Here is a 72,089-nt window from a genome sequence, read left to right on the forward strand (position 1 = left end):
CGCCGTCGACAGAGGAGAGCGCTGACGAGACAGAAGTTTTCAAACGTGCGGAGAATGGGGCTTTCCACGACTTCGTGAGTTCATCGTGAACTTCCGGGAAGAAGGGGGCGTTTCTTTGCGGAGGGGCCGAAGGGCGCCCCTGCAAGAACCATTCGTCCAGCCTGCTTTTAGCGGGCTCGTCTGGAGGAGACCAGTCGAGCTGAAGGTCGCTGACAGCCCTTGTAAGCACGCGAGTAAGCTCCGCGTCTATATCAGCGCGTTGTCCGGTGCAGCTGGGGGCTGTAGAGGGGGGGGGGTGGTCCGCAATGGAGCCCGACCATTCCTCACTACTGGACGCGGCGAGAGAAAGGCTGTCGTGTCTGTCTTCGTCCGCCTCAGGCGCTCCGAAGGAGAAGGGGGCGCTGGTGAGCAGAGACTGGTGCTGCTCGTCCACGAAGAGGACAGGCGAAGGAGAGAGAGCGGGCTAGGCACGCGGGGAGTGTTCCGGCGTGAGCTCGCGTGTAGCAGTGTGCTCAGGCATTCTCTGATCGCGGCGTTTCTTACGCGGCACTTGAGAGAGAAGAGGCGGAGCGGGTGGAGCGTCGTGGCTGGTTTGAGCTAATCGAGCCCGCAGGGTCGATATAGCCATGTTGTCGCACTCAGGGCAGCCGCCCTTGGAGAGTGCATTCTCAGCATGCTCGTGGCCCAGGCAGGAGACACAGAGGATGTGGCGGTCCTTGCTGGGCAGAGGGCCTCGGCAGGAAGCGCAGGCCCGAGGCATTTGAAACAACGCCTCGAAATTTGCTCTTTTGCGAAAAAGTGTGATGCAGCGCAAACACACTTAGCTTTTTAAAGGATATAGTCACGCCGGATGGCGCAGCAGGAAGCGAATGCTGAAGGCGGCGTCGGGATGAAGCACGAGCCGACGTCCTCAGATCTGCGTTGCAGTGCTATCCCGCTGAGAGGCTTTTCGACGGCGTGTAGAGGCTTCTCCGGAGAAGACAGCGAAGTGCAGGTGAGATCGCTGAAGGAGATGAAATCTGATCCCTATGGCAAAGCGGCGGCTTATATAGTGCCAGCCACGCCTATTTTGGCGCGCTCTGACGTCCAATGGGCGCGAAGCGCCCCCATTGGTTCGTTCCTCTCCGCCGCCTCACCATAGGTTGCTGCAGTTGCCACAGCACAGCCAATAAGCGCGCGAGCCGCTTCGCTTAGGTCTGCTGTGCTGCAGCACTGCGTTTTACATTATTAAAAATTAAGGATAATTTTTGGCTTCATATTCTCGAGAAAAGGGGACCTTTTCCCATAGCGTAAGCTAGCTTACGCAGTACGAGAGTACTCTCGAAAGGGAACCACGTTTTAATGTAATAACGTTCACATTTTACATTTAATGAACAGAAGAAACATCCAGAAAATGTTGTGGTTTTCTCTGAAGGGAGGCCTGTTCTTTTACTTTGAGTAGTTTAAAAGTCAGTGGCACATTTTCAATGTTCCAGTAACACAATGACACACTTCACTGTGATTCTGCTCGCCACAGCTGTGACCACACTGCTTATCACAGGTATCTTCTTTCATTCGCAATCCTTAATCTTTACACATCTTTACCATTGTGCCATTGAAGGGGCTATTGTTTGAGTTTATAGTTATTTCTGTCTCGTTTTTCTTAATAGTTGTGGTTGGAGTGACATAATCAATGTGAAAAACGTTGACAAAAAATCCTTGCAATGAATGTGGAGGATTTCTTACAGCTGGACATTGGACAAGGTAAGTTTTTTTTTTTTTTTTTGTGGAGCCATATTCATCACTGAATGAAATATATAAGCTCTTGTTCCACCGGAGGAAAAAAAAAGTCTGACTGGAATGAGTAAATAATGATTGATGATTGAAAAATTCAGGAAAATTAGTTTGACTCTCCTAAAAATCTAAGAAGATATGATGTGATTCACAAAATTAAAATGTTGAGATGGGTAATGACATCATGCTTCTAAAGGTAAAGCAACACATGTTTGGTTGTGAAAAAAAAGCATCACAAAACTTCCACCAAACATCACCTGTGCTGGATGATATAAACTGAATGTAGGAGTTTTCTTGGTAATAAATCTACAAAAGAGACAGGGGCAGGTTGTCCCAATTTCTTAAGTGCATAAACTACAAGAGGTTTTAAGACAATTGAGAAATATAGTGTGTGACAACTAGTTCCAGTCTCATCTTCATATAAACATGGTTTTATTTTTTTTTATTAGGGATGTTCCATTGTTCTATTAAACCTGATATTTACCTATATTCTTGCAAGATGATTCTGGAGGTCTGTATGTGTGCGATTCAATAGTGGTGGGCATCGTCTGCTTCAGCACAAAGTGGTGTAAATATCATGATGTACCAAACATCTTCACTCATATTAACGTAAGAGTTTTGTGTTCACAGCACTTGCAAATTATGCTTAAACATACAATACTGACCAAATAAAATGGTTTTGCTGAAGACTTGTGTCTGTATTTTCACAATGACCATTTCTGGATGCATGCAGATTGTTGTTTTTGAGAAAAACTACCTCAAAATGTCCGTGATTTTGTGTAAATTATGAGTTACAATAATAATGCATTAATACAAGAGCACAATACAATATCAGTCCCTGGCTCAGTTGGAAGAGGTGAGCAAGAGCGGGGTTCAGTTATATATAGATCAGTGAGTGTGAGTACTAACCGCTCCAGAGTGCAGATCCTAAACATCCTATACAAGCTTGTTGCATTCTTTTCTGTTAAAAATAACAGTGGACAGTGGTTTATGAATGCTGATGCTTAGCCTAAGTAATTTGTCTGTTTGTGTATTCAGAGCCAGTGAGCAACGGACTTTCATAATAATAATAATAATAAACTGTGTTAAAATAATTATCAGCATTAATTAATGCTTTAACGTGATAATAATGCATATTTTTACCTATACATCTAAACACTTAACAAAATCGTAAAGGCAACACTTTTTTTATTCCCCATTTTTCATGTGATCAATGCAAAGATCTAAGACTTTTTGACCATATTAGCCCTGTTCTGTCCACACTGCACTGGCACCCTATTAAACATCGTATAAATTTTAAAATCTTGCTTATTACTTATAAAGCCAACCCTCTATGGACACTTTGGCAATTGAATCACCATTGGCTAGTAAACATTTTAGATTATTCGCCAGACTGATGGCGCAATTTTTTAAATACTCTTTTAACATCAGTCAGTCAAGCTTCATAATAATCAAGTATTATTTAATATAACTTAAGTTATTAGAAGTGAATTTGATAAGCATGTTTGAAGGCATATTAGTCATTTTAACTGAACATTTTAACTTGAGAAGTGGTTGTTTTTTCTGTCATTCAATGTTTCTGACAAAAAAAACAACTGGGAAAAACCTAACAAAAATTCTAATAATAATAACTATAAAACACACTAAGGATTACTAAGGATTAATGAGCTGCTGGATTCATGAATATTAATCAGGTTTTGTGCGTACGCTTGAACTGATTTGCTGAAAACAACGCACTGGCTGTTCTTAAAAGCTGAAGACTTCCATAGGAACGATGTTATTTTGACAGGAAAATAAAACAAAGAATATTGTTTAAACGTAGCACGTCAATTCTCTCTCTCTCTGTGTGTGTGTGAGAGAGAAAGCGACGGCGATTTGTGCGCCTTCACACTAGAGTTTACTGTACATCAAATACAGGAGCGCTGCGCATCCACTGAGATGAACTGAGAAATATCACAGATTGCCTGACAGAGCGTGAACTCTGAAGCGCTCAGTCAGAGAGTGTTTGTGAGTGAAAATATATCTGTGCTAAACTTATACCTAGCTAATATTAGACATCATTCAGTAGCCAGAATGAAGATTTAGTCGCATATGCGAGTGATTTACTCACAATGTAGAGGTTTGAAAGCCCTGAATGGTTTAGCACCTCAGTATTTGAATGAGCTCCTGTTACATTATAATCCTCCACGTCCGCTACGTTCTCAAAACTCAGGCAATTTGATAATACCTAGAATATCAAAATCAATGGCGGGCGGCAGATCCTTTTCCTATTTGGCGCCTAAACTCTGGAATAACCTACCTAACATTGTTCGGGAGGCAGACACACTCTTACAGTTTAAATCTAGATTAAAGACCCATCTCTTTAACCTGGCTTACACATAACACACTAATATGCTTTTGATATCCAAATCAGTTAAAGAATTTTTAGGCTGCATTAATTAGGTAAACCGGAACCGGGAACACTTTCCATAATACCTGATGTACTTGCTACATCATTAGAAGAATGGCATCTACGTTAATATTAGTCTGTTTAACTCTTATTCCTTGCAGTTACCCGGATCCAGTATGTATCTAGACCAGATGGTGGATCAGCACCTATAAAGGACCTCTACATCCCTGAAAGACAGCGGAGACCAGGACAACTAGAGCCCCAGATACAGGTCCCCTGTAAAGACCTTGTCTCAGACGACTACCAGGATAAGACCACAGGAAACAGATAATTCTTCTGCATCTGATTTCGCTGCAACCTGGAATTGAACTGCTGGTTCCGTCTGGTCAGAAGAGAACTGGACCCCAACTGAGCCTGGTTTTTCCCAATCTCATTTTTTTCTCCATTCTGTCACCGATGGAGTTTTGGTCCCTTGCCGCTGTCGCCTCTGGCTTGCTTAGTTGGGGTCACTTTACAGTGATATCATTGACTTGATTGCAAATGACTGCACAGATACTATTTAAACTGAACTGAGATGATGACATCACTGAATTCAGTGATGAACTGCCATTGTGTCATTTTGCATTATTGACACACTGTTTTTTCTAATTGATGTTGTTCAGTTGCTTTGACGCAATCCTTTGTTTGAAATTTGTTATAAAATAAAGATGACTTGCCTTGACTTTTTCTGTGTACATAAAAGGCCTATTGTTCTCAAATATTGTTCACAAATCTGTCTAAATCTTTGTTAGTGAGCACTTCTTTGCCCAGATAATCCTTCCACCTCACAGGTGTGACATATCAAGATGCTGATTACACAGTATGAATATTGCTCTGGTGGACATTCCTGCAGTCAGTATGCAAATTGCATGCTCCCTCAAAACTTGCGACATCTGTTGCATTGTGCTGTGAGATAAAACTGCAAATTTTAGAGTGACCTTTGTTGTGGCCAGGCTAAGGCAACCTGTGCAATAATCATGCTGTCTAATCAGCATCTTGATATGCCACACCTGTGAGGTGGGTGGATTATCTCGGCAAAGGAGAAGTGCTCACTAACACAGATTTAGACAGATTTGTGAACAGTATTTGAGAGAAATAGGCCTGTAACATAAAAAAAGTCTTAGATCTTTGAGTTCAGCTCATGAAAAATGGGGTCAAAAAAAGTGTTGTGTTAATTTTGTATAGTGTGTATATATATATACACACACACACACACAAACATATAGTAACAGGGTCACAAATTTAGCATATAACTGAAAACTGTAAAGACAACAAAGGGGCAGCCATCATATAAAGCAGTGATGAAGACATTTGATGCATTTAAAAGCACATTTTAAATCTAGGTGGTATTTAAAAAAAAATACAGTAGTTTCACAATTAAAAACAAAGGATTTGTCACAATCTGGGACACCCTATTCATAAAAAGTGTCACATTTGTTTGTGGTATATGTTCTGTGCCGTATAAAATCTAGCAAATTCACTGCCTATCCATTTATCTATGTATACTGAAAATAAGCCATGACATTGCTGCCAAAGAAATTAAACTGAACCTGAAAGACATCAATTTTACCAAGATATGCTGGAGAAGATCTTGTATTGTAGGAAAGCAAAACATATTTGGAGTAAAGTAGCAAGTTCTGAATCTTGCGTCATCACTGAATGTCAGGATGTGTCTTGTGGTAGAGAGCTGTATAAATGACTGAGGTGGTCGTAACAGCAGCGCGTTATGAAGATGAGTGTGGCGTATGGCCTGTTGCTCTCAGTGGCTTTGACAAGCTTTATACTGACTGGTTAGTAAAATCATGCTTAACTGATTCTAAAATGATAACTGAATTGATTTCTTGTTATCTCAAACGTACATCTTTATTTGCTTAGGCACATTTGGAGCTGATATCATCAATGGCAAAAAAGTCAAGAAGAACTCCATGCTGTACATGGCATCAGTGCAGATTAATGGAAAACACACATGTGGAGGATTCCTGATCAACCCGAGCTATGTGCTCACAGCCGCACACTGCAATAAAAGGTAAAGCCAACTATTAACCTGGAATATGTTTGGTGTTCAACAAAATGGTTTACTAATATGCAATTATGTTCATGCTATGAATAAAGTGGTAACATGACTGTGATCCTGGGCACCCACAACATCAGTCCACAAGGAGCAAATCTGAAAAGATATCCAGTGCAAAATAGACATAAGCACCCATCCTACAAAACTGTCAAAACTGGGAATGACATCATGCTTCTGAAGGTACAATGTTCATTCATAAATTTTAATATATTATAAAATATAACAATCTTATTATTAAATATAAATGTATGAGTAAATACTTATTTTATTTTAAAATGTAATAATACATACTTTTACATTTTAATTATAAATTAAGTAATTAGATTAAACTAACCATTAATGGTAAACACAAAAACAACACTTTTCATTTGTGAAATTTTAGCTGTCCAAGAAGCTGAAAACCGACAAAGGTGTGAAAACCATCAAAATACCGAGCAAAGACAAACCCCTGAAGCCAAAGACCAAGTGCCAGGTTGCAGGATGGGGTCAAACTGAACAGGAAAATGTGGTGAACGATCTGCTGGTGACAGATGTGTCACCTATCAACTCCTCCACCTGCCAGACTATGTGGAAAAACGGTCATCTCCCCAACAATGTCCTGTGTGCTGGGGGTCACGAGACCAAAAGTGGCGCTTGCCAGGTACGTCTAAAGCAATATTTTAGAGAGAGTTCCTATTCTGTGAGTCTACATTGTTCTGAACTCAATAAAAATGTCTGGAATCAATCTCAAATTGTTTGTCATTGCAGGGTGATTTGGGTGGACCGTTGGTCTGCAGTGGGACAGCAGTGGGAATTTTCTCTTTCGACAAAGGACGCTGTGACTACCCACATATTCTCAATGTTTACACTGAGATTTTTAAATTCAGACGCTGGATCAATGAGGTGATCAAAGGAGGTGCTTGATGCTATGAAAATGCATTGTTTTGTTGTGCAGTATGGTGTCTTGTAAATGCTAGCTGTCAAACCTTTCAATAAACGGAGAAAAGAAAAACAAAAAAGCCATAAGCAATGACTTTGCATTTTTTCTTTCTAAAGCGTCACTTCAGAGAGAGTGAAACTAGTTAGGGGGCAGTTTAATTCTCAACCACTGCTAAAGTTCACCACCACATCCTAAGTTACACAATAAAATTATAAAAATCCAGAGCAAAGACAAACCCCTGAAGACAAAAATCAAGTGCCAGTTTGCAGGATGGGGTCAAACTGAACACCACATCCCAAGTTAAACAACAAAAATATACGTAGCACTGCGAAAAAAAAGAGAAGATACTTACATGCTTTAAAAAAAATTTACTTGACAGCGAGAAGAAATTGCTCCAGAAAGAGCATCTGCCATCACATTAGTTACTCTACAATAAAAGTTCTCATTGTGGGTGACGATTACATTGTGTCTCATTGTGGGTGAAGATCTCAATCGATCTTTAAGACGTCTACAACCTACTTTTCAGATGAATCATAGAGATTGTGACCTTTTATGTCCTATAAATGTGTCCTGTTTATTTTCGAGTCTGAATATATCTGTGCAGCTTTCAAAGGCCCTTTCTTAAGACCGCACAATCAAGAATCATAGATAAATAAGAAACTAAAGAGTTTCTTCTTTCTGTGCGCAAGCTCCGAGCAGAACTGGGACATGCAAAGTATATTTTGGGCTTCAGGTGCTTCCGTAAATGGTCAAACACACAATACAATTTTTAAATATTTATTTTTGTCATCACAAGTCGGTTATGTCTTTGTGAATGTAAACAGCTGGGAGAAAATAAGAGATGTGTCAGTATATTAGACACGTGCATTAGCTCTTAAAGTGACAGTACCCTGCTGTTCTCTATATCATTAATGTTAATCAGACAACAAAAGAAAAGTGGAAATTGCTAATGCTATTGACTGTATAATTTTTGGAGCTTTAATAGAAATCAGTGTATATCTCATTCATACAGGGTTTTTTTTTTTTTATTTTTTTTATTACATTGTGGAATGTCTTGCCTGAATACAAATGTTAGATATCCTTATTTGAAAAATTGAAAGCAATGTTTAGATTTGTATCTCTTGTATTTATATGTTCTATTGCTTGTCATTTGTTTTAACTATTTACTTGCCCTCAGTAAACTTGAGAAACTTTTTACTTGTATTAGCTATGCTAGTAGGTCATACTAGTTTTAGCTGCTCGGTAACTTGCAAAACGTTCTGCAAAACCAACAGGAAATGCACAAAACATGTTTCCAAGCACATACATGTTCTTTAATTAACATGTTCTGGTAAGATGACACGTGGCCACTGCAAAACTTTCAAAATGAGTCAGTAAAGCTGAAAAGTGTTACTAAGTAAAGCTTTCATGTGGTTAGACTGACTCCAAGCGTTATCTAGTCTTAACAAGCTTTAAACAAATAGTAGTTGTTAGCAAACACATTCACACAGAAGAACTTCATCAAATATTTGACATTATTTATTTTACATTAGACAGAGCTACATAAACTATACAAAACTCAGTTGCAGTCCTTTTGTGTCTATATAAAAATCCATTTTGGATGAATCAAGGGAAAGATCAATGCCAATACAGAACATTTCCAGAAAGAGATTTATCAGATAAATAAAAGAGCTGAATAACAATATACATATAGAACACACTTCTATTATGATCTTCAAATTATTTTTGATTCATCTCAATGCTTTCCAAATGTATTTGGAATTTAGTCTATGATATATATGCAAGGGAAAAGTTTCAAGTGTGTTAGTATTATCATCCACTGAAATATTTCGAGAGCATCTTGTACTAACTTTAAAGTTCTAAATGCTCATTTTGTGAGGTCTTTAACATATTGGAGGCCTTGTTTGGTGTAGTCACTAACTGTAGACGGGGCGATCGATAGGGCATGGATAGACTTCTGGACCCCTGAGTGAAAAAAAAAACGGAGCGATCACAAGACTACATTATATTAATACGATATATATATATATTATATTCACATCATCAAACAGATAATATACAAGCATTTCCACCAAATACACTTGTACCTGAGTTCCATGCATCCAGTGGTGAGAACTCAATTTTGGGTGTGGCAGGAAGCTAAAATATAGTACCAAACAACAACAAAAACACATTATGACAAACTGACTTGAACACAGGAAAATACTACACAGACACCACCATAAGAAGTATTCTGGTCAGCATTGCACATCAGTCACAAAATTACACATTCAAAAGTTTGGGGTGGGTAAGATTTTTTTTACGTTTTAAGTCTATTTCGGTCACAAAGGCTGCATTAAAAAATATGGTAAGAATTATTGTGAAATTATAATTTAGCTGTTTTCTTATCTGTATGTATTATAAAATGTAATTTATTCCTGTGATGCTAATATGCTGATTTGTGCTCAAGAAACATTTCTGCTGCTACATTTTATTTTAGTTTTTTTTATGTTTTTTACACTGTCATACATTTTTCAGAATTTTGAAAAAGAAATCTTTTGTATCATTTTAAATGATTTTCCTCTCAATTTTGATCAATTTAACACATCCTTGCTGAATAAAAGTATCAATTTATAATTTAATTTTAACTTTTGAATTGTAATGTACTCTTATTTCTATTGTCACACCTTTGTAAATGAATATAAGGTATGGTTTGGTTGATGACAAGTGATGTCATCTATCTTTCTTTAAATAGCAGTCACAGAGTCACAGGCTCTACTTTCGGTTTCATTAATACTCCCAGTTTCAGGACTTTTCATACCTCAAAGCCAAGGTACTTCACCCACTCCTCCACAGCAGGTGGGATGGCAGCTTTAGCTCGACCCAGTGTGACAGATCCCTCTTTGCCATCTCCAAGAAGACCTGAATCATACGCGACATATATAGCGCCACCAGCAATGGTCACTTTTGTTGCAAACCTGAAACACACATCAACACAAATTCAGCCATTCAAAGTCAAAATACCACATTGAGATAAACAGTAGTTATTTACAAAATACTTGGGTTATAATGACAAACGATGATCATTTTAATTAAACTTAGATTCGAAACAAAAAGCCAATATTTCATATTTAAGTTACACATGTAGCAAGCTAGCTCCACTTAATCTACCATGAAGATAGCAACTCAAAAACATGATAATTTAATTTATAACTAATATCAAAATTATAAAGTTGCACAAAATATAATAATGCACAAATATGTAATTCAGCATAACTCCCAAGTCCAAACAGACAACTGTAAGCTAACTGCTAATTAGCTCCACATGCAACAACGAAAAAACACTTTAACGTTACGTACTTGACTACAGGCAAAATCTTGGCAGCCATGGTCCTAAAAGCAATAGTATGCTATTAAGAACAAAACTGTGAAATAAAACCCCTTCTTTACAATAGATTTTTGCCCTAACTTGACAGCGAAATTCACTGACAAGGGCATTAGCGCTTGCAGAACGAGCTGGAAGCAATAAAGCTCGTTTTGAATGCGGTAAATTAGAACTTTCAGTATCCGCACGTTCGACAAATAAACGTCGGAAATATAAAAAGGTTATATATGTTATATGTTGTTAAAAAAAATCAGAATGATTAAAATTAAACGATTGCAAGTGGTACTTTAATAGAAATTTGGTATTATTTATTCGATGAATGTGCCGCCATAATAACTCATTGACCTTGCTGTCAGCATAGAGGCTCTGTCAGTCGTTTGTGGTTTGTTTCAGTATCATCAAAGTATTCTATTGTCTTTGGAATTATTAATTAATTGTATTAATCAATAAAAATACTAAATTTAATGTAACGTAATACTGTGACTGAGTAAACAGGATCTCTTTTTAACTAAAATACCAAGTCACTCAGCCATTTGATAGTTTAACCATATAACGTTAGTTGTATAGCCAATGACTTTTGTTTTTTTTTATATCCTAGCCATCATGTCATTGTGTGACACACATATACACACACAGAGACACACACACACGACAGAAAAATCCCAACCTTATTAAAACATAATTTGAAATCAAACAAAAACGACTGCTAATACCCAGGACAGAGCGTATTTACTCCACATAAATTGGATTGAACTTTGATATGGCTCCACATTTTTCACACACATGATCCGGTTCTGCTGGTTCTGTAGTTGATCAGTTCAACTTCGTATTTCTGTAAGATGTGCTTCTTCGTCTTCAACAGATTTCCTCAAATGAATCTTTTTGGCAAGTTCCTGTTGCTGTGCAGCATAAGCGTCGCTTTTATCGCGGTTCGATGGAGCGCTCTGTCATTTAATGAAGGTGAGTACGACAGCCTTTCTGTTTATCCACGTGTGCTGTAATAAAAATATATTAATAAAACCTGTAATACCACATTAAAGACACGTGCAATTCCGTTGATTAGTCAAACCAGGATTTAGGGGAAGACAAAAATAAAATTAAAATAAAAAATATATATATGTATGTATGTATGTATGTATTTATATGTATATGTGTGTGTCTTCCCAGCTATTTCAAATACATAATACTACCTAAAATAGTTTTTGAAGTAAACTTTAAATTCTATGCTTATACATTTCACACAAGAGAGTGGGCAAGTGTGTTATAAAAAATAAATAAATACAAATAAAAAAAACAACCTGACCTCCACGAACTGGTCCATTTATAACAGTTTTAAAATAGAGTTGATTTTTGCACTTCATCTCCCATTAAGGTCATTGGAAATTGATTTTCTGCATTCGGCAATGTGATCGATAATCCTTGATGTCTAACATGAACTTTCAGGATGATTATCACCACATATTTGTTCATGTATGTATAAATACTGATGTTTGTTGCCAAAACCCCCACCAAGAATCAGTCAAGGCTTTAATTTATCATGCCACAATGGCATTTATGCAATTAAGGACGTCTGACCTTAAGCCGAAAAGAGCATCTCTGCCCTGAAGTAGTTGTACTACAAACCTTGTTTTAACCTCAAATAATTACTGTCACCGCAGAGCCTTTGGTGGTGTACAGAGATATAGTTTAATATGACTTTCTACCCACAATGGATGTGACTAATGGGAGAAGGCCACACATAAAATGTTTTTACAAACTGGTAAACTGGGATAACCCTAGCAATCTTAAAATGCAGGATTTGTCATTTGATCTTTATGAACATTAAATATACCATTATAGCATTATGAGACACTTTTATGCAATAACTAGGCTAGACTCCATTGCAGCTTTCAATGGCCAAGGATTGCCCAAGAGGCGACCTGAACGACATGTAAAGCTATCTTTGTTTTGTTCAGCATCATGTTAAGTGGCATGAAAATGTTAGTCGGTGTCCCTACAATGAACTTCACATACTTTTGAAAATCCAGCTTTAGTTGATCCTACTCATTGTTACAGTTGTAAACAGAATGGCTTTCTTCCTCCACAAGGAAGTTTGTAGTCACAACGTCTTTGTTTCCAGGCCAGACCATTAAAGACACACACATCTCTTGGAAATCCTGTAGAATTCAACCAATCAGATGACTTTCGATTTTGGGGCATGATACTGCATTCTAAAAATGTGGTGCTCAACTTGAGACCTTTTTTTCCCTGTTCTGGGTGAATGGCCTCATAGTCAACATCATTCTATGAATTGTGTCTTTTTTAGAGTCCTTGAAAGGTTCCAGGGTGCTGGTGACTGGTGCCAGTACTGGCATAGGTGAGCAGTTGGCGTATCACTATGCCCGTTTAGGAGCCCAACTGGTTATCACAGCGAGGAGAGGAAATGTCCTAGAACAGGTCAGTTGAGTTTCTCTTCTTTCATTCATCATTTACATGATTCGAGGATATATGAGTGCTTCACATGAGTCATCTCAATTCAGGTTGTGAGCAAGTGCTTGGAAATGGGGGCTCAAAGGGCATTGTTCGTCCCTGCGGACATGGCAAGCCCGTCCGATGCTGACCATGTGGTGCAGTACGCCATCGAACAGCTTGGGGGTCTGGATTACCTGGTTCTGACCCCCCTCGGGCCCAGTCCATACGGAATGTGGGATGGAAATGTGGAGCACACACGATGGCTGCTAGAGGTACCGAATCACAATGAAAACCATTTGTTTTGACCATAGGATATTTCATCCAAAATCAACATTCTGTCGTCCTTTCAAAACTGTTTTCTTTCAAAAATCTTTTAATTCAGTGAAAGTGAAGTGAGTATATATATATAACTGATGTGTCACTCATTCATTTCTCCTATAGGTGAATTTTCTCAGTTATGCAGAGATGACGCAAAAAGCTTTGCCAGCCCTTGAAAAGAGTAAAGGGTCAATAGTTGTTGTTTCCTCCCTGCTAGGTGATTAAAATCTGACTCCTTTCTCACAATTGTCACTGGTTTAACAAGCAAACAGATGCTGGAATAATACTTAACTGTTTTACACAGGAAAAATATGTGGCCCCTTTGCTTTGCCATATGCCGCAACTAAGTTTGCACTGAACGGTTTCTTTGGAGGCCTCCAGCATGAGCTAGCAATGCAAAAAAGCAATGTGTCCATAACCATCTGCACACTGGGCCTGATCGACACAAATAGCGCCATGGAGAAAATCAAGTAAGAACAAGCTAACATCAAGATCTTTGGTTCTTTATGCTGTTGAATGCAATGCAAATTTACAAATCAGTTAAAAGTGGACTCGGTTTCTGCTAATGAAAAGCTTGACACAAAGAAATTAACAGCAGATCTGAGAAATATGGAGGAGGGGTCATTTAATGCGATTTAATATAAAAATATTATTTTATGAGTGACACAGTTGAAAAGGAATAAAACGAGATAATGAAGCGACAGAAATTAATGAATAAACTTCATGCCTCCAGGCCAAAAGATGTCAGTAAGTACATGCGTACCTACAAACAAACATTTGAAATGTGAACAGAAACAGACTGCATTATCAAATTTAGCAGTTTAAAACTGTAAAGTTAAAGTTTTTGTCTAGTGGAACTAGCTCAGCACTAGTCTCTAAAGAACATAATGTCAGACAAAGTCTTATTTGTGGTCATAAATTGCACTTATGCAACTCAAACATTCCATATCACTCATGACCTCTCAAGTTGCAGATAAAAGGCTCATTCTTCATATCTCTGATGTGCTTAATGCAGACATTACATCAACATAACCGCCTACCCTGCACACGAAGCCGCCTGGCAGATTATCGAAGCTGGAGCGTCTCGCCAGTCTGAGGCCTTTTACCCCTGGTACACATTCTACGCCTGTCTCTTCAGGGATTGGTTCCCATACTTCAGGGATCAAGCGATTCAAAAATCCTACACATATGATCCACAAGTTAATAAGGATCTAGTTACTGGAAGCTGACAGTTTCATGAATCTATGTGTTGAGCAGAGCATTAGCGGTTAAAGCATGTGCTCTGACACACCAAACCCTGGTGCTCAGGGTGAGAGTTTCTCACCAAAAATAAAGCTTTATAATGAAACAGGTTAACATTCAACCTGCTGAGAAACATTTTATGGAGCACTTTATCAATAACATTTGCTGATCTCGAGAATTAAAGAGTTAAACACTTTGTATTCTATGTCTGTTCACAAACAACAAGCACTTTTTATGGCAGAAACTGTTTGCAAAGTGTGTTAAAACCATGTTTCATGTTATTATTCAGTATGTGAAACAGCAGATGTCTTGTCTGTGTAGACTAAACTACCTCTGTAAAGCACTGTGAACTTACCTCATGTTTTCTTATCAGTGACTAGCGCTAACGATATTTCTACGCGACCTGTTGTCAGACTCACTCAACAATAAAGATGTTCAAATAAAAGATTGTCTCTTGAGTTTTATTGATGATAAAATTTACAGCGTACAGCGTTAGATAATGTGAGGTTTCAAGACAATTTGATGATTTAGACAGAGTTCCGTCTAGCATAAGCGTCTGAGTTGTAGCACTAAAGGAATTCTGCAAATCATGTACCCGAAAAACACAAAATCTGTGCTGATTAACATACTACTATCACACTTCTTAGTGTATTATCACAATCCCTAAGTTAAGTTTAACCTCTAAAGAATATGACTATTTGCACCAAACAGAATAAATTTGTATGTTGTAACACAACATGTCCGAAAGAGGGCAGCAGTCTCTTGATAGTAGCGACAACAAACCCTTTCACCGTCTCAAAAGTTTGACTAGTAGGTGGTTTTGATTGTATGACCGCCCAGATTATGACTTTTCTCATCTGAGTGAGTCCTTCATTAGAGAGATACTCCACATTAATTCCCTGCAATTATCATGGGTGGGTCATAACATAACGAATTCACTGAAGAGCTACATGAACTGAAATTACGTCAGGCTGTATCAATTCTCATGTACTTGACTGGATTTAAGAGGAGAAATCCAAGCCAGAACCTCCTCTTGCTTAACATGGACTGCCTTACGCATTACACATACACTATCTCTTTTTACTCACACTTTCCCCTTCTCTCAGACACACACCCACACATGCCCACATACACTCTCATGATGGGGCCTCCAGGGGGAAGGAACGGGCCCGTCTGGCTGAGATAGCAGCCAGGAACACCTGCAACAGATTAGAGCTCCTAATGCTGAGTAATAAATCCCCCACCCTCATCAGCATCACCATGAACATGAACTTATCTATCTATCTATCTATCTATCTATCTATCTATCTATCTATCTATCTATCTATCTAATCTAATCTATCCAGCTATGACTGATTTGTGAAATAATTGTTCTTATGAGTCAGATCTTTTTAATGAATCACTCGATCCAGGTCATGAAAACAATCTGAACAGTATGTTAATGATTCATTCACAAATCATGTTAAACCATTCTCGATTCAACACACCATATAACTAGGCATCGATCTAGTCAGATTTGTTAGACAAAAACATTTCCATTTTATCCAAAAGTCTTAAAAATAAAATCGTAAGAATAAACTTTGAAAAGGGTGACCATTCGTGCCCTTTTTTTCCAGACACATCCTGGCAAGGACTTTTATATTGACTAAAATACCCAGGTTTTGGCTTAGTTTGCACTGCGCAGACCGATCAGTGTTATGACATCAAAGTACCATGATCACACCTTCTCACGTGCCACGATTGGTCGATTATGTACAATGGCTGCATGTCATTGGTGAAACTGCTTTTCGATCAGTATTCGAACATTAAGTATGAAAACTAGAAAAATAACCAGTGGTTCTGGACCCAGATTTCCTGTTCACTGCATGTGAGACAGTACTAGTCAAGCGATGAGATACTGGAGGGGGTGTTGGAAGTTAGATGAAGGGTGTGTTAGACCCTCTTGACACCTGTGTCCTTTCAGAGCAGCCACTGTTATTGTTTACACACACAGAGGGGAGGAAGAGGCCACAAGAGCTGTGAAGCGGACCAATTTCGCAGCCCTTTACCTCCCTCCTTCTAATTAGGACGATTCACCCAGACCCAAACACACTTGGGGTGGGTGGGTGTGAGTGTGCTTCTTCATTCCTGCAGTAATAGCAATTAAAGTTAAGATCTATCTATCCTTCCACCCACCCACCCATGAAAGTGAAGTGACATTCAGCCAATTATGGTGACCCATACTAGAAATGTTGTACTCTGCGTTTAACCCATCCAAAGTGCACACACACAGCAGTGAACACACACACACTGTGAACAAACACCCGGAACAGTGGGCAGCCATTTATGCTGCGGCGCCCAGGGAGCAGTTGGGGGTTCAGTGCCTTGCTCAAGGGCACCTAAGTCATTGCATTGAAGGTGGAGAGAGCGCTGTACATTCTCTCCCCCCACCTACAATTCCTGCCAGCCTGAGACTCGAACTCACAACCCTTGGATTGCAAGTCCAACACTCTAACCGTTAGGCCACGACTTCCCCATCCACCCTATACAACAAAATTACTGTTGTAATGAGTCTTAACAAAGAATCATTTGAACCAGTTCACAAAATTTGGGTTTATTTGTTTTGGTTTGGTTTCCTGCTTGCTACATGAATCATTTGTTTGGCTGTCTGTTGGCTTGTATTTGTGGTGATGTATTGATTAAATAATTAGGTGGCATCTGCCTTGAGTATGAATGTGTTTGTGGGCATTATTTCGACATGTTTTCTCCCTGTTTCTGAGCTTAATGAAGACCCACGAACAAAGACAAATCTTTTTGTACCCTAGCCCTTCTCTTTCCCTCCTGTTTTGGAGGAAAATGGGTGGCAGGGTGGGGGTTAGATGAATTCTTCTTTCTCTCCCCGTCTCTTTTTCTCTATAAAGGAGAAAGACCAATTAACAAAGGATAAGAAGTGAACCGTAAATACCCTCAACAAGGCCCAGCAAGAACAAGAACTGGCCTTCTCTCTTTATCTCTCTCTCTTTTCCCCCATCTCCTATCCCCTCCACCTTTCACAAAGGGAAGGCTCGGAGCTTACAAAGTGCCAATTAACACTGAATGTTTGGCCCTTGCGCTTCCTTTCAAAGCCGCTGACAGCAATGGTGTTTGGGTTAATACCGAAGGCCTGCAAAGAATTATAATTCTCCTCCTTTGCCCCCCCAACCTGCCCTCTCCTCCCATCCTCAATCCTTTTACTTTGTTTCCAGTGGGGTGGTTTTACAGTTCAATGCACGTTCAAAAGGTGATATAAGATGACTGTGATATAAGATGACTTTTCAAAGAATTTTGTTTGGAGCAGAAGAGAGGATAAGAGTAGGGGTTGCCATTGCAGTGGGGTGATTGGTTAAAGGATGGCATTTAAAATGTTTTTCACATGTTACATGTTTTGTACATGTTTTGCAGTAAATTACCATTAAGAGATCATGTGTAATCTGGACCTATTAAAAATACAGGTAATTATGTTGTAACATTACAAATATTCCAGTGCACTGGATAGGATTTTACGATAGAGAAAGGCCTTAAATTGGCCGACTACCTGATCAGTGCCCTGACTACTGAGCTAGGGAGCTGATTGAAACACACCTGAGATTACCGGTATGAGCACATGAGTTCAGAATGCTCTGACGTAAGACATTTAACATTTAACCATACCATTTAACAGACGTTTAACCATAACATTCTGATGCAGATGACGCATTTACACAGAGGTGAGCAGTTCGATTTGAAGTCGTCTATGGCCCTGTCCAAAATGGTACACTTCATGTGCACTTTTCGGCCTTGAGGACTTACAATGGCCACTGCGTGCACTTGTCTGTGAATTGTGTTTTACTGGTAAAAAGATGGAACAACATTGCCTGGGTGAACAGCGCATCGTTCCGGTAATTTTATGACAATTTAGTTGTATTACTGTGTGAAGGGGGCTACTGACAGCCAATCATAATTCACCCGACTTTAAAGGGTTTGAGCATTTAAAGTGGAATACAACAACTGCAGTAAGATTATATACATATATATATATATATATATATATACAGTACAGACGAAAAGTTTGGACACACCTTCTCATTCAAAGAGTTTTCTTTATTTTCATGACTATGAAAATTGTAGATTCACACTGAAGGCATCAAAACTATGAATTAACACATGTGGAATTATATATGGAATTAAGCAAAAAAGTGTGAAACAACTGAAAATATGTCATATTCTAGGTTCTTCAAAGTAGCCACCTTTTGCTTTGATTACTGCTTTGCACACTCTTGGCATTCTCTTGATGAGCTTCAAGAGGTCGTCACCTGAAATGGTCTTCCAACAGTCTTGAAGGAGTTCCCCGAGAGATGCTTAGCACTTGTTGGCCCTTTTGCCTTCAGTCTGCGGTCCAGCTCACCCCTAAACCATCTCGATTGGGTTCAGGTCCGGTGACTGTGGAGGCCAGGTCATCTGGCGCAGCACCCCATCACTCTCCTTCTTGGTCAAATAGCCCTTGATGCCTTCAGTGTGACTACAATTTTCATAGTCATGAAAATAAAGAAAACTCTTTGAATGAGAAGGTGTGTCCAAACTTTTGGTCTGTACTGTATATATATAAATATATATATATTCAGTAGCACATATCTAATGCAGGCTTCCATGGGCTTCACCATGCTGGTTTGGGTCGTTTTGGTCTGGGTCGTATAGCAGTGGCAAGGCTGTTTCTCTTCTTTGCCTGATCTCATAAATCAACAGGCTAAATAAAAGAGAGGGCAAATGGGGTTAAACCCTTAAACATGCCCATGTCTCCAGTCTGGACATCCTTCACAGTGAATGTGGGATCAGTTGATCATCAATGAATCACAATATAAAAGGAAAGTGTGACCTCAAATCAACCTAGTCTAGTCTTGGTTCTAAACGCATTACATTTTTGCCACTGACAGTGAACTGCAGAGTCTGTAATTGTGGTGATCATGACCAAAATGATAAGGCAATTGCTTTAGGTTATACTTTATCGGGTGAATACATATAATGTAGAACACCTAAAACTGTAGGATTTTTCAGAGATACTCATACTTTTAAAATGTTAAACTTGAAAGCTTGTGCTCAGTGAATAAATGTAAACATCTAATTATATACTCTATAAAACTAGTATTCTTAACATATGACAAGGACAACTAGGTCTTCAGTGCTGGCTTCAAAGAGACAAAATGTGCATTTTTCCCTCCTCTTGCATCTGTTTTTGTCCCAGGGTGGGATTTCCCAAGTGTGAAGCGCTGTGTCTGCCTGTCTGGGGCCTTGCTGACCTCTTCAGGAAGGTGACGAGAAGACAGAAAGAGGCTGAGAGAAAGACAAAGCTACAGACAGAGAAAGAGGTTGGTCGACAAGTGTTTTGTGCAGTGAATCATGAGACAGTATAAAAGGGTGATGTGAAGGTCAGGCAGAGAAGAAAGCTCATGAAGATTGTGAAGAATAGGTCGCTAATGTATTTACTCAATAGAGTACATAACTAATCTATCAAAGTATTCTCAATATTTGATATCTGGAATAGTTATACATATAGCTTTATCTTCACATATGACTTAGAGGCAAACAAAGAGATGGTCGGTTGAAGACAGCGTGTCAGATCACACAGCACGAGAGGGGACCAATGGAAATGATTAATGAAAATGTTCAACATCTGGGAGCGATTCCCCCCAGAAGACAAATTTCAAAGTGTATGCAAACGACAGTGTAAAAAGCAATTGCACAGGATCTATCAATTCGGTATCTTATTCACATCTTGTTCCATGACTTCTGACCACATGTATTCATACATTTATGCATGAAAGCACTGTGACCCACACACACACACACGCAAACCTTTCACGGGCAACCTGTTGTTTTCCTAAAGATGACGCTGAAATTGTTTAGACTGCCATTGGATTTGGACTTGTACAAAAGGCAGCTGTGAACTGATTTATGATGATTTGCAAGATAATTATGTGAACATTTTGGGAGTAAAACCTTAAACAAAAAAACAGCAAAACAGATAATATTTAAGTTAAGCTCAAACATGTCGTTGATTACCACCTAAAAATAATCGAGGGAGAAAGGCATTGCAAAATTATAGCCACATGACTTAAACATAATGTTTTACCATGGAATAATGTCATAAATAAGCTTACTGACCTTTTAAGTATGATGTTTCCATAAATATCCATTTTAAGATTGCCCCCTACTGATGAGCATAACAAAACTTTAAAAAGCACTTCCATGCAGAGTCCACTTCTTATAGGGATAGTGAACCAAAAATTGAAGATATTTCGAAAAACAACAAAAACTAATTTACACAGCAATGATGTACTAAAAAGAGAAAGGATTTTCCATTGCGTTTTTGAAAAGTTTTGCGTACAGATGACAATGTTTCAAAATGATCATCGTTACGTGAAAATGTATAAAACGCAGTATTATGCATGCCAGGACAGAAGTTAGCGATGTCACTTTGTAAGGATACACTACGCGAATACAAAACGTTATACACACGTCACCGTTTTAGCAAATTTGCATTTTTTTTTGTCAACACAGAGATGATAACAATAACATTTTCAAAACCTTGCACTTTGAAATCTGTTTTCAAACGTTTGCGCATTCTGGCCCCCAAAAGGCATAAAACGTTTTCCATTTTTAGTTAAAAATGCTGTTGTGTAAATGCATCAATGTTGTTTGGTTACCAATGTTCTTCAAAATATGGTAGAAAGAAAATCCTATGAGTTCAGACATGTATAGCCTATTGTTTTCATTATAATTTGCATATTTGCTAATATATAACAATAGGAATTTAGGACGGGGTGACAGGATGGGCCAAATTTAAATAAAAATTATACAGTGCTGCAGGGATGACATATTTATATATGATATTTATATATGATATTTTCATGTTTTATTCTACAACACAAAATACATCAGTAATACCCCCTTTTGGGTTAGAAGGATTTCTTTTAATACGTGGAACCTGATGTACTGCAAATAACTATTACAAAACAAAAACAATCTGATCACCAACTTCTTTACCAATGATATGACATATAATCACTCCATCTCTGCTGTGGCTTTGTTGGCGGCACAGTAGCAGGGTAATCTCTCTACACAGTAGCTACTGTTCCACTCCATCCACTCCCTCTCTATGCCCCAATCTCCCCCACCTCTGGTCTCCCCTTCACAGCTTGCTGTGACCCATCTTGCACCTCCCGGAGTCCACAACAGACGCTTGGTGTGTGAAGAGGGTCAGGAGTTCAGTGCACGACTTCGTCCGTCCCCCCTCTCTGTACAGTGAGCCCTCACAAGGTTTATAATTGTCTGCTGCTGGCATCCAGGGCAGGTTCAAGCACAGTGCAGTGCTGGTGAGAGAGAGAGAGAGAGAGAGAGAGAGAGAGAGAGAGAGAGAGAGAGAGAGAGAGAGAGAGAGAGAGAGAGAGAGAAAGAGATGTGTCTTATTAAACAGTCACGGATTAGATGCAAACAAATTGACAGGGTCTTGTTTTTACTCTTCTTTTCCCAGCTTTAGCTTCCTTTCTTCCTTCCCAACAGACATACACACACCTCCTTCTGTTCAATGTGTCCTTGTTATTCATCCTCTCTTCCCAGAATATGAACATTCACATAGAATTGCTGAACGCTCTATTTAAACATTAATTAAGGTGTACCTGTAACCATCATCTAAATGAAGACTTCAGATGCGAAAACCTCCAAGACCGTCTAAGATTTTTTCTTTTAAATAAGGATTTTTAGCAGGCTCCTATGTTTAGGTTCAGTAATTTCACTTTCATGACAAAGAAAAGGTTATAAAACCTTTTAAGGTTAGAAAAATCTAAGACTGGCTTAAAGGGTTTTGCATCAGAAGTTTATATATATATATACACAGTACAGACCAAAAGTTTGGGAACATTACTATTTTTTAATGTTTTTGAAAGAAGTTTCTTCTGCTCATCAAACCTGCATTTATTTGATCAAAAATACAGAAAAAACAGTAATATTGTGAAATATTATTACAACTTAAAACAATAGTTTTCTATTTGAATATACTTTAAAAAAATAATTTATTCCTGTGATGCAAAGCTGAATTTTCCACATCATTACTCCAGCCTTCAGTGTCACATGTAACATCCAGTCTATCACATGATCATTTAGAAATCATTCTAATATTCTGATTTATTATGAGTGTTGGAAACAGTTCTGCTGTCTAATATATTTGATGAATAAAAGGTTAAAAAGAACTGCATTTATTCAAAAAGAATATTTCTAATAATATATATTCTAATAATATATTTTCTTTACTATCACTTTTTATCAATTTAACGCATCCTTGCTGAATAAAAGTATTGATTTTATTAAAAAAAAGAAAGAAAAAAAAATTACTGACCCCAAATTACTGACCAGTAGTGTATATTGTTATTATAAAATATTTATATTTTAAAAACATAGCTTCTTTTTTTTTTTTTTTTTTTTTTTACTTTTTATTCATCAAAGTATCCTAAAAAAGTATCACATGTTCTGAAAAAATATTAAGCAGCAGAACTGTTTCCAACTTTGATAATGAATCATCATATTAGAATGATTTCTAAAGGATCATGTGATAATGATCCTAAAAATTCAGCTTTGCATCACAGAAATAAATGATAATTTAAAGTATAATACATTTAAATTGTAATAATATATCACATTATTAATTTTTTTTTCTGTATTTTTGATCAAATAAATGCAGGCTTGATGAGCAGAAGAAACTTCTTTCAAAAACATTAAAAATAGTAATGTTTCCAAACTTTTGGTCTGTACTGTATATATATATATATATATATATATATATATATATATATATATATATATATATATAAATGTAGCAAACATGATGATATTTGAGATTCTAAATTTAATGTAAATTTTCATAAACTTATCTGAAATATAAAAATGCATAAGTTATTATTATTATTATTATTTTATTTCAGCATTCATTTTGTGATCACATTTATATATGGATATTTAACAAATAACATTTAAACAATTTTTTTTTTATTCAATTAGTTTTCAGGTATTTGAAGGAGCAAACAATGACATTTGAAAGTTATCTGAAAAATATATATATATTATTATTATTATTATTTTGTGAACCCATTTATATTTGGATATTTAATAAATAAAAATTAAACAAAACAATAAAAAAAATAATCATTTGAAATATTTAGGTAATTGAGAGTGCAAAAATTATGATATTTGAAATTCTACATTTAATGTCAATATTTTCATAAAGCTTTCTGAAAAAATATGATGGATTTTTGTAATGTTGTATGTCAAAATTATTGGTCATATTATAGTGAATTGCTATACATATTGTAGAGAAACAATTCTACGTACAGCATCAGGAGAAAATTAACAATTAATTTTGCTATTTGTCAAAAAAAGTCAAAATTAGTTAAGTAATCATTTATGTTTTCTTGCAATACATTTGACTTCCTGTCATTTCAGTTGAACTTCCCATGGGACGTGGCCAATTTATTTACATCTCTGGGTAAAATCTGGGCATAATTGGGATTATTGACATCGACATTAGAGAGAAGATAAGAAAAGTGGCATGTTTGCTGTTCTGAAATGTATAAAAAATACTGGTTTTAATATGTTAGTCTTAAGAAAAAGTAAAGTAGTAGTGTCCTACAACTTCAAAGACAGAAATATAAGAAGTGAACAAAAAAAAACCTACATCCAAAAGGCATTCTCAAACTTATTACGTGAACCATTTTTATCCTGCCATCTACCTAACTGAATCAGGAAATGAAAGAATGCCATGGTTCAATTCTAATCCATAGGCAACGTGTCATTAGTGTCTTGCAAAGCCTGAAAAAGAGTGTGCACACGCTGCAAAAAATGAGAGCGGAAAGTGTAAAAATACAAGAGAGAGAAGTGTAACAGCAGTACAGCAGATGTGGCTGGAGTGCAGCCAAATTCAACCTCTCTGTAGTCCATAACCCTCCTCTCAGGAGAACGCTGTGGAGACAATAAGAGCCAACCAAAGGATCAGAGAGAAAGCCCAAGTCTTTCATCTTCTTCCATACTTGTTCCGTCACCCGAGCGTGTCCTGATGAACTCGTTGTTTATAAAACTCACATATATTTCTTAGAGCAACCTTATTCACAGACAAAACTGTCGCTGTTGAGTCATTGACTTTCGGCATGACCTAGTTTTCCTGCGAGCAGTCGGTTCGGACTGATTGCTAAATCAATAAATCAACCAAAGAATGAGTTTCCACATTTAACGCTTTCAGATGAACGGCAAGGAGATGACAAAATTGGGCAGCTGCCATGTTCTGATGTGGACTTTCTCAGGCGAGTTTTTGGTCTTTGGAGAGCGGCCGTGAACATCCATCTGCAGATGGCCAACACATTGCATTCCAGACAGGCCCTTCTGTCTGGACTGGACCAGGAATGGCGCAAATCCGGCTTCATGGCTCTCTGGGGCCACATGGAGCTGTATCTCCCTCTTAAGCAACACTCGCAAGATCTTGCGTGTGTCACAGCGCAGTTTTTCCATCACTCTAGAACAGGTCCGTGAACATCAGGTTGCACCTTCTTGGTGCATGTGAGCACGTGCTTTATCATGTTGCCTAAAAAAACAACAGTCACATAGTCATAAAATATTGTAACATAAAAACGCCACTCAGCAAAATTATGGTTTGGCATGTACTTGGCAGTGATGGCTAGCAGATGACCTCTATGAGTAAGGCTCAGCTGTGCAACCAAGAGATCATAGTATATGTTTTGGCTAGTTAGACTTTGTCTAACCAAAATATGACCTTTCAAAAGTTGTCAGGAAGAGGTCCATCAGCCAAACCAATCCTTCAATACTCCTCCTTGGTAAAATTCAAATGAACAGATTGCACCAAAAGAAACTGGAGGGCCCCAACCCTTCACTAGCCAGTATCTTGAGCTGAGACGTCAAAGATGGAGAAAAATTTATCATTTTCAAACTCTAAAGAGCCCTGGAAAAAGGAATCAGACACTGGTAAAGCATCTACTGCCGTGTAATAATATATTAGTACTAATGGAAAAAAGATAGATAGATAGAAGACATATTGGATTTTTGCCATGTATATGCTGAGAACTTTCACAGTATTTCAGCCAGTTTACATGAAAAGACACTGGGAACTTGAGATTTGCCAGTCAGAGTCACAATTTGCTCAATTCGTTCCAGATTATATTCCTGTTGACACATCTCGGTCCAAATGCTCTGACGATGAGACCATTTGAAGAAAAAGAGATCATTATTACATGCGCCATATTCTTTCGTTGAGATGGAAATGGTTCCAAGTAGCATCTGCACGGCTTAAACGGACCAGATGTGTCTCTGGCTCCACGGCCAAGTCTTTAAGCAGAAGTAAACCATGCCTGCTGCCTCCCTGGGGTGCCTGGAATAAAAGCACAACTGTTAACAGGTAGCCCCGTCCATGCATTACGCCCCTTATAGACTGCGCATATAAACAGACGGAATTGTTGAGGTCTGCCGAAACAAACAAAGAAGCAGATGAGAAAATCGTCAGCTTCTTGTCAAAAAGATTCACTCAATCCTTCTACTCCAGACGTAGACTCCGCCAGCCCAGCCCCCCTAAACTTTGAAAAGTTATTTTCATAACCTCTTTTTAATGCAAATAAAACTCCCGGGGAAAAGGATCTGGGATAAATTTGTCTTTTACACCAAGAGAGATCGCCGAAGGGGATCACAGGGATTGGAATGTTTGACTCCCATCCTCCCAAAGATCAAGGGGGGTCTTAAGCAGAACGGTAAGGATTATTGGCTTTTTACAAGGAGGCCACTTGTGTTATCTGAAAGACTGAGCTCGTTAGCTTCCCTTTCTGCTCTCAAGTCCAAAAAGTCACACGTTCCAAGCATTCTGAGAAAACTTGGGTCACTGATGTGATGTTTTATGATTTATTAAAAATGCATTTAAAAAGCATTCATACAAACGATGACTTGAATACACTTCTTCTATAATAAACATTCTTTTAAAATTGGCATGACATTTAAATCCACTCTTCACCCATCTATTTTGTAAAATAGTATGATAATATTTTTGATTATCATGACGTGCGGTGCCAAGATGGCGATGGCCCCCTCCGCCCACTTTGAGCTTCAAAAACACTCTTCAGAAACCTATGTGTGACGTGGCGGATATTATGTCTATGTTTTTATGCAGTGTATGACCCTCATGATTGTGCGTCAACATCGGTAAGTCTTAACATATCAGATAGTTTGACCTTTTTATGACGAACCAATGTTAGCTGTAAAATATCAAGTGTTACATCCCCTCCAAAAAACAATACTAATTACGATTTATGCTAATTAATTAATGACATTAAATAATGTTTACATTTAAATACATATTTTTTATTATTATTATTAAAATGTGCATGCTCATGTGAATTCAGGATTTTACTATTTACTTGATGGTTATTCCACATGACATTTTTAGAACTACATTAAAACTATTCTCAGAATAAAGGTTTTTCAAAACCACAACTTGCCGCGTTTTTCTAACTAGATTTTCCTTCATTTTCGTTATCACAGGCACTCTTTTACATCACTGACCTGCTAAACAAAAATTAACATTAAATACAGACCATTGGAACAAACTTTTCATTCTCCATCATGAGTATGAATTATTTGGTGGAGAACTAGCACTTATAAATACAGCAATGCAAAGAGAGAATTAGCAATTTAGTTGCCTTTCAAACGCATTCCAGTTTGAGAACAAAAAGTGTCATGAAATCCAAGAGGTGAGAGGAAGCTCAGTTTAGCGTTGAAAGAACACAAGTCATCTTTCAACTGCCCGTGTTTTCAAAGAAAAGGCCTTTGAAAAACACGCTAGAAGCTAGTGAAAGACATGTCATACCGTTACAACACCAAACAGTGCTTAGGCTCGCCACCTTGGCTGCTGGCTGCCTTTTATCGACTATACACACCTGATGATGCAGAACATGTATTTTATAACTCAAAAGGAGATGACACAGCAGCTTAAAAACAAAAAGCGCAAAAACAACTGTATAGAAAGTGAACAGGCATGAAAATACACATGTAATGAATGTCTTTCACCTCTGATGGCCAGTCATGCATTTCTGTTTAAAAAAGCCAGGGCAGTGAGAGGCCAGTTTATATGTGTTGTTTTTTCTTTCCTTCCTTCTTTGTTTTGGTTTCCTCCTCCCAAGCTGCAAGTCTTTAGTCGAAGTCTTGCTTTGACAGGTGAAGATCAACCGTCACTATTGGCAACCATGTGGGACTGAAGGGAAAAGGTCGGAGTGGGGTCACTGGAGGCTCAGTCATTCTATACCTATTCAATAATAGTCCCCACCCCCACCAGGTCAAAGGTCCAACACAACATACCTTACCCAAAATTCTCCAATTAGCCCTGGATCACAATGTTAGAGGGGATTGAAGAAATGCATGCTGGTCTATTTATTATTCATCCATCATTACTGAGAGGGAGGTTGGAATGTAGCAGATAAAGCTTATTGAGCTGATGTTTAAAATGCATTTAAGTGCTTAAGAAGTTATTTGTGATAATCCAGTAGATACAAAATGGAAAATACAGTAGATTAAAATGGATTCTGACACTATTCTAATAATATCAACAATTGGAAACTTTGAAAAGAAAAAACAACAAATTTGAGGCAATTTCCAGAGGAATTACAATGAGGCCCATTTCACCTGTCAAAGATGAAAAATTTCATTGGAAAAAGTAAAGTATACTTAACAAGGCTGTACTAAACACTGGCAATTTAGCAGCAATTAACATTTAATGCCTAGCACATGGGTTTTAGCAACTACTTTTTTCATTTACTCACTTTCACAATGTACACTTTACTCCAGTCTGAATTCTTTATAACTGCATTTTGGATTCTATAAACTTTGGTGGAGACTTATTGAATGTGTATTATGTAAAGAATCACATACAAACCAGCCTAATCATACAGTGCTTCTTTAAGACTGATTGGTTGATTAATCAATATTATTATATTGCAATCCCTAACTTAAATCACAAGATATAATATAATACAATAAATACATTTGTAACACATTAAAATTTAACTGAATTTGGAAAACAACACCAACTATGATTTCAAGTATAAAGTCATTACTTTGTGAGAAATTCATTTTACTTCAATATCGCAATTTTTACATTATTCTCGTAATAATATAACTTAATCTTGTAATTCTACAATTTTATTCTCAAAAAAAGATCTACTATGAGATTGTTTTAACGTTATGACTTTTACTTGGCCCTAAAACATGGCCTTTATAAATTAGAGATTGTGTTTATGTCAAAAACTAGATTCAAGACATGGCAGCAGACAACTTGGAAAGTTTGTTCGACCAATGCAAAAAACTTTCCATCAAGGCACAATATGGGAAAGGTGTTAAAGAAAAGGGGGGCTTCACAACCCAAGAAATCCCACCATCTGTGCTTTCTTTATGCCAAACTCTCCACCTCCCCCAATCGTAGTGCTTTTCAAAAAGTGTCCTGGAATTCCACTTGAGGGACAGACACAGATAATTGGTCGCGATTTTTTATTGGCAGGATACAAAGGGACCTCCTATCCTCCCCAACGCAGCTGTCCCCTTCACACCCTGCAACCGACCTCTTATGCATCTTCTCCCCCACAGGGTCTACACAAACTAGGCCTCGAAAACGACCCTTTTCATTGGTATAATGAAGGCCTCGGATGCATCCTGACCCTGACCCTCAGACCCTTCCTCTACCACCCCACAGATCTATCAACTCCAGCAAAATGCCCCAAGCTACTATTTGTCCAGCCTTTGATATTGTGAGAGCCATCAATTAGAGATCCCAGGGTGCGCTTTGGAGATGCACCTGTTGGATGAGTTGCAATTCGATCTTTGACTGTTGGTGACGAGGGTCGTGTTGACTTGATTATATTTGCAGTTGTAGCATGACTTCTTTGATGGAAAGAGATCTCCTGCGATTTTTGTAACCTTTGGAATGCTGCAGTCTGTTTTTCTCGAAGAACTCTGATCTAGATACTTGACATCAATTTTGAGGTCATCTAGACCACACCAAGAGCTGAGTGGCCATCTGTTGGATTAGTTGATTGATAGGACAAAGAAGGCATCAAAATCAAGAATTGGTTAATTTTTGTTTATCTTTCAATTAGAAAATGCTATTTTGCAATTAATTCATACTGTAGGTACTATTCTAACATGAGCTGTAATATATGACATTGCAATGTTTTTTCAGAATTTTTTTTTTGTAAGTATTTTAAAGAAAATATTAAATTACATAGTTACATGGTTTTGAGAGTTTAAAGTGGGAAAAAGTGTAAAGGTCCAGTCACCTGTGAAATGTGATGAATTTCCAGTAGGAATCTGCGCAATCAAGAATTTTGGTTAAGAGTGAAACATTTCCTCACACAGATTTCACATTGGGTTCAAGTTCTTCACGAAAAATGTGAAACACAGACCAACTGAATGCTGGTAGTTTAAAAGTCACTTCTGTGTGAGTGGTGTTTTAAGCAATAGACCTTTTTGCCTGCAAAGTTGTGTTTAAAATTTGTTAAGGTGAACAGAATTTATTCTAACATTTATCTAATAGTTCTATGTACTATTTACTAAACTTTTTAGTTACCATTGACACTACAAAAGCACTTCTCTTTATTTATATTAAATAATCATTTAAGAAAATAGTGGACAACAACAACAGTTGCTAAGGCAACATTTGTCCATAATGTATTTTAGGGCAGGGTTTAAGTAAATTCAATTTTAGTAACCTTTTTTTATTTTTTATTTTATGTAAGAGCAAAGACGGCCATTTCTAACTTTATGTGGGAGTCTTCCTGTGTCATGTGCTTCCAGTTATTTTACTTGTACAAAAACAGTCTGTTATGCTGCTATATATTGCAAATTGGTATTTGCTATCATATTATTTTCATTTATTATTTTATTTATAAACACACTGGTTTGTAGTGCAAATAGTTTTATAATTTATTGCACTTTGTTATTTACGTATTGCGGCCAATAAATCAGAAATCTCACACATTAAGAAAACCTTTTTATATGTTTTGGCCATTCATATATATATACAACAATAGTATTTTGGGGGCCTGAAAGTGCAATAAAAAAAAATTTAAAATGCAAGTTTTTGAAAACCTTTATCGTCTCTGCATAAACTACAAAACTGTGAATATGTGAAAATGTAGATTTCATGCGCATGCGTAACGTGTTCAGTCTACTGTATAGTGATGTGCACAGGCGCATAGTGTTTTGTTTTATTATAGTGACATCGCCAACTACTGGCCTGGCATGAATAATACAGCAATTTCAGTTGTTTTCACAGATCTGCATGAATGGGAATCGTTTTGACAAAGTTGTTGTCTGTATGCAAAACTTTTCAAAAATGTAAAGGATAAACTTTTCAGTTGTTTAGTACATCGCTGTTGTGTAAACATACCCTTAAAGAAAACAGATAACTTTGGGAATGGAAAATAAAATGAATAGAGAACAGGATTTCAATGTTCTTCACCCATTTGTTCACTATCAGTGGTTGACTGATGCAGTGCCTTATTCAAAATCCTATAACTGAAGTATGATTTGTATCACTAGGAAGTACAATCTAATCGACAGGCGATCTGATGGGACCACGAAAGATTCTAGTACAGCTAGAGCAATTTGAAATCACTGAATGCATGATGTGTTTATATGAAAATAAAAGCAGAAGGCATTCATCTGTCCCTGTCATTACTTGACATCCAAACCGTGTTTATATATATATATATATATATATATGCTCAAAAATCATACTGTGAGGAAGTAGTTGGGGTCAGTGGGGACACTGCCTCTGGAAACAGTTGAAAAGAGGGTAACACGTTTTCAGAGAGACTGTTTCCTGTGCTTTCTCCTGGCTCTAATGGATCACATGTGTTGAAATAATGTATTGCACACAGAAACAAAGCGTCGCAAAAGTACACAGGGACTACAAATGGCAGACAAGATCCCTCTTTGCGAAAGTCATGAAGACAATGAGTGGAATTTTAGGGGGAAATGTAAGATGGAAAGTGATTGTTATACCAGTCACAGAGAGTCGTGTTGTGTTCAGTGAAGTTAGATCTCTTTTGCAGCCTGACTTGGCCGTCTCAAGAGACTTTCGAGAGGCCGGAGGTCAACCACCCCTTTCCTGACGTGCCATATGTTAAAGGAATTTGCCAGTGCATTGTGGGAGTTAGACCCCCACAACTTAAAAATTACTAACACATACAGCCCCATGCCTTCCCAGCCAATCTCTCTTTTCTGCCAAAAATAAAAAATCCCTTCTTTATAGTCGTCAAGAGCTCAGCTGCTCTGAACAGCTTAATTATTACTGGCGGTGAATACTAATACCAGTACTAATATTAGTATCCATATTAATATAAGAGTGATTCATTTATAATAGATACAATTTATATAAAAGTGATTTATAAAATAAAATGAGAGGTTTAAAAATCTAATTATATATATATAATGAATAAACAATATATTTTATACATATTAAAAAATATATTTTATATGTATTTTTTTACAAGATATAAATTAAATTGTAATCATTCATGATGTTTAATATATTTACATATTTGATCTTTATTTAGTCCATTTCTAGGTACATATGTACATAGCATATTCCCATAAATATGAATGGAATGTTTCCATTATTCAGAGACATGCAGAAAGTAAATGAGAAAGTGAATGGATCCTGTGAAGTTAGATCCAGTAAAAGAGTAGAGAAGACTTCAGCCATAGTGGGTCTTTTGTTTCTGTTACTGTTCCCTCCCCCTTCCTGTTTTTCAGAGAAACTCTCTGACAAGCCTAATTAACTGTTATTAGTAATCATACCCTCTCGTTATAGGTGGCGGCTGTCGGTTACGCTAGTCAGCCTGAGAGGCGGAGGCCGGGAAGGTAATACAGACTTAGGTTGTGCTGCTAATAAGATAAATCACAGAGAAATTACATGGCAATATGTTGTTACTCAAGATAAGGCAGGTTTAGCAGTAAATTAAATTAACTGGAAAACAACATATAGGCTGCTCCCCTCAAAACATCCTTTTACAAATCGCTGTAAAATATTTTGAAATGACGTAAACGGCCAAGCTGATATATGTCTGTCAGCCAGCGTGTGAGAAACAAACCTGTGGAGGTTATAGACCAACCAATTCACGTTAAGATTCAGGACGTCTATTGACAAAGACATGCCAGGCCATAATTTAAAATCGTTTGCCATTTCGAAAGTGACGACAGCCTTGAAAACAGTCTAAGATGGGCGAAGTGGTGAATGGGATAAGTGGGCAATTAGACGGGCCTTGAAGCAACAGTGGGTAGCGAGAATCTCATGCCACAGATGGTACAAGTCATCTGCTCTTGGTCCTCATGGACACAGTGGTATGCAAACTCAAACAAATGAAGGTATGTTCTTCACATTCTGCCCAGTGTTTACCCGCACGGACGCATGACCACACACATCTTATGAAGTCATGCTTGGCCAACACCTACAGACACAAGTTCTTTTGTCTATGAAACACAAAGCCTGTCTATGCATGTCCAGGAACAACAGTGCAAGGATGGCCAAAACAAAGTCCCTCAGTCAGAAGTGAGCTATGGACTCAAAGTACACTGAAAACATTCCTTATGGTATAAACATGAACAACTTTGTGGAAAAAGGTTGTAAGACTTATTCTCACACTTACTCAATTCCTGGTACAACCTACTGCATTTACAGTGCAATAAATCCAGTGAAAGCACATATTATACAGAATATGAGGTGTAGTGCAGGGTATTTGCATGATTAGAAATTTCATTTAGTATGCATATTCAAACTGCATTTATAGCACACGACCACACAGCAAACAGTTACCCAGGACACAAAAATGAAACCTTGTTACTTTGACCTTGGAACTGCTTTGCCAAAAGATGCTTTGCCCCCCCCCCCCCCCCAAAAAAAAAACATATTATGAAACAACAGCCTCTTTTTGCTCATTCACCTGACAAAGTGGGCATTATAGACCAAAGTTAAATTTCTTGAAAATAATTTTGTGGACTGATTATGTAAGCAGTGGAATATAGTGAGCGTGTGTGGCAAAAATCCTTTAAAGGCCAAAAATTTGAGGCTGGATTTACGACGTGCCACCAGAGGGATTAACTCGCTGTCTCTCATGTTTATTTATTCAAATGTTTGTTTTGGTTCAAGGCTTTTTTTTTTCCTTTTTTTTTCTGCGCAAATGTGCCGTGTGATGGATTTAAAGCGTGTGAATACTGTACAGATTTCAACATCTTCACTCCACCGGGACACAGGCAGAGGGAAACGATGATGAACATTTCAGATTATGGAGGCTCAATGATTCAATTCAGGGCCCGGTCTTGTCACTGAATGAGCAACTGGGCAGCAGATTGGCTCTCCGGGGGGTGCCGGAGTGTTTCAAATTATTGCATGGGCGTGGATTTTATTTGTCTATCAGGTGGTATTGGGGGTGAACCCTTAAATCTGACAAATTGCTGAAAATTGCAGACATGCACTGATTCCTGTTTGGACGCTCTTGACACATCTGGTTGTGATCTTGGCACAAAGGCTCTTCTGCAGAAGCCCCCATAAGCCCCACCTTCCTCCACAGCTCATTGCCATACTTTCCCCCCAACCCTTGAGAGAAGAAAGAAGATGCTCTACGTTTTCTCACCATTTTGAGGTGGGGGTTTCGTGCCTCTCCGATGTGATGTTTGCAGATGTTCCACAGTGAGCATTCCTCTTCATTCCTCTCAGCTTATGAGCAGTGGGTTTTAATTGAGAACTTGGGAGATGAATGAAGCACTGTGACACCGCGGCACATTTCAAAGGGTCTCCGAATCTGGCAGCTGTAAACAGAGCAGATAGAAGATAAATTGTATTGTGCTGGGTCCATGCACAAATGATTAGTTGCCTACTTCAAAAGCGCCAAGTTGGGGGGCTCCAAATGCTTTGCATGGCCCATTGGGTATTAGGCTTTACCGAATGTGCTAGTTTACTTAATTTCCTGTGCTCCTACAGCTCGTATACTGTAGCTTTTAAGAGTGATCTACCCTTATGCATAGATAATGATTTTTTAAGTGCAGTTGGAATTAAACAAAGAGGCTTGAAAGTGGTTTCTTTTGTTTTTTCTTAAGGGTCCATGGAGATGGTTTAAGTTTAATAGACTGTTCTTTCTAGTAATTGAAAAAAAACCTAGCCACAGCAATTTATATGTGGTACTTTATAGTACTTGTATTTGGGGGGGGGGGGGGGGGGGGTTGGGGTGGTGCAAAACATGGAGTTTGACAAGATTCCAAACAAATACACAATATTAAATTATATGTATGTTATTAATATAATCAATTAGATAAATGTAACTGTAATTTTTAGATTAATTAAATAACATAACATAAATTAAATTAAATGTATTATATTATAATCAACCACAGCCCTTGTCTAATAAGACCAGGAGCCGAAGAGGCCGATATGCAGGTCACTTCCAGCTTCACATTGTTCGCTAAATCTTTCGAACATAGCTGCTGAGTTCCTGAGCTCTCAAATTCCTTCTTCCTCAGTTTCCTGCCCTGGAACCAGCTGACCCCCTAACAGACCCCACCAACAACCCCCTCCCGAATGAGCCCGTTTGAAAAATGATGATGTCACCACTGCTCAGTTTTCCTTAATTTTTGCACTTCCATTGTTTTTAAATATTAACAGGTGCTTGCAGGGTCCTTTTTTCCCAGCTGCCTCGGATCCTATCACATCTGCTTCAGTTTGGACTGTCCCTTGATGTATTTGTTAACATGCATTTGTGTTTCTTCTACCCACAGATTGAGACATAATTAGACATTAATGCCTTTGGCCCTTGCTTTGTTTCCTGAGCATTTAGATCAGTGTTTTTTTTTTTTTTTTTTGCATTGGGGTAGGGGGGTTGGCTGGGTTCCCTTTAGACTCAAGGAGATCAGCCTATTAAATATTGAGTTTTTCCTTAAACATTGCAATTCAATGTAGTTTCTGTATGGATGGATGGATGATAGATACACATGCACAAAAAGAGATAGAGAGACTCTGCTGGGTAAAATCTTACAAACTGTAGTCTGTAATCTACTGCATTACACATATTACAGTAGGTCAATTCTGACTACTTTTGAATACTTTTAGATTACTTTTGACCTAACTTGTAATCTATTCCATTCTCTTTTTTATCAACATCATGATGTGTATTGAACATTACAGTATGCCAGGGTTTCCCAAACTGGAGTTTGTGAATGAACTGCGATGGGTTTGTGAGTTAATTCATTAATTATATCGATACACAGACAGACCGATAGAGAGTATGTAAATATAGATGGATGGATAATACATAAAGAGTATGTTTTTGATTACTTTCCATTTAATGTTGTAAAATGCAACTGATAAACTTTGGAAACCATGTTGGGGGGCTTGAATCACTCTGCTTTAACTTCAGAGCACATAATTCAACAAATGTTGAAAAGACATGAAGCTCAAAACTGCTTCACTGAAGAAACAAATAAGGCATTAACTAGAATTGTCATGAACGCTTTGTTTGCAGCTGTGGCCTAGCATTACACAAAGCAGAAAGAACAAGATACAAATTTCCAGTCACATCGTAGGAGGGAGCACATAGCTCTAACAATAGCAATTCTGTTCTCTGAAAAAGCCACGCCCACTCCAACCCTGTCCCTCAAGGTCCACCCTACACCTGCTGCTTGCAGTGAGGGCAAAGAACAGCTGGGGCACGTTGGGTGTGCATGTGTGCTAATGCATATGTTTGTGCTGATGTATGTACATGTGTTATGCTTTACGTGTACGTTTTTCTGTTATTGCATGTAGACATGCCCATGTGGAGATTGGCATGGAGGGCTTTGGTCAGATGGCCACAGAGGCTTTGGTCAGATGGATTCTTCTCATTACAGAGAGATATGGAAAAAATGTGTTGCGAGTGAGAGATTACATGGCTCCTAGAAGCTTCTCCGTCCAACAGCATCTCAAATCCAATGGTGCCATGATGCTGCTGTTTAGGCCCGTTTAGTCTGTAGAAGTGTGATGCATTGTCGCTATAACATGCATCAAATTTGGTCATTGGATTCATCAATGGATAAGACCGCTCGAGTCTGTTTTTGTGCACAGGAACATGTGCATGATACCAAGGATTACTTGTTGAAACAGCAATGGATCAACTCAAAGACAACACTGGTTTGATTTCTAATCACTGCCATCTGAACGAAGGGCCTGAGCAGCTGTCTGTTAGAACAGCTGCTTGTGCAAAAAATTTTATTTTACCGAAACGAAAAAGTAAAATCCTTGGTAAAAGTTAAAAACAATGATGCAGTTTTACTTGTATGGTGTTAAACTACTTGTTTATAGAAGCACATTGCATTTAGTGGATATTTGATAGCCAGTAATAAGAACTTTGATAAAACTGATCAAATCTAATGCAATTTGTAATATTTTTTATAAAAGAAAAGTGATAACTTTTATTATATTTTGTATACTTTTTTATGTATATATATAATATAAAATTTTATTAAATAATATATAATATAAAAAATAACTCTATATTTGATTGCAGATCCCACTTGGGTAGTATTTTTGAGATAGAGTATCTCATTTAGTATTTTCATTTAAAATACATTTAGTATTTTCATCTAATGAAAGTTGTGACTAAAATGTCCAAATAGTTTTTGGACCCGCTATACATTTGCTGTAAGCCTCTTGCCTTACTACAGACTGCACTGTGTGAATGACCATTGTAGAATATGGGATACTGGCCAAAGACGACATATGTTGTCAAATCCGTTGAATGCGTATAATTGTGTATGTGTGTGTGCATGCTAGTGTGTTCGAGATTTTTTTGTCTTTTTACCTACCCACCCTTCTCTGATATGTAGGAATTAGTGATCATTGCTTAACTATAAACCAACCCTAATCAAAGTGCCAAATCCTTAAAAAGACAGCTGTTGTCATGTGCTTTAATTCACAGCTATCTCCCTTTGTCAAGCAAAGCTGGACACAGTTGTCTGGTAGAGACAGCTAGGGAACAGGGGTTAACAGACTTCTCTCAGTGAAATGGTCTTTTACACATCCATGCCACATGCCCATCAGTCACAAAAATCAGAGGTAGGTTCCATTTCATCTTTCTGCCATTCGATTTGGGCCTAGCAATGTCATTACTCGTGTCATTTGATACTTACTGACCCTTAAAGTGAACTCTCGGTTGTTAAAAGTACTACAGTAAAGCTGGTTTGCCTGGTGCTGTTTTGTGGTTTTAAGCCTCAAATGTCTCTATGATGCATTTTTGAGTTTAGACAACAAACACTTTGAATGTGATGTTAATTTTGATTGCTTGTAGAGGAATCCGAAAGATGCCATAGTCAGACACTGGAGTTTCTTTGCCATCTGCTTTTTAAGAGTTTATGCAGTTAGAGTTTGGAGTTAATGTTGTTTCGTGTGATCTTACAGTCATAACCTTACTGATTTATGATCAGGAATGTGAAATTAAAAGCGGATATTAAAAAAAAAAAATTCTTCTTTACACAGGAATAATTTTTTTTTTTTTTACAAATCTTCAATAAACATTTAGAGTTATATCATGTCATAGGAATATTTTAACCCCCAAATTACAATTCTGTTATTATCTTACATGGTTGCTCTTTTCAATATAATGAAATGAGGACTAAAGCTGTCAGGCTTCAAAACATCAAAAAGCATCATCAATGTATCACACGTAGTCTATATGATGTGTGTGATATATTAAAGGTTTTCTGAAGTCATACGATAAATCGTAGAACATATTGACATTTTTACTAAAACTCGTATATGTTCATGAGAGCAGCAATGTCAGATTTGTGAACTAGATGTTCTCTTGTGTTCAAATTGTTCAATGAATCAGTTTTCTATACTGGTCTAAATTAACTGTTCACAAATCGGACTGATTCAGTTCTTGAATTTTTAAAGTTTGAAAAAAAAAAGGCAAACGGTTTTTAAATAACATAATGACAAGTAAATGTTAGCAATTAGTTAGTTAGTTAGTTATTTATAGGGTGAACTACAAAAATACATTTTGCAGCATCAAAGGCTACAAGTCTACAGTTTGAGTAAAGAAGTATGTCCGTTTTCAAACATTGTGAATGGAGGACACAGCTGGCATCCAATGAGATGATGCTGATCAGGGTGTAAAGCTGCATTTCAGGCTATTGAAAAATCATCGGTAGAGGCCAAAATTCTCAAAAGATTACTAGTAAGCTCAGGGCGATAGGCTTTGTTGCACTCTACTGAACGTATTTTGTTCTTGAGGGCTTGAGCTCGGACTGGCTGGACTTGGAGGTCTGGGAGCGGTTGTCACGTTTGATTCCACAGATTTATTTGGTCGTAGAATGCTCCCACAGCTGAGAGGTTTGAAACGAGAGCCTGAGCAGGTGTTGTTGTGGGAGGGAGAGAGAGAGCGAGAGAACTTTGGGAGTTTTCATTGCTTCTCTTTCGCATTCTTCCCTTCTCACATCAGTTATTGTGCGGTGTACTTCTGCAAAAATGTTTGAAAAGACAATATGCATCTCTTTTTCTGAGTCATTTTCACAATTCGAAATGAATCAAATAGGTGGACATTTTTAGAATGGTTACTACTTTTAGCGGTTATTTCAGTCAGCATACGACTTGACCATGGTAACGTTATACAGTACATTATGAGACTACACTCTATGTTTACATGCACCCAAATAATCTGTTAGCAACTGGATATTTAAAATTCCTTCATGTAAACACCTGAATCCAAGTTAAATTTCAATAGGATAGACCTGAGGTTATCCAATCGATAGTAAAAAACTAAGCATGTAGTTTGAACACCTGAATTCAACTATTTTCTCAACATCATTCAAAAATACTTTGCACAAAACATGATGCTCATTTGACATATTTGTCACCTTTGACAGTCAGTGGGGTCCGATGACATTTTGGACCTTTCTGACTGTCATTGTATGGACAAAAATGGTTCTGCAAAATATTTTCTTTAAATCAAGAGACCTTACATCCTATACCATCAAATACTGTTTGAAAATAGGACACATATCAGACCACACCTACTAGTAAGTTGCTTGAACTTACACCAAAACGTGTTTGAGTTAGATAAAACATCTTGATCTGAGTCACATTGAAATGTTTTACGCTGTATATGTTCCTGTTAATATATGTTCCGGAAACCTTAAGTTCAACAACAAAGTCTCTTGGATTCACCTTTTGTCAGGTATGGATGGCAGCAGCTCAACGCTGATCTCACGGATTGCCTTTGCTTAAGCTTAGCCTTTCTTAGTGAGGAGATCTAAGGCTTCTCCTTATTATGCCTTTGTTTACTTCCACTATCTTTCTTCACCAAACTGAGAAGACCCCATGACCCTGAATCTAAGGTTACTTGTGTGTTTATCTTTTTAAAAAGGACTGAGCTTGACACTATGTCAACAGCATCTCTTGAGTAGAAGGAAATAGATCTAAGGAGCAGTGAGGAAAAAAGCATTTTGTGTTTGCAAACCAATTACCTGAAGGAAGCAGACAATGCTAGCATCTAAAATTAGGCGTAAATGCTTAATATCTTCAGTCTATCAAATCTATTAAATCCAACAATGTCAGTTCACAGTATCTCTTTCCAAATGCAACTACTTTTTCCAATGCAATTTAACGTTCCTCATGTGCAATCATTACAAATTAATACCTAACAACTCTCATGATAGAAAGCAATCCACTTAGATCTTCTCTTTTTGTACCCTGAGTTCAGTTGGGCATCAATCAAGGTAGTTAAGTGGGATCCTTGAGCAGAGATGGTATCAGTGGCAGCCTCTTACAAGCACACACTTCTGTCCCTGTTATCTATGGTGATTGCTCTGAGTCTCTGTCACCAGGGAAGCAAATCTCTCATCTCTGACTCTATTATTATACTATTACAGTATTTATTAATATTTAGAAATAGTTTTTATTGTAAAATTTTGATTACATTTTTTTTTTGTTTTTATATTAAGTTTTATTTTTATGTAGATTTTTTTTCTAGTTATTTTAGTACTTATTTTATTGCAGTTAGCTGTTAAGGCATTTTTCCATCTAACATTTATAATTTATTTTTATTTAAATGAGCAAAAACTGTTATTTATATATATATATATATAAACAAAAACAGCACTGACTGAGAACCACTGGGCAAGACCTGTCAGTGGCCCAATATTCCAGTGTCCTCCATACCGAAATATGATGGGCCTAATAACAAAAACAAGCAACACGGTGTGGAGCTGCTCCCACAGAGTAAGCACCTTAATGAGGACCATATGGAGCTGCCCAGACATACAGTCAGTGGAAACCCAATTCCTCTTCCTTTTTTTTCTTCCCTCTCTTACTCTCCTTTAGTCACTCCCCTGCTTCTCTGTCTCTCACTCTTGCGTCCACCTTTGAATTTATAGCATGAATAAAACTTCAGGCGATTGTTTTCCTAAAGCTGAAGTGTGTCGTTTTTTTCGCTGGTAACTTAATATGCAGAGACAACTGAAAGTTTCTAAGTTCATTCCCCCCGAGGAGTGAAAACATTCCGTGGCATTACAAAAACATTGTTTGAACATTCCAACCGGTCTAGCAACAGCAGCTCAAAAAATGGCATGAGACTGAGGTGTCGTCAGATGAGGGGAGTCTTCAGGAAACCTGTTTGAAAACAATCATTATTCCAATATTCAGTTCGTTTTTTTTTTCATTTCTTTTTCTTTACTTTTCTGGGCTTTTAGCAAATGACTAAAACTTTAAGCGAATCTATTCTCTTCACTTCATCGCTGTCAAAGAAATGTAGGCTAGTCTCTTTATTTCTTGTTCCTCAAATGGAGACTCTCTGTCCCCTCTCACTGGCCTGGCATTCAGCCCTGCCATGAAGCGGGTGGCTAATTTTACCAGACTGACCTCATTCCACTATTGTATAAGAACAAGTGAGTCAGTGTCAGGAGAAATGTACTGGCTTATCCCTTAGTTTCCGTTCTTTCTCTTCTCTCTTTTTTATTTTTTGAACCTGATTCTTCTCTGTAATTGACTCGCTCCCTTCTTGTTTCGACCAGAGGAATATGTATATTCACTGGGTCATGCAATGTAATATGCTCACAAATGTGGGGGAAATAAAGAACCCTTTCTGCGCCCATCAGCCTTGTCAAGTCGTCTCCTGCATGAGGTGCTTGTAAGGGGCTCACTGATCCATCCACCTGAATGAATGAAGTATTTGCTCCAGTGGCCAGATTCTGAATGATGCCTCTGTAGTATCAGTACCACTATGGGGGCAGCCAGCCTTTCAATAGTATTTAGGTAATTACTATTACCATTGACTACATTAGTGCACATATTATTGTGCAGGAGAATGAAATGTAGTTTTAAGTCAAGTGATCAACCAATGTGTGATGATACAAGAACACAATATGATCATATATCTATAGTATATATTAATAGTAATTATATAACATCAATGTATTTTATTATATATTGTATTATATACCAATGTGTGTGTGTGTATTATGTATATAAATTAATGCATACATTTTGTGTTTACCCCAAGGATAAAGTCACCATGGATCCACAAAATAATTTTGAAAGGTAAGCAATATCTTGTTCTTTCCCCATAACTACAGTGTAACCTGATACCTCAAAGCACTTTACTGCAAACATGATCAAACAATCAACCAGCTCAAAGTAGTTCAACAAACCATGATATCAGACTAGAGCACATAGGATTAGCATCCTGAAGGCCATCATAAAATGTAAACCTCCAGGAAAGGCTGAAATATTTTCATTTCTTTAGTTTTCCTCTCATTTGGACATCCATTAGAATAAGCTTTGTAGACTTTAGGATGCCCAAAGTGATGCAATTTATGACAGTTTGTTCCCATGTTTGTTTTGGCACGTTCAATTTAACACTTCATGTCTCTTTCAAAAATGCCTTTTCTACAATTAAAATGAAGAAGTAGTTTGAATTTAGGCAGAAAACTACTAAAAACGACTAAAGACTAATCAAATATGAACAAAACAACATTCATGCAACCTAAAAATGTCCCTTCATAGACAGAATCGTTTATTATTTATGTGCAATAATTTTGCTCTGTACAACTCGTATAAAGATGTGACTGAGCACTTGCCTGTATTCATGGAAAGGGCTGGCGAATAGAAGCTCCTCCCATGCAATGCTTTTCAGCACTTTTGGTTTGAATGACAGTGCCTTGGGAAGGGAATGAAAAAGTTGTGTGATTTCTCGCAGCCCCAACAGCGATGAGCAGCAGTTGGAGAACTGCAATCGAACTGAATGGATTGGCATGGGGAGAAGCGACACTCTCAACCTGGCTAAGCGGCAGCTTTGGAACTGGATCTGTCTTATAGTGGTTTCTACGAGCCTGTTACTCCGACCAGGTAAATCATTTTGCTCGTATTCATCGCTCGTATTTGCATGCACCCATCCCGGAGAGAGAGAGATAGAGCTGCCTGGAAAACATTTACGTTAACGTTACCCCGTCGTTTGGAGAGAAGTTTTCAATCAAAATATCTAAAAAGTGTTTTTAAAACATTAAACGTACTACTTAAAGCAATTGCCCATCGCTCACATAAATGTGCTGTCCATTTAATACGCATTTAGTTCTTCTGTAGGCCAGAGTTGTGCTGCTAGCTCGCTTGCAAATTAGCACCGTGTTTGCGTAAAGATTTAAACCCAGTAACGTTATATTATATTCCTTTAAAGGATTGTAGTGGTAACCATTAAGTGGTACTTACATTCTGAAATGATGTTTGAAGTTAATACTCACTATTTTCTGTTATTGCTTAGTTTAGTAAGGTATTTTATTAGTTTGGCAAAACTTTCTCTAACCTGACTAGCTTCTCAGTTTGAAGTAGTTTACTTCGAAAGCCCCTGACTGTTGAAGAAGAAAGTGGGACTTAAAATGTAAATCATAATTTGTGTTAACTAAATGTAAAAAATCGAGTTTGTATAGTTAAAATTAGTAAAGACTTTGCTGCGTGCTCTGAATATGATTGAATTTTTTTTTTTATTATTGATATTTTTTATGTCATTATCCTATAATATTATGCATAGTGAATAATTTTGTAATTAATATTTAAACGTATTCATATATATATATATTATATATATATATATATATATATATATATATATATATATATATATACATATATATATATATATACATATATACATATACATATATACATATATACATATATATATATATATATTAGTAAACTCCTAAACAAGTATTGTTAAAATCCATTTTAAACTCTTCTCGTTATTTTAACAGTTAAGGTATTGTTTATAATTCCGTATGATAACCCACAAATTAACTATATACCCATACTTTGTGAGGAAAGCGAAATCAAATACTCCAGCTGATCTGAACTATTAACCATGTCACTAATTGCATACTGGCAGGCCATTTTTTTACCATGTTTTTACGTTGTGCAATACATGTGTCCCACAAATTTGTCTGTTAGGCTCTGTCTTATCACAGATGTCACATTAATTTCTACTGAGTTGTAATATAGAACAGTTTATGAAAAATAGTATGTTATTCTAGAAAAAGTACATATTAATCCCATATTATTATTATCATCAACTAAGTATTAAATAACTTAATTTACCTTTGAACGCCGCTGCTTCCATGCTATTGTGCAATATTTTGAGTCATTACTCGTACACTACTCATGGAAATGCATTGGTCAGAATTTGTGGAAACCCTGTAAAATACAATTACCATGTCCTGGCAACAGAGTTTTTTTCATATCTTTACTTGTGCTTGCCAAATTCAGTCACATATATTAATGTTGGGCCTGTGTTCAAAACAGTTAAAAGCAATCATATCCAATAAAGCAGTAACTATTTTAACACTCCTGTGTGAACTTATCTCCATCACCAACTAACCATCAAATGGTGATTCTCTCACAGTTTTAAATGCATCTCAATAATGCCTAATTCTTATTGATTCTAAACAGTGTGCTGCCAAAAATGTCGAATTCAGCGCTGTAATGCGGAGTATGTGGCCTCGTTCTCACCCTCCGGTGGCTTGCAAGAGGAGGTGCTTCCAGAAGTAGACTACTGCATCGCTCTGAGGGCCTACTCGTTGTGTACGCGCCGCACAGCTCATGGATGTAGAGGGGACTTGGTGTACCACTCCGCTGTATTCCGTATTAAAGAGCTCTTTGCACAGCACAACTGCTCCAGTGATGGCCCAACATCATCGGCCAAAGCACCCAGCACTTCCAAGCCGCCAGTAGTAGACGTATGCAACTATGAAAGCACGGTGCTCGCATTGGGCCCGGCGGCCCAACAGAAAAAGTATGGACATTGTGGATTATTCGGTGATCCTCACTTACGGACCTTTCGGGATGAGTTCCAGACATGTAGGGTTGAAGGGGCCTGGCCACTCATCCACAACCGATACCTTTCAGTTCAAGTCACAAATGTACCAGTGGTTGAAGGCTCCAGTGCTACAGCAACCAACAAGGTGAGTTGTACACATTGCATATGTGTTTAATTTAGTGTGACTTGTTCCAAACTGTACTGGTCTCTTTAGTAAAGCAGAGTAACCATGATATTTTGATTTTTTTTTTTTTTTTGCAGCACATGAATGAAGATATTTTGAAGAATATTTTAATTTTTGGCTGTACAATGAGTCAATGGTGTCCACAACCAAACATTTGTATCCAATGACTTTGTAAAGACAAAAACGCAGGCATTTAAACATATATTCACAGAAGAAAGTTGGTTTTGGACCCTATTAACTTTCATTGTATGGACAAAAATTCTTCAAAATATAAGCTATTTATTTGTTCTTTGCAGAAGAATGAAAGTCACATAGGTTTGGATGACATTTTTTGGTGAACTTTTCCTTTGATACTATATAAAACTGTTTGGCAAAGTATATAAATTTGTATTATATAATATTAAAATAAATTACCACATAAATTTAACTGAAACTAAGGATTGGGGGGGGGGGGGGGCATGTTTTATGTTCTCGCAAGAAACCAATCAAAACAAAGTCTTGAGAGACAGAAGTCAGCCCAAACACTGATGTCATTAGTGGGGACATATTTTTTTCTCCTCTATTAAAGGATGTGGATATAAACTTTTGAGCTGTGGTAACAATGCAGGAACAAAAGACTATAATTGAATCATTCAGCTGTTTCACAAAGAGTGGGGGAGACACAAAAAGAAGAAATGGAAAATAAATTATTCAAACTATAGTTACGGACTGGTTGATTTCTGGAAGGTTACCAGACATGAAGTATGACTGAAACATGGAATAACAATGTGCAATTTTTCAAAGGAGGGAAAGTAATATAATACCTGAGTACATAGAACTCAGGGGGGGGCACTGACTTTAACATGAAAAGTGCTTGAGAATACTTGTTTAAAGATTTCTTATTAATTTCTCATTTGGGTGATAATGTTTCTAAATTCACACAAAACATTGCATCAGTGCTACATATTTAGCTTTAAATGTAGTGGACATGCTTGGATTAATCATTAAGAATATGAGCTAATTTTACTGACAGTTGATGGTTTACAGCTGTATGACTTGATCAGAGTTTGATTAAAAATGTGCCATTGGATGTTCCATTGATTATTAATCGAGTTTGGTTTAGATTAGATATAAGTAGCTCCCAAGTGGTCCATTCTGTTTTTTCTCTGGTCCTCTACTGCCATCGAGTGGAGCCATCTGTTATTTATTTATTTTCTTAGGCTCTATGTTAGGGTTCCTCGAATCTTGTCCTGGAGGACCAATGTGCTGCAGAGTTTAGCTCCAACCTGTGATTTTCTAATGATCCTGAAGACATTGATTAGCATGCTCAGGTGTGTTTGATTAGGGTTAGAGCTAAACTCTGCAGGAAAATGGATCTCGTGGGCCATATTTGAGGATACCTGCCCTAGGTGTTTGGCCCTAGCATGCTCTCTTCCAGTGATATATTAGTATTAGTTATTTTAGTATTTTCTTATCCACATTACATAATTTTCCTCATCATATTTAGTTACTATATTTGGCCTTTAAGAAAGAATTAATAAGAAATAATAATTAAAACTGAAATAATAATAATTAAGAAATAATTTGTCTGTCCACCACTGATGGGTAAAAAGGTGCACACTGTTAGACAATCACATCCAATCAGAACATTTCGAAACTGAAATACGTTTCAGTACTAAAACTGAAATGAAAATAAAGCAAAATAGAAATATTACAAAGAAAACCCATGACAAAAGCACATAACAAAATGACTAAAACTTAACCTAAAATTAAAATAAAAGCAAAAAATATATATTAAATGTAAAAATTAAATCTAATTAAATTCATGCATTTAGCAGACGCTTTTATCCAAAGCGACTTACAGTGCTCTCAGGCTAACATTTTTGACCTAACATATGTTCCCTGGGAATTGAACCCACAACCTTTTGTGCTGCTAATGCAATGCTCTACCACTGAGCCACAGGAACACTATAAATATATAAAAACAGAAAATTAAATATGATCATAGTATATAAATAATACTAAAACACCACTGACCTGTTGGCTAAGACACGTTCCAACATATAGTTTTTAAAGCAAAAATCAGGCTGCACAAAAACACAATGTTGAAACGATCCTCTAGTCAATTGAAAGCAATTTCACTTGATTTTCAGTGTGAGCTATTACTCACCGTTTCCCGTTTGATCTTCCCTGTAGATAACCGTCATCTTCAAGTCCTACCATGACTGCACCGAGCAGAAGGTGTACCAGGCCACCACCGAGGACCTGCCGTCGGCGTTCCAGGATGGCACACGAAGCGGTGGGAAAGGAGAGAGCCTGTGGATCGTGGAAGGTAGTGGAGGTCTAGGTATATCGCAAGTGAAGATCCACGCTCACTACCTAGGCACGTCCATCATCGTGCGACAAGTGGGTCGCTACCTTACGTTTGCCATCCGCATGCCTGAGGACTTAGCAGAGGAGAACGGGGGCCTGCAGCTGTGTCTGCATGGCTGCCCGAGCAGTGAGGTCATCAAAGCCCACGTGCTCAACCGGCAGCAGACCCTGCGTCCACCGCGACTCATGGCCGGCTGGTACGGGGAGAACGACGGCGGCGGCGAGCTGCAGCAAGGCCTTTCGTCACACGTGGACATGCTGGAACATGCGACTACAAAGTGTCGAGAGATGCTCCAGGTGGAGGACGTTTATTTCCAGTCGTGCGTGTTCGATCTTCTCACGACAGGAGATCCAGAGTTCTCCATGGCTGCGTATGGAGCCCTGGAGGACCTTAAGGCGCTTCCGCCAAGCACTCTGAAACAAAGCTCACCCAGGACTCCACACACTTATAACAGAGGAACAGTAGTTACACCGTCTGTTTTCACAGCTCTGGTTCTTATGCTGCTTTTGAACTGAAGGAGCTGGTCTAGACGCCAGCTTGAGAATGGATCCCCACCAGCCAGACTGTTCTTCAAGCATGAAACCCTCCTGGAAAAACAATCAAACTGACTTTAAACCATCTGCAAGTGAGAGACGGATCCAAACAGACACATTTCCATTGAAACCTGCAGTGTTTTGCTCTAAAAAGTGATGGCAGAATCTGGAAACGATGAAGGCAAATAATCGGCATAGCTTCAAGGTTGTCAGCGATTAAAGAATGGAGACTGTTGATACAGACGTAACATTATTGGATGAAGTTATTGTAAAAAGACACATAGAATGCCCTCACATCTTCCCGAATCCCACAAGTTCAAACTTTCTACTCCCATATTAGGGATGGGACGATAACCGGTTTTATTGATAACCGTGATAAAATGTGCTGAAGGTTAGTAATATCGTTTAAAAATGAATTATCATTAAAACCGTGTTTGATTATCGCGGTTTTAATAACTCACTATTAAATCATGTCCAGCCAGCAACAGTCTGACGCAAGCGCAGCGCACAATGTTTTTTTTGTTTTTTTTCGAGAAGGAATGGCGAAAGTCAGTGACTTTTCTATGCTTTTCTATGCTTCTACACTTTTCATTGTAAGGAAGGAAATGCCACAGAATTTAATCTTTCTTTAAATTAAGTGCATAGAGTTGCTTGTTTTATTAGTTGTTTGTTGATTATTAAATATAAAACTTGCTGAAATGTTTTCAGTGTGAGCATCAACTATTTTTGAACACTTTCATCTCGTTTCAACAAAACCGTGATAATATTGATAATCGTGATAGTTTTAGTCACTATAATCGTGATATTAAATTTTCATACCGTCCCATCCCTATCCCATATCAGAAGATATGTTATCTACACAGGATCCAACAACTACATGAAATGCTACCTATCCATATTCATTTGATTCTGGGTCCATACATCCACACACTAAGCTGCTTATTAAGGAAAAAAGAAAACAAATTCTTTATATAATAATATATTGAAAGAGTGTATATATGTGTGTGTGTGTGTGTGTTTTATATGTGTACATAAATTTGTGTATAGGTGTTTTAAATGTGATGTTTTGAAGCCGTTTCATCTAGTTAGATATCTTTTTTTAGTTTGTATATAACTAATATTTGCTGTATTGCGTAATCTGTCGTTTCCCATATTAAAAAAAAAAAGTTGACTATCTCAAGTAATTTTTTTTCCTCCGACTTCTAAAGCTTTTTCTCTCCATCGAGGGTGCTATAGAGTTGCAGGTTTGAGTAATTCGACATTTTTGTCTTTTGTCTCCATTTCATTATACCAGGTGATTTGCAGGAACGTAGTTGAGTAATTCCAGACTGTCTTTTTAGCTGCAGTTATGTAAGTGTACATACCTGACAAGGTGATTAGTGCCTTGCTTATTACTTACCAAATAAACTTGGCATTATTTATTTATAAATAAGGCAAAATTTCCTTATGTGAGAAGAAAATGGCAGCAGACTAATGCGAGAGACTACTCTATTTACACACATACATCAAGAAGACATCTATTTGACGTCTGCATTTACACCTGCAAGACATATTTTTTAGTGTTTGCTCATCATCAAATGTCAAATAGACATTTAGAAAATCTAAATCTTAAAGACGTCTATTAGATGTTTGTACACAGCAGATGCTTTCCAGATGAAGTGATCTTAAGACATCTTGCAGATGTACCTGTTCTATTTAGAAACATTTTAGAAAATAAGTTGCTTATGAAGGTTATCATACAGACTGAATGCTTCAATTGACCAATCAGAATCAAGTAATAAGTTAATTGACACATTGCCAACCAATCAGAAGGCACAATTTCAACAGTTGAGCAGTATTAAGCATAAATAGTACAAAACTCAATAACGTTTTTGGCCATTTTTAGGTGAAAGACTGAATATTTTATTTTTTTATTTTTTTGTACACACACAAAATCGAGTTCTGACAGGTTAGCCATGAAAGCAGTTGACGTTTGCCCTTCACTTTTTCCAGTTGTTTGTACGTCCATCGCTCGTGTTCCCGTTGCCGATGTTAAGGCCCCTTCAGGCCTCGGGTGGCAACTGCTCTGATATGACGGGTGTCACGTGACAGAGATTAAAATGTCGTCAGTTTAACCACATTCATCATGCTAAACTGAGCATTTTCCAACACTGCCCTTCTCTTGCACTTTGCAGCTATCGGCACTCCATCACTCTCAAGTTTACACTGTGTCCGATGTGAAGGGAAGAAAAGAGGCAAGTTCTTCATGCTAAGAGCTGTCAGAAAACATCTTGTATATATAGCGCAGGCCTGTAGTTAACCTGCTGACAGATATATGCTTCCGTTACTCCAGTACAGCGCCTGGTTTTATAGCACTTTTTATGCGTTTTGTCTCGCTACCGTCTTCCCGCTTTCCAGACGTTTAATTGGTGCTATTATGCTCTTGGCCAACTCTGTTCTAGATATGTAGCCTATATAATGAGGTATATAAACAAATTTGTAAAAAAGGACAATCCGCTTTGTTCCTTGTTCACTTTGATCTAATAAACAAGGACAATTAGGGTAATGAATTAAAATAAGCCTTTAGAGTGATTAATATTCACAGTGGAAATCTTAATTTGACATTAATAGGATATTTGGGAAGATAAATAGACAGCGTTGGTCATCTCCATGCGTTGATTGATAAATTGATAGATGGATGGATCTATTTAAACAAATGCCTTTTTAATTAATTAATCAATTAGAAACCATAACCACAAGCAGTTACAGTTTTACTGGATACATTAAAGCTGTTAAGTGATTTTATTTGGCATACCTTGCATAAAATGCCAAGATTAAATGACGTATATTGCTAAGGGAGGTGCCTGAGGTGTTAAAAGACATTGCAAACAGCAAATAAGAATTTGACCGACCCGCTCGATTCAGCCAATCAGAAAATTCGGCTTGGGTTTGGGGCGGGGCTTTATTTATGTACTGTTCGGGAAACCATTTAAATAATTTTCAGTGACTTTCAAGTCAACACAGAATAAAACTGACCATGTTTTCTTTGTCGACTGACATCACTTAATGTTAATTCCCATCTTAATAACTTTTTTTTCTCGTTGAAATTGTAGCTTCACCTGGAAACATCTCTTTACTCAAATAAAATTTTCTACATAGGCCTATGCAGTTCCATATTGATTTATTCCTATTTTTTTCTATTGCATTAGCAAGTTCTTTACTATTTTACTCTGTAAAATACATTCGTACAGGTCATTTGTACACTCTCAGATCTACAAACCTGCATCTTTCATACGCAATGCGTTGCATTTAGGTTCTGCATTGTATATTTGTTAATAAGTCTTGCGCTATAGAACTTTTTAACGAATGGCCCCTCTACACCTCCAAGCCTGGAAATTAGGCATCTGTATCATAAATCTTGGAAAGTTATGATAATTTGCAGTTCATTCCCTAATCAAAGGCAATATTACCCTAATTTATTATCTTCCTGCGTGTGAGGCGCTCAGAGGCCGTGGAGATAAGAGTCTATCAGGAGGAGGATTGATTTTCATTAACAGATTGTAATAAAGATGAACTGCTCGGCCCGCACACTGACCAAGAGCCACACTTTATTATAATTGGGCCAATTTATTTCATGAGCCACTGCCTCCACTTTTTTTAGGCTCTCCCCTTTCTTTTCTCCCTCAGTACAGGACAAAAACAGGCTGGGTATTGTGAACTGGTATTAGTTATCATATTATTTTAATCCATTATCATAATCATAAAACACTGGATGTGCTAATAGTTTTACTATTTACTGCAGCTTGATTTTCGATGTGTCATTAATAGCAATTGGACGTTTTGCACATTTAAAGAAAATAGATAATTTCCATGTTTCAGAATAAGGTGGGTAAAACTCAAAGAATTAAATTGAAGGACTCAAATTGGGGAATCCTTTTTTGCATATGAGAACCATTCAGGACAAGCCGATTGTTTAGATAAATCCAACATATTCAATATCAGTTTCAGTGTCATGTTAAAAAAAGAGGACTTTGTGCTTACCTTTTCACAGCACCACAGGTTTCATGCTCACTACAGTTAGTTAAGAACCAAAGACAAACAGACTTCATATTTAAATGTAAAATTTTATTGTAAAATTGAAAAAAAGAGAGAGAAAGAGAGAAGCCCATTAAGCGTTTCTTTTCAATGCATACATTTCTCTAAACATAACCAATAAATAGGCGGTTAATCAACAGATTTTTGTCAGGAATATATAAATAAATAAACATGTTCATAAATTAAATGGCAAATCAATAGATGAGTAGGCATAACCGTAAAACAATGTAAGCAGCAAGTATTTGAGAAATGTCAACAGGATGCTTGGTTTCTCAGGCATTTATCTTAGACATATCTTCTCTGTCTCAAAAAAAGAAAGAAAGAAAGAAAGAAAGAAAGAAAGAAAATTAATTAACAGGAGCACTGTCCATTTCAGTTGTTCATGCCACACTAATTGCATCGCAGAGATAGATGGTGCACCTCTTGTCCTCTTTTCTCAGAAAATATCAAACGAAAAAAAAAATAACAAGAAAACTAAAAAACAACTGTAAACAGCATTGTCTCATCCAGGCTTTAAGAACAGTGCAGGGAGTGCCTGGCTCTCCCACTGCACATTTCACACAGCAAAATCAATACTCTTGATATATATTTCCTTACGCTTTGTGCTGAGAAAACCAAAACTTAAACATGATCTTTATAAAGCAAAAAAAAAAAACCCACCCCACCCTGAAACCCACCCGCCCACCGACTACTTTCCCCATAGAATCTGAGAAATGTGCTGCTGTTCCCTAATATACAGATTTCATATCTATAATAAGCTACTTTCCTTAGCATACAAACCATAGTTAAAGAATCATATTGTTAATATGAGTAGTACCTTTATAACACTTTAACCCCCGAAAGTTTCCCAACTTTTCCCCCCTTGAGCATGCTCACAGATCAAAGTTCGGCATGAAGATCTGAGGAACGAAACGTGAATGTGGTGTGAATGAGAAGAAAGCAAGAATGAAATGCTGGTGGTCTGGTTTCTTTAGAAATACCTGTTGTGCAAAACACCCACCATTTCTGATGCAAATGCAATTTGTATTAACGCCGTCGGTTCATCTTTCAACACATCAAGTTTCATTTTATATGCTTTTCCAATCATTTTTTTTCTTCTCAAGCTGTAATGATATCATCCTTCAAACTTATTAAACTTCAGGCACTAGTTGCCATTTTTAATTTGTATTACACTTGCTTTTACATGTAGGCCCAATTTAATTTGATTTGAATAATTCACATCTGGCATGGAGAGATTCTGTGAGGAAGGCCTCCTGCAACATGAGGTTATTAGAGCGCCGATGCCCGAGGGCTTGCGTGTCTGTATATCACCACATTCTGATATGTCACCACAGGACAGGAGAGAGAAGATGAAATGAAGAGAGTGCCGCAGAAAAAGGCCATTAGAACCTGTGAATCGAATGCGATCCGTTTCAGCGCGACCTGAGGCTTATAAAACAGCTGTTATATACGTGTGACGTTTATGTTTTCCGTCAAAACTTATTTCTGACGTCTGCAAGATTAAACATCCACAGTGGAAATCAAATGAGGTCAAAACTTGTGCTTTTCTTTCCTATCTACTGTAGATTCTAGATCTCTGTTTTTGCATCTTTATCTGTTTATTTGTGTACTCTGGAGGACCTGAACTTCTTGTACTTATAGATGTGTAGTTTTGGTATATCTATGAAGGCGGTGTGGAATTGGCGAGTTGGTAAATGGCAAAAGGAGCGTAACGGAAATGTAGATAGAACGTAAAAACGTTCGAAAAACTTTCCACGCAAACAACCTGTTTCAAGAATACTGTCCATTTAACAGTTAAAGACCCTGCAAAATCATTTGATGAGTTTTCTGATTCATGACAACTTGTTTTAAATAACAAATAGCCTTTAAATTATAATACTGCCTACTCTTAGCATTGTGTCTAGATTTCCATTTAAAATATCAAAAATTTTATATTTGACGAGACATAATACACATATTAAAGATACAATTTATTAAAACAGGTCTTCATCTATATATTTTTAAGATATTTTTAGCTGGAAAATAACTAAAAAAGGACCAAGCATTTTGCTGTGTAGTTAATTGAAGGTACAGCAATATTAGCAATATTAGGGGTGGGGTGGTGTTGGCGCAGTGGATAAGACACATGCCTTTGGTGTGAGAGACCCGGGTTCGAATCCACTGTGAGATACCAATGTGTCCCTGAGCAAGACACTTAACCCCTAGTTGCTCCAGAGGCGTGCGACCTCTGACATATATAGCAATTGTAAGTCGCTTTGGATAAAAGCGTCAGCTAAATGAATAAATGTAAATGTAAGTAACGAAAAACGTACTGCTCTAAAAACTAGTACACTCGTGTACACTAGAACTGACATCAAAGCTAACAAACATCCACCAGCTCTTACTTCATTCCAGAGCTTTTGATTGGACAAAAATTTGTAGTCATTATTATTTAGGTCGATTTTACCAAAAGACTGTACATTTCAGATTGTGGTGTTGTTTTGACAGCTAGCATTAGCCTCAGAGCTAACACACAAACGAAGCACCACAAAACTCAAATTTTGATTTGATTTCATGGGGTCTTTAAGATTATTGTCAAGCGCTTTAGAGTGGTGTATATTTGCGACTTTTCTGAGAGCAAAGCAACAGCTGTGGTTACGTACACCATAATGTCAGACTCTTTCTGGCTTTTTTTATTGATGGATCAGTTTGCTGTAACCGTAACCCCCATTGCAGCTATTTGCAAGCTGTTCACGAGCTCTTTACAGGCTGCTCATTAGACCCTTGCAAACAGTTAGCGTCAAGCTAATCCATACCAGCCTGAGAAGCGTATTCTTAGAAATATGGGTTATCTGCAGATCCCACGATTCGTCCCCCGGCGTTTTCTATATCTTAAACTCATTTATTAGCGAAATGAACGTTAATGTGGAACTGATTGTGCAGGTTTCCGAAGCTAAATTTGATTCTTTTATTTGATGCTAGGTCCCTGTAAAATTCTGATGTGCTTCAGAAGTTGTAAGCAATAACAAGTTTGTCCCTTCAGAAGGTCTGTAACGAACCTCATTTTGTGGCTTGTATAAGGGTTTATTAAGGCTTGGTATCTTTGTAACTGCTTGGCTTACTTACCAATGTGCTTTGTCAGATGATATTCAGCATTTGGCACAACTGTTAGATGAGTATGTTCTTAAAAGATGCATAAAATGGATTATATGAAAATGGTTAATGGTAAAGTTGAGCATTACTTCGCGAAGCACGATCGTAGACCTGATGAATCAAACTAGAACCGCTTCAGTTGAAAAAGTGCAAAAATAAATAAATAAATAAATAAATAAATAAATCCCTGTCAAGCGTTAACTGTGTTTTCTGTATTATTTACCTGTGAATTGGTATAGCTGTTATATTGCGGATAGTTTGCGTTGAAGCCACAGGTACTTATTCTGCTTGATAAGTAAAGCTTTCATCGGATAAATATGGTTGTTTATGTGTACTGAATAACTGCCCAAGGCTTCACTAAACCAGCATCCCTTAGCACATGCATATATAGTTATACTCAGCATTTGTTCTCTGGAATGTGGGCCTATTTTTGACATCCAAGGAACCTCAGAGCAAAAAAAAAAAAAAAAAACAATGGATGATGGACAGTTTCCCCCCTTGTTTTTTTTTTTCTTCATGGATAAAAAATGGCTGAACATGCTCCTAACAATCTCCAATCCACATATTCTACCCCACTAAAATAGTATAGCTTTTAAAATACTGTTTTTTCTTCTTCTTTTTTTTCTATTTTGTTTAAATATTCTGAAACCCAGTAGCTATAAATGTAAAAGGAAAAGAAATCAAAATCCCTTTCCTCTTCCGACCTGAAGCGAATATTTATGCTTTTTTTCTTTTCTTTAAACTTATGTTGTTAGTAGTAGTTTGTAGTATTAGTATTGTTATTAATACCATATATTTCTGTTGAGGAATAAAAATGTTTGGTCCTTTGGTCCCTTTGGGGTGAAAGATTTATCAGTTTCACTGAGGGCTTGGAAAGTCCTGCGTTTGCTGAAAGACGACGACAGAAGAAAAGGTAAGAGGAAAAGAGAAATAAAGTCCACTAGCGGGACAAGAGCTTCTTTTTTTCCACTGCATTTTTCCTCGGTGTTCAAGTTTAACCCTCATTTGTCCAGTGTAATAAAAGCCATAAGCGCCTCTTCCTTTAAATAGCATATGTGTGTATAATATGTATATAGAAATTGAAGTTGTTCTCACTCGTTTTTTTCTTTTTTTTTTTTGTTTGTTGCTTGACTGATGGTGCTTTGCCCAGAGAGAGACAGGACATGTCGAGTTCTCTGTCTTTAGATAGATCTTCCACTTGTCTTTCGTGCACTGTGCCGAGTGTGGTTTGTCCACGGGTGCCGGTTCACCTGCAACCCCTCCTCTGTACCGAACATCTTCCGAAAATAAACGCCGATATGTCTTCAAAAAAATCCCTTCATGTTGTTCTTGTTTGTTTTGAAAGAAAAAGTTAAATTCCTTTTGAGATTTCACTCTTCAAATCCTGTAAAAGAAGATGAAACTACAAATAAAATCTAATATAAGATATTTACAATCAAATTATATACTGTAAATTAATATAAAACAATTATTAGATTTGTATTTGATATATAAAATAAAATATACATACAACAATACAATAATCATATCAAAAACAATCCATTTAAATGAATATTAAATAGAGCCCGACCGATATATCGGCCGGCCGATATTATCGGCCGATATAAGCTAATTGCATTTAAATCGGCATCGGCATTTATAACGGCCGATGAAACATGAGAAACAGAGTCTCATGCTTCACTCATGTTATGAGTGTTGCATAGTGTGCCCACCAGAGGGAGCTCTGCAGCTCCAGAGTTAACAACAGCGCCAGAAGTCCACTACAGAGGAAAGCGATCAACTGTTTTGACGGTGAGTCTGTCGTTCGTCATGTGAAATGATTGTAGATTTAGTTCATACCCTGTATATAAAAACTGTGTGGTAGTTCTAGCTAACGGTCCTATCATTATTACTTCTAAATATTCTGTAACATCACTTACAGCCGCTAATGCATTGCTATATTAGATTAGCCACAAAGCTAATACCATGTTTATCAGTGGAAGAGCGCGAACGTTAATAGGAGGTCAAACTATAACGTTAGCGTTTAACTTATTCTTATTCTATTGCGGTGTGTTTCCCACATAATGACCGCGTAATTGGGCCTTTCACACAGTACGCGGTATGCACGGCGCTTGCCGCTGGGTTCAGCGTTGCCCTTCAGATACAACGCGATTTGCGCTGCGCTATGGCATAGGCGGAGTTTTAAAAACGTTTAGCGGGAGCTCTTTCATAGTCTGTTCCTCCTCCTTTCGGTCAGCAGCAAACATGTATCTGTCCCGTTGTAAGAAGCGAGCGATAGCGCTAGTCCTGCTGATGAGAATTAAGAGAGAAGCAAGGAAGAAGAGGCTACCCTCAGGTCCAGAGAACAATTTGGTGAATTCAGGCTGGTTACGTTACTCTAACGCTAATAGCTTCCTTTTTAGCAGGCCCCTTAAATGCTTGCTATTAACTTGTTTGAAGGTGGTTCTTCTCAAAATTGACAGCGGTGTGTTCATGACACTAACGTTAACCATTCAACTTCGAATTGATTCCGTAATCTTCCGGTAATAGTAGGCAAGACGATGTTTTGATTCAGACTGCACAAAGAGAAGAGGAGAAGATATACGGGTCTGTTGTGAATGTGTCTGTGAGAGCAAATATAGTGTAGTTACAGTAACTACAGTAGGTGCGTCAGAAATGATTAAACCAGAGGGGACATGTAAATAAATGTGAGCTGAACAAGCGCTTTTTTTTTTTTTACATATTGTTTCAAAGCAGCTTTACAGACATAACAGGAAAATGTTGAAATAATATTGTTAAATATAAGTAGGTAATACCTATTGCTTGACAAATAAAAAAATTATATATATTTTTCATTTTTGCCTATGTAGGAGATCCCAGTTTATTATTATTATAATTCTAATGATGACATGAGTAATGATACATGGTGATATTATTAATACACATGCTTATTCTTTCTCCGTCTCTCTTTCTGCCTACAGATGGCTGAAAAAGGTGAATGCTGTAGCAGCAAAGTGTGGGACTACTTCTGCAAATACTTTAACTTTAGTATTATAATTTATTTACAGTAAACACACAGACTGTTAAAACCAGCTTCAACTGGAAGAAAGTAAAAGTGTTAAATGTTTAAAACCAGACTGTTTTTTGATCATTAAAAAATATATACTTTTGATGTGCAATTGTTTAGTCATTGAGACTGTAATCTAAGGCTTTTTTTTTAACATAGTCCATTCTGGAAAATGGTTTATACAGCCCACATACATAGAACAGGCAGATATTTTGCTATTGAATGTTGTGTAAATGCAGTTTATAGGAAATGGGTCTAATATCCAGATTATTTTTAAAATCAAAATATCGGCTTATAAATCGGCTCTTTTCGAGTTAATATCGGCATCGGCCCCCAAAAATCCATATCGGTCGGGCTCTTATATTAAATATATTGAATATTTATTTTCTATCAACAAATTTACTAATAATATATTTAAGTGATTTTTATGAATATCAGTTTTATATATATAGTTATTATGAAGAAAAATAATAACAATGAAGGAAATAATGCATTTAAATGTATTTTTCTGAATATTAAATATATTAATTATTTATTTTCTATCAAATATATATACTAATAATATACTGAAATGGAATTTTATGAATATCAGTAATTATATATATATATATATATATATATATATATATATATATATATATATATATATATATATATATATATATATATATATATATATAAATAAAAATAACTAATGAAATAAATAATGCATTTAAATTATTTTTATGAATATTAAATATATAGAATTTTAAATTTATATTAAATGTATTTAATAATAAAAACAATAATACTTGTAAATGTCTTAATATAAATACTAAATATTTTGAATATTTAATAAATGAAAGAAACAATTCTCAAGTTTACAGGTTAATTGTCTTGTGTCTTGTTGTTAAAAATCGTGTCTGTTGTCCAAAAGTGCTACCTGTGCTGTTGCTGAGAGCCGTGTGTGGGTTGGGCCCTGTCAGTACGGGCGGCTCGCATCCTTCGGCCGTTTTAACTGCACTTTCAACCTCTTCATGCCGATCTGAAAGCCGTTCATGGCCTGGATAGCAGCCTGTGCACTTGCTGGGTTGTCGAAGCTCACGAAGCCTGCAAGAGAGCACGAGAACAGACGTGAACCAAGTCCTTTGGGTACTAAAATTGATTACATGGCTTCATATTAAAGCAAGGTGTCCGACAAGTCAAAAATGGCTCTTTTATGAACTTATTTCCACTTCGATCTCTGGAAAATCACCATATATGCATCCGTGTGGGCTACTTTTGAGCATATATAAGCCACTGGTGTTATAGAACAGGGACAAATCGCCGCAGATTAATTACTCTTCCGAGCGCCTGTTACCCAGACCTGACATTATGCAGTAAATGCATAGTGTATAAGTCAATACCGCAAATAGGTCCTACTTCACAAATGTATATCTTATTAACCTCCTCCAGGAGACTGGAGATACTATTAATTGAGGCTTGGGAAATGTCTCCCCCTGGAGCGGGAACAGATGTTGATCCATAATGGGCCTTTTTGCTTCACTTAGGACTTTTTTCTGGCTCAGGGGTTTTTAAAAGGCAGCACTCCGGTTTGTGGCTTGACACAGAATACAGAATGGAGTTCACATCGTGAAACGGACAGAGACCGATTGTAGGTTGTTTTGGGGTGGGCTGTAATTCACTTACACAATACTTGTTCTACAGTTATCCACATTGATCATGTTGTAATCCAATATTTTTAAAGTTTAATTTTTTGTGACTTTTTACTGATATTTAAGTTTAAAATTGATGCTGGAATCAGGCTAGGTAGATTAATTGGCTGCTATTTAGCTATTTTGAGATCACTGTCATCTAGTACTGTTACCAAAACGTAGAAATGAATATGCATGCTGATTTGTCTCACCAAAACATTTGCTCTGGTTGGTGGCTCTGTCCATGAAGACCTTAGAGGAGATGACTGTACCAAACGGAAGGAACATCTGCATGAGCTCGTTGTCACCAAATTCCTGCGGTAGATGGTAGATGAAGAGGTTGCAGCCCTCTGGACCTGCAACACAAATACGTCATTATTCAATATAATTATATTTAAATAATATTTTTAACTTCATGCCTTGGTGCCCCTTTGTTTTAGAATGCAATGTTGTTACATGTACTTTTTATCATAATGCTAACACGTGCTTAAAAAAAATTGCCTAACATTTAGAGAAATGAAAGAAATACTTGTGTTTACTTATAACAAATATTTTATCAAGTAAAAAGAGTTACAGGGATAGTTCACACAAAAATGAAAATTTACGCATCCTCTGGCAATCCAAGATGTAGATGAGTTTGTTTAATACACAGATTTGGAGAAGTTCAGCATCCCATCACTTTCTAGTCAGTTGATCCTCTCCAGTGATAGAAACATCACAATAATCCAGATAGACTCCAGTCTATCTATTAACGTCTTGTGAAATGAAAAGTTGTATGTTTGTAAGTGGGGGGGGGGGGGGGGGATTTTAACTTTAAACCATCACTTCTGGTCAAAATACGAGTCTATAATATACGAGAAACGATGCCTCCAGTGGAAATGTCCGTCCCCTGTTGTCCTCTTAAGTCAGAAATCAACTTGTTTAGAACTGTTCTGAATTGTTTTTGCTTGTAAACACTGCTTGGTCTGTCGATATTTCTCTCCTGATTCACACAAGGTGACATTTTCACTGGAGAAAGCAATATTATGGATAAAGGACTCGTATTTGAGCCGGAAGCAATATTTATGTTAAAATGCCTTGATGGATTTATTTCTTACAAACACTTTTCAGTTTCTTCATATGTTAATTTATTGACTGAAGTGGTTTGGATTATTGTGATGTTTTTATCAGCTGTTTGGACTCACATTCTGACGGCACCCATTCACTGGAGAGGATCCATTGGTGAGCTAGTGATGTAATGCTACATTTCTCCAAATGTTCCAACAAAGAAACAAACACATCTACATCTTGGATGCCCTGCGGGTGCATAAATCAGCAAATTTTCATTTTCTTGACTGAACTATTACTTTAATGGAAGATGCTATTTGCAATTATTTCAGCATAATGAACTATTCACTCATCATCATGCACGTAGTATTGATCCTTATAACAAAACAAATGAAAAATCTCTCACCCTCACCTTCTCTCTGCTGCTGCTGTTGAATGACTTGTGGTGGCTGTGGCAGGCTTTGGCCGATAGGGGTCAGTGTGGTCGCTGGGTAGATGGCTGTGCGCGCAAAGAGAAATTTGTGTGATAACAGCCTGAATTTATGCGATACAGCATTGAACAAGGGTACTCAAAAGAAAGAAGAAAATACAAACTGGCACTTGGTCAAAAACAACCAACCAATTTTAAGTAAGCAGCACAAAAGTTTCTATGGTTTATATGTATATAGGAGGCGGATTGAGGTAATGAACCTGTATATTGCTGCACCCCGGTGAAGGCCTGTTGTAGGGTGTCTGCAGCCGTGGGGCTTTGGGTAGAATAAGTGGGCAGTCCGTTGGTGTACATGGCCTCGACCGCAGGGTGTCCGTTGGGCTGGTGAGGGATGCTGGTAAAGCCGTTGACAATAGGAGTGACAATGCTGGGGACGGCTGATGTGGTGATGTTGGCAGGCGGTGAGCTGAGGCCTGCCGAGCCAGGAAAACAAACACAGACAGCACATTGTACATTGGTACAGTTTCCAAAAACAAAGTGTGCAAAAAGTCTGCAATTTCATATCAAAGCATAGAACATGTATATGCTTACATATAAAGAGAATGCTGTTGATAACTAGCTAAAAGATATTATTTGGATTACCACAAAAAAATCTATCTATCTATCTATCTATCTATCTATCTATCTATCTATCTATCTATCTATCTATCTATCTATCTATCTATCTACCTGTATGATGGTTTCAACTAGAAACATGTTTTGTGAACATCTGTAAATGAATCATTTAATTGGCCCCTGCTTGCATATGTCGTTGTTCGATCCCAAGCCTTGATCATTTCTGGGCTGTGGCTGTTCATCGGTACAAACTAGAAAACGGTTCCCATAGGATACCTTTTCAATCTATACCCGCGAACAATGCTGGACATAGAGGCCGGTCGTCATGGAAACCCCAGCATGCCTCAATTACAATGTGGCAAAAGACCATATAGAAAAGTCTTTTTAGAATCATGACTGAGCCGATGGATTCAAACCGGCTACAGTGTTGTCTGCCCAGCGGAACCAGGCTCGTATCAAACCTAAAGGTTCCCAAAACTGTACTCAAGCCTCCCACTGCTGTAACATGGGGGAATTCCAGTGGGCCGAGGAGAGCTCTTTACTCTCGTTTGTGCTATTTCCTGTTCCTAAGCATTTTCGCGATTGTTTGCTTCCCACGCGGAACATTGATGAATTAGTTAAAGCCTGTGTCCCATTCTTCTCAGAGCCCAGGAGACTGGGTGCGTTCGGGGATGTCCGACAGGCAGCCTCAGCCGAACCGACCACACGTGCGGGGCCGAGCGACAGCTGCATGCTGTTCTAATGTTGAGAATCTATCATTGTGATGTGACAGTTTCGAAAAGCTGAACACTGACGGGAGGATCCAGCCGGCAGGAAGGTTAGGAAACAGACTGTGCTAGTCACGGAAACTCAGATCATGTTCTGGTTGAGGAATAAGACTTCAGTAGGCATACAAAAAAAATCTAGTAAGACAAGTTAATGACTCAGGGTACACAGCATAGCTAGGAAAAAGCAGATAGTTCATACAGAACACGTTTTTGGATTCCACCATACTGCTTTTCCATCGTTCTCTACAATAAACATGCATTAAAGTGAAGTAAAGTAACATGACATGTAGCAAAGTATGGTGTCCCATGCTCAGAATTTGTGCTCTAGGCATGTTGCCTATCCAAGTGCACACACACAGCAGTGAGCAGAGAGCAGTGAACACACACCTTTGGGTCACAAGTTCGACTCTCTAACCATTAGGCCACGACTGCCCATGGACATGTCACTGCATTCGAGTTTTGCGCATGGACGGCGTTCTAAAAACCCAACTCTCTAGTAAAAAGAACTAGACATTTTTCATTTCACGACCCTGCATTTTGCTTTCTGTACAAATTTATAACATAGATTTCATTAGCATGTTGCTAACAATGACAATCTATATTAGATTTAGCTATTTTTACAGTTAATTTTTTAGTACTTAATAAAATGTACAAGTATCCAATTTCTATAAATGATAAACAGAACATTTCCCCTAATGTTCTCCTAACCACTATAGTCCAATATCTTTTTTTTTTTTTTTTTTGAGTGGGGGGCTTTTGGCCGTTTATTTATACAACAATGGCATTTTGGGGCCTAAAAACACAAACATTTGAAAATGGGTTTCAAACGATACAATACCACTATCTTCATGTATACTACAAGAACACAAATGTGTGTAATCGCTGGCATCATGCGTGCAGTGTTTCTTTACAAAGTGACATCACCAATTCCTGGCCTGACATGCACAATACAGTGTTTTAAAGGAACACTCAACTTTTTTTGAAAATAGGCTCATTTCCCAGCTCCCCTAGAGTATGCCTGAAAATAGACCCCAGCAACTCTGCTATTGCTGCAACTACACAAACTAGCTGGAAACTATTTTCAGGTGCTGCGTAATATCACTGCGCCTGCTGCACCCATTATATGGCAGCAAAGTTCCTTGATTATAACGCTGGAATGAAAGTATAGTTTCTAGCCATATTGGCCTAGAAAATCGCAACTTTAAATGTTCCGTTGGTCTTAGTACATGATGTAACTACAGAAGAGTCAAGTTTTAAATAGAAAAATATAAAAACTCTTTGGTCATTTTTGAACAAGATGCTAACGGTCTAATCAGATTCAATGATCTATGCTAAGGTAAGCTAAAAGTGTTACCGCCAGACCCGGAGATCGGCTGAATGGATTCGAAAAACGGTAAAACTCAACTGTATATCAAAAAGTGTAGTGTTCCTTTAAGAGTTTTGTTTTTTGTACACTGCTGTCGTGTTAACATACCCTTGTTACTCATTAATGTAACTTGTTTTGATGGACAAATGGCTTTGTGACTTGATTTCAGTAGGGTTTGATGTTAGCATGTTGCTAAGAAAACAATACAATTAAATGCGATTTAGCCGTTTTTAATGTTACTTTTTGGTACTGAATGAAATATATAAGTTCTACAAATCATCAATAAAATGTTTTCCTTATGTTGGAAGAATGTTCCAATAACGTTCCTCTACTATCTGTATTCCAAAATCTTTTACCCTGCTATAAGTCATGCTGTTTTCATAGACAAATAATGCACTTCACGTAAAACTCTCGTCACTTCATTTCAGTAGATCTTGATTTCATCATGTCGCCTGTCTTAAATGAGGCAATATGCCAAAAATAATTTATCAGCAGTTTCTTGAACTGAATAAAATACTAATTATACGCATTTCGCTGACATGGAAACTGCATGGAAATCTGGTGTTACATTCTATATAAAAATTTACATAATGACTAGGTTTAAGAGCTAATCTTCATAATCGTAAAAAACATGTTGTGAAAATAAAGCAATATGTCTATAAGTTTAATATGAGTGTAAACAGCTTGAAGTTGTCCCATACCGGCGTATGCCATGCAATTCACAATCCAAGTGCGCACTGTATCATCCTTCCCTTTGGTTCTGTGTGGTCCATATCACAGCAATATGTTTCAGACGGAGTCTATTTTGGCATCCAATTCCAAAAGTCCAGAATGAATCCATCTGATATTAAACAAATCTTTTATCTGTCAACCCTGTTAGTATGTTGAGCACTACGAGATGTCGAGTATTTTGCAAATACTGTTATTTCAAGAGGGAAGTGTAATTGGATTTACATTACTGCAATCTGCCCTCTGTGCATCATGCTGATTTGCACCCGATGGTGACTACAATGAGGAACAGCTTACCATATGCACCAAAAGGATTTATTATGCAAATTATACACTGAAATCAACAAGGAGCACTGGAACTATATCGGTTGGCACTGCAGCCGAACCAATCACAATGACTAACTCCCATTACATCCATATTTTAATGCAGCGCCTGGCTTATGTTTATTTACACTTGAATTCATAAAGAGGTTTGCTATGGAATTATGTAAAGCAATGAGATTCTTTATGCTAGTCCACAAATGCACAGCTATGAATACTTTTATGACAGTTTAACAAAATTTGGATATACTAAATTGTCCATCTGGCCACTACACATTTGATCACAATTCACTCTTAATGCTAATTCAGTAATTTTTCACTCACCCTAAGACCTTCAAAGAATAATAAAGATATATATTTTTTTCTGTTCAGTTTTTTTGTCTTATTTTTGTTCTTGTACTATTTGATTGTTCTTTTAAATACATAATGTACTTTTCTATATTTTGGACTTTTATTGATGTTGCATAGCAGGTTTTTTGTCTTATTTTTGTTCTTGTACATATAATATAGGAAAACGGCCAATTTTATATATGTCACATATATTAAAAACCTATATCAAAACCTATATTGAAACATATATGTTTATATACAGTAGGTTTTTTCCATGTGGGCATGGAGCTTCTATGGTCATTTGTGGAGCTTCAGGCCTCATTCACTTCCACTGTATGTTTTTTTTTATTATATATATACACATTAAAGGTTCAGAATAACATTGTAAAATATGACAGAAATTTTATTTTTGAACAAACTATTACTTTAATCACAGAGACCAACTTTAGACACTCTAAAATATGTCATAACAACATGTCTGGCATGAAATAATTCACAAATTCAATCTCCCAGCATGCCACAAAACACAATCTCTGCCTGCTGACACCACTGGGGACTGTTTTGCATCTAAGTTTGGAGACAGAAAAATGGCACAATCTGAGAAGAAATGTAAATCAGTGTGATTATGAGACTATTTCGTCTGAATGTTGCAGAAATGCAACAGCAGGTCTTAGCGTTCAAACATTTTTAAAGTTATTATATCAGTAAATGACAGATAAATGACTCCAAATGATCTTTAGTGCAGTCTAATGAAACTTTTAACACCATTTTAATATCTTAAACAGACGGCAATGCAGCTCTAGCCCTCTAAACATGCATTATCAAGTACTTTACGAAACATAATATCCATAAACACCATGATTTTTTACAACCAGTGATTTCCTAAAACAGAAAAACAGCATTTCTGAGGGCACCGGCATGCGACACAACCTGTGCAGCTGCTCCGTTTGAAACGCTTTCGGGTTTTCGTACGAGCGCAATCTCTATTTTGCGGCCCCGTGAGACCGAGAACAAAGTCAATGGGTTTTATGACCCTGACGGCACACAAGGTGAACTCAACCGTCCCCATCATGTTCCGCGCCTCCTGGATGGCTCGCAAATGCTGCACCTGACACCTCATTAACTTCGTCCGGTGCTTTAAACACAACAGAAACATCCAACATATGCTTAACCAAAGAGCAGCCTCTCCTCTGTCTGTGGCACATCTCCATTTAAACAGGAAAAGAGCAGGACGGTGGCTTTGCAAAACCTATCAAGTCTGTGTCAGGGTATGAACTTTAGGGCAGAGACGAATAACGCAACCAGCCTGGCTGCACGGTTTCAAGCCATTTAATCCCGCCGCTGACTATTAGACTGCCATGACGTTGACTTTGATCTCTTTGTAGCTCAAGAGCTTGCACCTGCTATACATTACTCTTATAAAAAAAAAGAAAGAAAATAGGGGTAAACATCACCATGCATCATGGTATCGATACATCCTCTAATAGAGGGCGCCATCTGGCTGAGAGTGCATGCACCATCGCGCTTAAGTACTTTACATCTGTTAATAGAGCGGCTGTGCCATTGTTTTCAGCAAGCACTCTTAACCCCTCTGTTCCTCTCCCAAACGCTGAGTGCACCGCAGAATGTGGATGCCTCTGGATGATGATGTCCAGGTTTTCTAGGTTACTCCTGATGCTGAAACCACACATAACAGTACATGCTGTTGCACTAGTGTGGCATTAAATCTTCTTAACTGTAAATAAGTTTACTATCTGTTCTTTTCTTTTTCTTTTTCGGACAGAGTGCCATGGTAATGCTTTATTTCTGAAATCCTTGGGAGATGAGTTAAATAACTTGTTGATGAATATGCAAGTCATTCACCGTGGTATTCAGTATTCAGTGGGTATAGAAAATAATCAGCCCCCTTTAAAATAACCACATTTTGTTGCTTTGCAAGTCTGAATTAAAAAAACGGACACGGTTTTTGTTTATCTAGCTGTATTTACTCAATGCAACGTATAACCAAGTGAAAGATATAACACCAATATGTACGAAAATAATTAAAATAAAATAAAAACAGAATCACTGAGTTGGAAAAAGGATCACCACTTGTGTCAGTATTTTGTTGAACCACCTTTTGCATTAATTACTGCCTGAAGTCTGGTGGGATTTGTCTCTGTCTCTGCTAACTTTGCACATCTAGACTTTGCAATATTTGCCCACTCTTCTCCCACTTGTTCAAGTTCAGTTCAATTTGAGGGTGAGTGTTTGTGGACTTCAAGTCATTCCACAGATTTTCAGTGGGGTTAAAGTCTGGACTCTGACTAGGCCATGATTAGCCTTTTTCTCCTTCAACCACTGTGAGCTCAGTTTTGCTGTGTGCTTTGGGTCATTGTCATGTTGGAGGGTAAACCTTCTTCCCATCTGAGCAGTTTCGTCCTGGCTCTTTCATCCAGTTTGGAGTGACGTCCTGATAGCTACGCAATATCGTGTTCATTATCGCAGATGAATCGCCTTCGATAATGAACGCAATGTTGCGTAGCTTGTCAGTGATCTACAGCTCTGTCTATTAAATTACGCCCCATTTGAAAGCAGGTGATGGTGATTTACCACTAATCAGGGAAACGGCTTTACTGACGAAATGCGCGTGTCAATCACATGCGATATATCGCCCATCCCTACGTCCTGATCCAGGGAGGGTCTGTGTTATACCAAATACCTTCCACTTCTTACTAATAGACTTTTGAGGACGCATTCCAAGGTAAGGCATCAAGGCACATCTGAATCCAAAGTTATGTATCCTTCGCTGCCTTTGATATCCCACAATCTTGTGCGTTGCATTCCGTGATGGTTGAACAAAAAAATTAAGATGGCGTCTGAATGTTGCGTTTGTGTCTAAATGCACATTCCTGACTAACTTTTTCCACTTTTTTTGTTAGTTCTAGAGAGAAATCAGTATTATATTGTATTTGTTTAATTATCACCAAAATTTGTTCTATTTTATTGTACATTATTAAACCGTTGCTGCCTAAAAAGCCTGTCCGAAATCATTTTCACGAGATGCCTTTGGGTAAAAATACTGTCAGCAATGTCATTATCATGATAGTTCAGATGCCTAGGCTTTCAGACACAGCCAGTAATTCAGTTTTTTTTTTCTAATATGTTGGTGTAAAAAAAAAAAAAAAAAAACTGTCCATCTTCATTTCAGGCTTTAAAGTAACAAAATGTGATTATTTTATACCCACTGTAGTATTATCTATTGATACCATCACCTATCACAACACAATATATTTTTTTTTTAATAAAGATACACAATTTAAAAGATTGATATATTTAAATAAATGCACTTAAAAGAGTCAAAATTTAAATGAATTCATTAAATATTTTATTATTATTGTATAATTTTATATAAATCTAATATTTTTATTATTATTATTATACCTCATAATAAACAAAAATCATAATTTATCATTTACAAAAATGTTAAATATATTAAATTGATCTAATTCATATATCAAAATAAAATAATAATAATAATAATATTAATATTATTATAATAATAATAAATAAGAATTCCATAAAAATATTAATTATTAATACTACTACTAATAATTTATTATTATTATTATTTAGTTAGATGAAATTCTGATTTATTTATCTAAATAATAGATAAATTGAAAATGTGTTAATGCACAAAACTGTAAAAATGTGAATTTTATTTAAAAGTATCAATATCGATTCTACTGTTACCTTTTTCACAAGGACTTAAACATTTGATAAGGACTTGATTCCACATTAATAATATATCATAAATAATAATAATAATAAATGCCTTATAATATATTTAAGTGCAGTAATATTACTAACATTGTTATTTGTGTATTTGTTATTGTGTTGACGTAATAACTGAATAATCAATTTTGAATCACAATCAAATTATTGAACGAATCAGACTGGAATCAGGAAATCTGTGCTTAAATGTGTTAAATCTTACACTGTGTTACAATGGTTCATTGTAGTCCATATCATAATAATACTTTCCAGATGTTGTCTATTTTGTAATCCAATTTTGCACATCCTTTCTCTGTTGCTCCACTTAAGCACAATGAGATGTTCAGCTATTACTTTGGAACCTTACGTTATTTCTAACACTAGGGATATTTCGCTTTAATAATACTCTGGGCTTGTGCATTAACTAAAAGATGGAGAACTGAAAGCAGCCTCAGATGATGTGACAGCTGTTCTGCCGTTCAACTGTGGTCTTGCCAGATGTCTTCAAATTGCAGCCCAATTCCCTAAAAAACACTTAAGATGAATTGAAGTTAGAAGGCTTTTTTTTTTTTTTTTTTTTGCTTCACAATAGGTTACCATCTAAAAACACTTATTCTTGTTATTCAAACAGAAATTGAAGATGGTCCGAAATATTTTTCTGAAAATATTAGCTCTTAATATCCAATCAGATTCCAGTATCCCTCTTATTTTTCCCATAAGAGCGTAACATGGTTCCACAATGCTCTATACACACGTCATAACCAATAAGAATATGTGTGTGTGTGTGTGTGTGTGTGTATACCCGCACACAGGCAGATGTATTGACTAAACCAGAGGTGCTGTGCCTGCCAGGGAAATGCAAATGATTGAATGAACAAAAAAAAGTATGAATATCTTATTTATTGTAGTCCTCTGAATATTTTTAACACCATCCGCTCTATCTTGCCCAGGATTAATAATGCAACAGATTCCAATAGGTTCAATAATGGAAGGCAATCAGTAGAGCAGAGCTCACACGCGCACACAGGAGCGTGTCCAACGCTGTGCATATTTCAGCACATCTTGCGTCCACAGGAGATCCGCGCAGCTCCGCCAGTCTCTTTCAATTAAGTCAGTGTAAGAGAGGCCAATATTCACCCCAGCAGCTGCACTGCATGTTAATATGACACTGATCCCAGTCAAAGAGGATAAAACGCAAACATATGAGCACGGTTGTTTTACACAGAGATGGATCATTTTTGCTAAGAAGACTAAAATATTGCAAAAAAGATGAGGTGCTTTGGCTTTATGGACATTTAACATGGTACAGCAAGGTACACGTCCAAAAAAAACAAAACACAAAACAAACAATTTATATATATATATATATATATATATATATATATATATATATATATATATATATATATATAAAATACCATGCTTTTATAGATCTTTGCCATGGCCACACTATGAGTTGTGACATTTACCACGGCAATATTGTGGTTTCATGAACATTTACCATGTTGTATCTATGATTTTATGAGAATTTACTATGTGTTGTGACTTTTATTAAGGTAATAGGGTGGTTTCATGAGTATTTATCATGGTAATACTATGCTTTTTTAACATTTACCATTATACCATAATGGCATTACCTTTGACATTTGTTACAGTATTTCTATGGTTTGTGACACCATTGCATTGCTATAGTTTCATGGACATTAGCGATAGTATTATTACGTTTAAGTGACATTAACTATGACATTATCATAGTTTCATGGACATCAGTAAGTATTGGCATTCATAACTAGTGAAAAAGTCAACTGTGCAGTAGTATCAACGTAATTGTTCAATATAACAGTTTCAGTCTTGCAGTGAATTTTAGGACTGCTAATACAATGGATGCTGCTAAAACAAACATGCAGTGAGTGATGGATGATCCCGGGTGGAAAAAGTGTATGTTTTGCATTGTCTTGACAAAACATTTGACTAACCGTCCTGTCTGTCTGCCTTAATATTTGAAGTAGCAAGTAAGTACATTTGCATGTAATGCCACACATGGATAGCCTCAGCCTCACAGAAGAGGAGTGTGGCTTGACAGCTCTGGAGCTTTAATTGGATGAGGCTTTTATTGGACTGGATGGCGGCTTGTAAAAGATGGAACCGTATTAAATCTATACTGTATGTGATGCCAGGGGAGCGTGTTCTTGTTCCAGCCCCTCAGGTAATAAAGCTTGTGTTTTAACTTTGCATAAGAACACAAATGTTTTGTCATTCTACGGTAAGTCAATTAGCCAGGAAACTAAAAATGTGCTTTGAAATGAGCCAGCCAGTTAGCTGCAAGTTACTCAATGACAAATGATATTGTCCGGTGTCGTGGTGTATAGTGTAAATTGGTACAGCAGTGCTGTTGACAAAAGAGAAATGAGCTTTGTTAAAGCTGAGCATGATTCACTGGGTGGCATGTTTTCAGAAGGGGTTGGAAAAGTGCAATACCGCTGCATAAGCAAATGCTGTAAGGTGGCCATTATCCAATAAGATCTCCTGTTTGTTTAGATTGTGTGATAACGGGGTGTTGGGAATGACAATCAGATCAATCGTGTCCTGATTATCAAAGCTGTATGAGGATGCAATTCTGTCATGCCATTTAGGAAATGTCAGCATGAGCATTTTTGTAACTTCAAATGTGACACGAGATGAGCTGATTTGAGAAATGTGCTTGTTTTGGAATGTCATAGTATATTCCAACAAACCTCCCATGTGAAACTGCAATTCCAC

General features: G+C 37.2%; 5 protein-coding genes and 1 long non-coding RNA gene across 12 annotated transcripts in view; 3 read left to right on the forward strand and 3 right to left on the reverse strand.

The window, feature by feature from the left end:
- Positions 1–5,889: 5,889 nt before the first annotated feature.
- Positions 5,890–7,204, forward strand: LOC132131590 (granzyme-like protein 1). The gene is made up of 5 exons (XM_059543654.1): positions 5,890–5,991; positions 6,077–6,227; positions 6,314–6,452; positions 6,655–6,912; positions 7,020–7,204. The coding sequence occupies exons 1-5, from the start codon at positions 5,928–5,930 to the stop codon at positions 7,173–7,175; spliced, it is 768 nt and encodes a 255-aa protein (XP_059399637.1). The 5' UTR covers positions 5,890–5,927; the 3' UTR covers positions 7,176–7,204.
- A 1,749-nt stretch (positions 7,205–8,953) lies between these two features.
- micos13 (mitochondrial contact site and cristae organizing system subunit 13) lies at positions 8,954–10,701 on the reverse strand. The gene is made up of 4 exons (XM_059542989.1): positions 10,531–10,701; positions 9,992–10,148; positions 9,279–9,330; positions 8,954–9,156 (listed from the first exon to the last, which is right to left on the reverse strand). The coding sequence occupies exons 1-4, from the start codon at positions 10,557–10,559 to the stop codon at positions 9,059–9,061; spliced, it is 336 nt and encodes a 111-aa protein (XP_059398972.1). The 5' UTR covers positions 10,560–10,701; the 3' UTR covers positions 8,954–9,058.
- Positions 10,702–11,324: 623 nt separating this feature from the next.
- Positions 11,325–15,011, forward strand: LOC132131249 (hydroxysteroid 11-beta-dehydrogenase 1-like protein). Its single transcript, XM_059543270.1, has 6 exons — positions 11,325–11,515; positions 12,861–12,991; positions 13,075–13,278; positions 13,448–13,541; positions 13,629–13,794; positions 14,340–15,011. The coding sequence occupies exons 1-6, from the start codon at positions 11,395–11,397 to the stop codon at positions 14,551–14,553; spliced, it is 930 nt and encodes a 309-aa protein (XP_059399253.1). The 5' UTR covers positions 11,325–11,394; the 3' UTR covers positions 14,554–15,011.
- A 6,454-nt stretch (positions 15,012–21,465) lies between these two features.
- On the reverse strand, positions 21,466–43,477 carry LOC132131292 (uncharacterized). The gene is made up of 3 exons (XR_009428865.1): positions 43,409–43,477; positions 34,285–34,459; positions 21,466–21,930 (listed from the first exon to the last, which is right to left on the reverse strand). It is a non-coding gene; the product is annotated as an uncharacterized LOC132131292 (long non-coding RNA).
- On the forward strand, positions 37,288–48,188 carry LOC132131291 (repulsive guidance molecule B-like). The gene is made up of 5 exons (XM_059543321.1): positions 37,288–37,733; positions 42,175–42,212; positions 42,871–43,019; positions 44,610–45,121; positions 47,336–48,188. The coding sequence occupies exons 1-5, from the start codon at positions 37,683–37,685 to the stop codon at positions 48,026–48,028; spliced, it is 1,443 nt and encodes a 480-aa protein (XP_059399304.1). The 5' UTR covers positions 37,288–37,682; the 3' UTR covers positions 48,029–48,188.
- A 6,229-nt stretch (positions 48,189–54,417) lies between these two features.
- The window catches only part of LOC132131552 (CUGBP Elav-like family member 5), a 199,070-nt gene continuing 181,398 nt past the window's right edge, over positions 54,418–72,089 (reverse strand). For 4 of the 7 annotated variants that reach the window (XM_059543609.1, XM_059543608.1, XM_059543607.1 and 1 more), the window contains exons 8-12: positions 61,709–61,921; positions 61,425–61,517; positions 60,184–60,327; positions 59,221–59,387; positions 54,418–56,636 (exon numbers count right to left, since the gene is read on the reverse strand). In XM_059543609.1, the coding sequence (XP_059399592.1) occupies positions 59,260–59,387; positions 60,184–60,327; positions 61,425–61,517; positions 61,709–61,921 (578 nt within the window). In that variant the 3' untranslated portion in view covers positions 54,418–56,636; positions 59,221–59,259. The remainder of the gene's footprint in view (positions 56,637–59,220; positions 59,388–60,183; positions 60,328–61,424; positions 61,518–61,708; positions 61,922–72,089) is intronic. The other 3 variants (XM_059543610.1, XM_059543611.1, XM_059543606.1) reach the window with 1 other exon arrangement.

Source organism: Carassius carassius, chromosome 48 (assembly GCF_963082965.1).
Source record: "Carassius carassius chromosome 48, fCarCar2.1, whole genome shotgun sequence".
Taxonomy (NCBI): domain Eukaryota; kingdom Metazoa; phylum Chordata; class Actinopteri; order Cypriniformes; family Cyprinidae; genus Carassius; species Carassius carassius.

Excerpts from the sequence above, each read along its gene's own strand:
- LOC132131590 (XM_059543654.1), top strand. The coding sequence starts at position 5,928 with ATGAAGATGAGTGTGGCGTATGGCCTGTTGCTCTCAGTGGCTTTGACA. Across the intron at positions 6,453-6,654 it reads ATGACATCATGCTTCTGAAG|CTGTCCAAGAAGCTGAAAAC; the intron begins GTACAATGTTCA and ends GTGAAATTTTAG. Across the intron at positions 6,913-7,019 it reads CCAAAAGTGGCGCTTGCCAG|GGTGATTTGGGTGGACCGTT; the intron begins GTACGTCTAAAG and ends TTGTCATTGCAG.
- micos13 (XM_059542989.1), bottom strand. The coding sequence starts at position 10,559 with ATGGCTGCCAAGATTTTGCCTGTAGTCAA. Across the intron at positions 10,149-10,530 it reads AAGATTTTGCCTGTAGTCAA|GTTTGCAACAAAAGTGACCA; the intron begins GTACGTAACGTT and ends TGTGTGTTTCAG. Across the intron at positions 9,157-9,278 it reads ACTGGATGCATGGAACTCAG|GGGTCCAGAAGTCTATCCAT; the intron begins GTACAAGTGTAT and ends TTTTTCACTCAG.
- LOC132131249 (XM_059543270.1), top strand. The coding sequence starts at position 11,395 with ATGTGCTTCTTCGTCTTCAACAGATTTCCTCAAATGAATCTTTTTGGC. Across the intron at positions 11,516-12,860 it reads CGCTCTGTCATTTAATGAAG|AGTCCTTGAAAGGTTCCAGG; the intron begins GTGAGTACGACA and ends TGTCTTTTTTAG. Across the intron at positions 13,795-14,339 it reads AGCGCCATGGAGAAAATCAA|ACATTACATCAACATAACCG; the intron begins GTAAGAACAAGC and ends TGCTTAATGCAG.
- LOC132131291 (XM_059543321.1), top strand. The coding sequence starts at position 37,683 with ATGGTCTTTTACACATCCATGCCACATGCCCATCAGTCACAAAAATCA. Across the intron at positions 37,734-42,174 it reads ATCAGTCACAAAAATCAGAG|GATAAAGTCACCATGGATCC; the intron begins GTAGGTTCCATT and ends GTTTACCCCAAG. Across the intron at positions 45,122-47,335 it reads GTGCTACAGCAACCAACAAG|ATAACCGTCATCTTCAAGTC; the intron begins GTGAGTTGTACA and ends TCTTCCCTGTAG.